This window comes from Bidens hawaiensis, unplaced genomic scaffold (assembly GCF_021521415.1).
Source record: "Bidens hawaiensis isolate Kalapana, Puna unplaced genomic scaffold, B.hawaiensis_p1.1 tig00066121_1, whole genome shotgun sequence".
NCBI lineage: Eukaryota > Viridiplantae > Streptophyta > Magnoliopsida > Asterales > Asteraceae > Bidens > Bidens hawaiensis.
In genome coordinates, this window is record NW_027501770.1 from 1 (window position 1) to 72,089 (window position 72,089).

Here is a 72,089-nt window from a genome sequence, read left to right on the forward strand (position 1 = left end):
GACATCTAGTGATGCTTCGGTCCATCATTCACAACATAAAAATAGAACTTAAATAAAACACTGTCAAGATAATACATTGAAAATTTGGGATGTTGCACGTTTGCTGCAGTAAATATGAATAGAAGACACCAATATGTTGTAAACTAGATATTAATTAATCCAAACAAGTGCATTGTTTACATAAGCAATCCCAAACTCTCCTTAGTATGTTTGGTTCTTTTTTTCATACCATTTTCTTCTTACTTAATATTGGATCTTTCTATCATAGATGGTAGAACTGGAAGAAGGGCACTGGAGTTTGGAAAAACTCATGTGGTAAAACCTAAAGGCAAACACCTGGCAACCATTGTGTGGTTGCATGGTCTTGGTGACAATGGCTCAAGGTAATCCTATGTGGATAGTTGGATTTAAATTTTAAACAGTAGATTATTGTCATTGTTACTGCATTTAACAAAAGTAGACTTTTGAAAATGTTCTTCATCCTGATTCCCTTATGCTTTCTCTGTACTTTCAACTTTTAAAATGCACCTAATTCATAAGAGTATTGGCTTTTGGTATTAAATGTGAGTAAAATTCTATTCAAAAGAGGACTTCACTGATAATAAGGGGTGTAAGCGAGCCAAGCTGATTGTGATCTACTTGAGATCGGCTTGCTACAAGCTCGAATGGAGCTGAACTTAAACAAGCTCGATCCCGAGCCTAAAAGTTTGTTAGGAACAATAGGCACACACGAACAAGAAATCAAAGCGATAAAGAACACGAGAATTTTACGTGGTTCGGTTGCGGTGTACAACCTACGTCCACGGGGTAATTAGGTTTGTATTATTTTGGTGATTTATAATAACAAGTACAAGAGACTATTTATAGACCGCATATTAGGGCTACTCCCTTGCTAAACAAGCTAGAACCCAATTGGGCCCAATAGGGTTAGGGCCGGCTAAAATAACCTCCCTAACTCCTTTAATATGCAGTTGTCTAAATGTGGGTCCGGGGATACCACATCGCCCAACAATCTCCCACTTGGTGTCTTCGGACCTAGAAATGCACCATCTCTTCTGTACTTCTGTAAATGAAAATCCCTCCTGATCTTCAAACCATCCTAATTACCCTTGTCTCCTCAACATTATTCCTGGAGACCAGCTGAAGCTATGCAAAACTTCAGCTTATCCAGCACCACACACTTGGTAAACATATCAGCTGGATTTTTAGCACCTGGGATGTTCTTCAGACTGATTGTTCCTTCACTGATCAACCCCCTCACGAAGTGATATCTCATCCCTATATGCTTTGTCTTTCCGTGATACACTGGATTCTTTGCAAGTTTAACTGCACTCTCATTGTCACAGTACAATGAGTAGTCGGGTTGTTGTTTTCCTAATTCTTCAAGAAAAGTCTTCAACCAAACTAGTTCTTTGCTGGCCTCTGCAACAGCCATGTATTCTGCTTCTGTAGTTGACAGAGCCACACTTTTCTGAAGTCTAGACATCCAGCTAACTGCTGTCCCTCCCACTGTGAAAACATACCCGGGTAGTGCTCTTGAACGTCCCTTTACAACCACCCAGATCAGCATCTGTGTAACCTCTGAGTATGGCATCCTTTTTTCTGAAACATAACCCCATCTTCTGAGTACCCTTCAAGTATCTAAGTATCCATTTGACAGCCTCCCAATGTTTTTCTCCTGGATCTGACATAAACCGACTAACAACCCCAACGGCATGAGCAACATCTGGTCGAGTGCAAACCATTGCATACATTAGACTCCCGACTGCTGATGCATATGGGACTTTGGTCATCTTCGATCTTTCTTCTTCAGTTTTAGGAGACTGATCTTTGGTGAGCTTCAAATGACTTCCCAATGGAGTATTCCTAGGCTTGGTTCTTTCATCATTCATCTTGAACCTTTCTAACACTTTCCCTATGTATTTTTCCTGGGATAGTGTTAGAGTACCTGCCTTCTTGTTTCTAGTGATGTTCATTCCCAGTATCTGTTTTGCTGCACCCAAGTCTTTCATTTCAAACTCTTGGGACATCTGTTTCTTCAACTTGCTTATTTCCTTCATATCAGATCCTGCAATCAACATATCATCAACATACAACAGTAATATGATATAAGAGTTGTTGAATTTCTTCAGATAACAACAATGATCCATCTGGCATCTTTTAAACCCCGACCTCTCCATGAAATTATCAAACTTCATGTACCACTGTCTAGGCGCCTGTTTCAGACCATACAAGCTCTTCTTTAGTTTGCAGACCCAATTTTCTTTCCCCACAACCCGAAACCCTTCAGGTTGCATCATATAAATGTCTTCTTCAAGATCACCGTGTAGGAATGCCGTTTTCACATCTAGTTGCTCTAGATGTAAATCTTCTGCTGCTACAAGACTTAAAACAAGTCTGATGGTAGTCATTTTCACCACGGGAGAGAAGATTTCATCATAATCAACTCCTCTCTTTTGTTGAAAACCCTTGACCACTAAATGGCTTTATATCGTTTAGACCCATCATGTTCTTCTTTGACCCTGAAGACCCATTTATTTTGCAACGCTCTCTTATCCTGCGAAGCTTGACTAAGTCCCATGTCTTGTTCTTTTCTAGAGAGCTCATTTCATCCTTCATAGCATTCTCCCACCGGCGAGAATCCTTCATCTTGACTGCTTCAGAGTAGCTTTCGGGTTCACCTTTTTCTGTCAAAAGAATATAGTTAACTGAAGGATTGGAATGACCGGGACTATACCTTTCTGGCTGTTTAGTAACTCTGGTGGATCTCCTGACCCAATTTTCAGTCTGGTCAGGCTGTTGTGGGATCTCCTCGTCTTCAGACTCTGAACTCCCACTGTCAGAAGTTTCTTCTGACTCATTATTTCCACCAGCTTCAAACTCAGGAACTGTGTCGACTTCAGTTTCTGTAGCGGGTTCCTGAACCGGTTCGGGGATCGGTTCAGATCTCTGGTTTTCAATTTTGAATTCAACCTGTTGCTTCTGAACCCTAGAGTTTGGATTTATCACATCTTTGTACAACTCAGCCTCATTAAATGTAGCATGTTTGCTGCGGACTACTTTTCTGCTTTTCGAGTCCCAAAGCTTGTAGCCCATCTTGTCTGACCCGTAACCAATGAAAACATACTTCTTGGCTTTTGAATCTATCTTGTCAGCATTCGGATCTAGGTCATATGCACTGCACCCAAAAACCTTTAAGTGCTCATAATTAACCGCTTTCCCCTTCCATTCTTCTTGAGGTGTTTTGTAACCCAACGGAACTGATAGACCTCGGTTGATAAGATAGGCAGCAGTTTTAACAGCGTCTGCCCAGAACATTTTAGGGAGCCCTGCATTTATCCTCATACTTCTGGCTCTTTCATTTAACGTTCTATTCATCCTTTCTGCGACTCCATTTTGCTGAGGAGTACCTGGAACTGTATTTATCATCCGAATGCCATGCTCAGCACAAAAGCTAGTGAACTCTGAGCTAATGTACTCCCCTCCATTGTCTGACTTCAAGCACTTTACCTTCAGATCAGATTCAAGTTCAACAGCAGTTTTCCATTTCTTAAAAACATCAAATACTTCAAATTTATTTTTAAGAAAGTAAACCCATACCTTGCGTGTGGCGTCGTCTATGAAAGTCACATAGAATCTCGAGCCTCCCAAGGATTCAACACGTGTTGGTCCGAAAACATCTGAATGGATAAGCTCTAATTTCTGAGCTTTAGGTGCTTTCCCTGTCTTCACAAAAGATACCCTCTTCTTTTTTCCAAAAACACATGGTTCACAGAATTCAGATTCAACCCTTTTAAGATCTGGAAGCTTTCCTCTGGCGACAAGCATCTTCATGCCCTTCTCACTCATGTGGCCGAGTCGTTGATGCCACAACTTTGATAGACTCGGTCCACTCGTTACTGCATTAGCACTACCTGCAGAAACCTCAACCATATACAAAGTACCCCGTTTCTTTCCCTTGGCAATTACCATGCTACCCTTGACGACCTTCCATTGTCCTCCCCCGAATGTTACATCATAACCCTGGTCGTCTAATTGCCCAATGGAAATTAACATTTTTTTCAATTTTGGAATTACCCTGACATCTTTCAATGTCCAAATTGTTCCAAAACTTGTTTTCAAGTCAATATCTCCCAACCCAGTAATTTCCAAGATTTGGTTATTAGCAAGACTTACAGTACCAAAATTGCCCCGTCTGAAATTCTTCATCTTTCTCGAGCTTGAGATAGCATGAAACGACGCACCTGAGTCCATAATCCAGGACTCGACTATATCCTCAATACAGCAGATCAATGCATCATCGGAATCTGATGCTGTTGAGGAGGCAACATTCACTTCTTTCTTGTCTCTGGGTGGTTCTGTACATTGACTTCTGAAATGACCATTCTCATTACAGTTCCAACACTTTATGTCGTTTCTTGTTTTTGAACTCCCCTTTTTGTCTCTTGATTTTGATCTTCCCCTGTTACTTACCCTCTTATCTTTCTTTCTACCTCTTCCCTCAGTACTTAGCAAAGTACTGGATGATTCACCTGCATTCTTTCTCCTGATATCCTCTCCTAGGATCAAGTCACGAATACCCTCGAACGTGAGTTTGGTGGTTCCGGCTGAACCACTAACGGCAGTGACTGTTCCTGACCAACTTTCAGGTAACGAAGACAATAATAGCAAAGCTTGCACTTCATCATCAAATTTAATATCAACAGATAATAACCGGGATATGATAGAATTGAACTCATTTATATGAGAGGTAACAGACGCACCTTCCCGCATACGCGTATTCACCAATTGTCTAATTAAGAATACCTTATTAGACGCGGAAGGTTTCTCGTACATGTTTGACAACGCGGTCATCAAACCCTTAGCAGTGGTCTCATTCACTATATTGAAAGCAACGTTCTTAGCCAACGTGCATCTGATGACTGCTAGGGCTTTCCTGTCTAGATCGGCCCATTCTTCATCCTTCATATTCTCGGTTTTTTGACCTCTCAAACATGGAAGCAAATCTTTCTGGCATAACAAGTCCTCGACTTGCATCTTCCACCATCCAAAATCCTGCCCATCAAACTTCTCGATTCTGATCTTACCGTCCTCAGTCATTATCTTTACCGAGTTTCTAACGGAAGCAACCTGCAATACTGATCAGAACTGTTTGACCTCTTCTGGTCAAAAGACAGATTGTACTGTAGCGCGCACTGTTCACACGCCGGAAACACTGTAGCGGCGGCGGTACTGTAGCGGCGGCTAGGGTTTCTGATTAGGGTTTGGTGGCGACTGGCGGCTGGGGTTTATAGTGTGATCCTTGCTCTGATACCAGTTGTTAGGAACAATAGGCACACACGAACAAGAAATCAAAGCGATAAAGAACACGAGAATTTTACGTGGTTCGGTTGCGGTGTACAACCTACGTCCACGGGGTAATTAGGTTTGTATTATTTTGGTGATTTATAATAACAAGTACAAGAGACTATTTATAGACCGCATATTAGGGCTACTCCGTTGCTAAACAAGCTAGAACCCAATTGGGCCCAATAGGGTTAGGGCCGGCTAAAATAACCTCCCTAACTCCTTTAATATGCAGTTGTCTAAATGTAGGTCCGGGGATACCACATCGCCCAACAAAGTTATCTTGTTTAATAAACGAGCTTGAGCCTATACATAAGCTTGTTTAATAAACGAGCCCAAGCCTGAGCCTCAGTTAGCGAGCTAGAGCTGGCTCACGAGCCTAAACAAGACTGTTGTTATTTATATGATTTTTAATTAATATATTTGTATATATTTATATAATAATAATTACTATACATAAGCTTGTTTAATAAACGAGCCCAGGCCTGAGCCTCAGTTAGCGAGCTAGAGCTGGCTCACGAGCCTAAACAAGACTGTTGTTATTTATATGATTTTTAATTAATATATTTGTATATATTTATATAATAATAGTTATTATTACATATATAAATATGATAAAATATCACTAAACAATATATAGTATGTTATATACTTATATATAAAAATTATAATTAAAATATATGTAAAAGTAATTGTGAATATATATTAATTAATTAATGAATAATGAACGAGCTGAGATCGAGCTTAAGAAACCACTCACAAGTCGAGCTCAAGCTTTTGAAATAGCGCTTGAAACAAGCCGAGCCCCAGCTTAAGCTCTCTGTAAGTTTAACAGTCCAAGCTCGAGCCTTATGGTCATAACAGTGTTAGGACTAGAGTTGTAATTAGTATTAGTATATGGTCTAGGTGTATATATGTTTAACAAACTCTGTAACCGTGTACTTAGACACCACGAACACTAATGAGAAGTTAGCTATATTTTTGTTTGGAGTAATCCATCTTCTTTACGTTCTCTCTATCGATTCTATCTTCCTAATCTGCACGTATAACTCGGGCTCAGCTTGGCTCATTTACACCCCCTACAAATAGTTAATTTGAAGGTTCTAGTTCATTAATTGCAGCAAGCCAATGCACCATTTATCTGTTTTGAGATCATTAACTGTGAATAATCTGTAGAATTAGTTTTAACTTTTAACTTGAAGGCCCTAAATCGTGTTAAATTATATTACGGATATCATAAAAAGTAAACTATACACAAAATTTGCGTTTACCTTTAATTTTCTTTAATTACTTATGCTTTTTTTTTATATTTAACGTTTTTGGTATCCATTTAGTGAGTAATAACTGAAATCCATTTTCTGTTTCCTGGCAGCTGGGCCCAGCTTTTGGAGACACTTCCTCTTCCAAATGTGAGCATAAGTTTTCTCAATGCAATTCACTTAAAAGTTATACAACAATGCTACGTTTGTATAACAAATTTGCTAATATGTATTTAACTGAATGCAATGCAGATCAAATGGATATGCCCTACTTCTCCTTCTCAACCCTTGACATTATTTGGTGGCTTTCCTTCAAATGCATGTATGTTTTTAATGCTCTTTCAAATGCATTATTAGTTTATTACAACCTTAAAAGTAAAGGGATAGCATGTCTGATGACAAAGTTTCTGTTAAAAGTCTTGAAAAGACAATTATCTTTGAAGAAATGATAACATGTTATAGGTTAAAACCGTTTTTTTTTAATAAAATTCCCAGAGTGTTTCGTTGTTTGTGTTCTTGTGTTTAACTTTAACCGAAAAAATGATCAAACACAAACAACTAAATGAACAGGGTTTTCTTGTTTGTGTTTGTTAAGAAAATTAATGTGTTCGTGTTTGTTAATGTTTGTTCCTTAACAATATAAATGAATGCTTCACGCCGTCACGGACGTAAATGGATGAACATAACTGAACATAGATGAATTAAAGTAGCTGAGCTAAAACGATTTAAAATAAATTTGAACAATGTGTTGCGCCTAAAAGGTTATTAAACTAGAGGTAATTGTAGCGGGCCTAAAATAATGAATACATAAACGAACAAACTTAGTTAAAACAAACGCAAAGTAATGAACATAAATGAATTGAAGCGAACGAATGTAAATGAATGAATATAAAAGAACGTTCACAAACATAAATGAATGAACGAGACATGTTTTCATGTTTGTTCATTCGTTTATTAATTAAACGAACATATAAGAATTCCCGTCGAATGATTAATGAATGATAGGTTCGTTTACAGGCCTAAACAAGATAAATACTTGGGTAGCCTCTAAAGTAGATATAAACTTATAATATATAGGTGAGTTTCATGAAAAAATCTGAATACTTCGGTGGCATGCACATACACTATCCTGATTAGTATAAAGAAAGGATTTTACGGATCTGAATTCTCTTACTTTTTGCAAGTAATCATTAAAAAGTAAATTAATCAGGAATAACATGTATGAAATAATTAAGAAAAAGTTGGTGTTGTGGATGCTAGGGTTTGATGTGAGCGATCTGTCTGAAGATGCATTACAAGATGTCGAGGGACTTGATGCTTCAACTGCACATGTTCTGAGTCTACTCTCAGCCGAGCCTGCAGATGGTAAGTTTTGTTTTTAACGTGTTGAAGCGGCTCAGGTTAGGGTTTGTTGACCTGAACGCGCTAAATAGGTATTGTGTCACATATGACTACAAACATTGTATTATTTCAATAGTATTGTAAGTTTTTGAATATACTGATTTAGGTAGTTCCATGATTCAGAAAAGCACTTTGGTTGACTTTTGATCAGTTTGACTCGTTTTCTTTTTAGTCTTTTTTCTACTTATGACTCGTTAGTGATAAAACTTAAAATGAATTGACACCCATTCGTAAGTAAATGTGCCAACATTGCCAACTCTATAAGAATTAGGGGCACCAATTCTTGACCCACCCGACATGAAATAAACGGATTAGAGTTGGGGCTAAACGAGTCACAGCTAACCAGTTTAAAAACAGGAATAGGCTTAGGATATATGAATCTGATAACCCAGGCCCAACCCGTTTAGGGAACACTCTATGTTAATTGCATGATTTTTATGCTAATATAATCGTTTTGACTATTTTGCAGTCAAACTTGGTGTGGGAGGGTTCAGTATGGGTTCAGCGCTTGCTATGTACTGTGCAGTTTGCTTTGCCAATGGAAAACTTGGGAATGGGGATTCTTTTTCGGCCCGTTTGGATGGAGTTGTTGGTCTTAGTGGCTGGCTTCCGTGTGCAAAGTACTTAGATTTTCTTTTTTGCAAAAATATACTCACAATTTCAACCTTTTTATATATAAATGCATCGATTCGGGTCGTATGTTCTTTCAAATAGGATGAGTGGGCAAAACCAAAAGGTTTGGTCAAATAGGTTGAAAGTCACCAAAAATCTCTTTTTAATGCACACAACCTTCTAAATCTTTTTATTTATTAATATAGATTATTATCAGAACAGCATTATATTTGTGGGTCAGCCTAATCCGAGGTGTAGTAAAAATTGACATGCTTCAACCTGAACCCTGATTTGACCCATTATGATATGCCTGTTCGCAGATCCTTTTTGCTACCTATGGTTAGCCTAACCCGAGGTGTATCATAAGTTCATGACAAACTTCATGATAATATTAGTAATAATATTTTAAATAATTATACTAAAATAATAATAATAATAATAATCGGTTTTGTTTGTTAGGGATCTAACCAACAAGGTTGAAGGTGATGAAGCTGCAGCTCGAGCATCATCCTTGCCTATTTTGCTTTGTCATGGAAAAGGTACCGCTAACTATTTTATCATTTATTTTTGAAAAATAAATTGTGTTTTTTATACCTTATATTTCATTTTGGTAAATAATTTTTTTTTTTTGGGTGAATATCCTTGTTAAAGTTTATCAGGATTTCCTTGTTTGTTCATCTTTTAGAGAGTATTTAAGGCATTTGACTAATAATATTATTGTGTCAAACATGTTTACAAGTTTAAATATTCCAATAATAATATCATTTTGCAATATTATCAGTTGATGATGTGGTTCTCTTCCGCTATGGTGACAAGTCAGTTGAGAAACTAACTTCAACCGGCTTTCAAAACTTGACCTTCAAAACTTACGACTCGTATGCATTCTTAGATCATCCTGAATTATTATTGATTACGGGAAGAGTAAACACTAACATATGTATATTTTTAACCAAAATGCAGGCTCGGTCATTACACAATACCCGCAGAAATGGATGACGTTTGCTCATGGCTAACTTCAAAATTAGAGCTGAAGGACGAGCCATAACTTTATCAAAACCGAAACAAACGGCAATGAATGATATGGAAAAATCTACCAAATAATATTTTGTGATGTGAAATATGAGGTTTCTGAATGGTACTATGGAAATTGCGTATCGCAGATCTTTGCATATTGCATCTGTGTATTAAAAGGTATTCAATGATTCGGGTTTTATGAATTATTGTATCATTTGCGTTGGTGTACGCGTACTGTAATTGTAATTGTGTGTGACATGTTAAAATCATTATCATTGAATGTTGCATTGAACTTGAAATTTTTATGTTGGTAGTGGTTTGAACCATAATGTTTGAAAAATTAGAAAATTGCTTGTCATTGAATTTGAACAGATATTTATACATAATAGTTGTGTTTTTTTTTTCAGATTTTTATAGTTCATAAGCAAATAAATATTAAAAAAACAGTTATTGATTTTAATATAGTTGACCAACTGTTTTAGTTTTAAAAGTTTCAAAGGAAAAAACTTAGGGGTCTAGCGTCAGCCAGGGCCGGACCGGTGGTGCCAGATCCCACGAGGAATAATTAAATGTCAACCATTCATTACATATGCCTTAAAATCTAAACAATATAAAACATGTTTTTAAGTTCAAACATTAAAAATTGAGTCTGCAGATGCCAACTTCTTTATTCTTCTACCATGTGACCCTCCTTATGTCAGCTGTCTCATCCTACTCACCTACGTGCATACTAAAAGTCAGCTACGCTGAGTAAGTTCTAGTTAATCAGGCAATATACAATACCTTCACATACTTGTACGTATCCGAAGATACATGTTACTTACTTAACATGTTCATCTTTCTTTTGTACATACATAAGTATATACCTTCATTCTTACTTTCATTCTTCCTTTCTGTAGGGGTATGATACTAAACCCGGTTTTACGACCCTAAATTTATTATGTTTGGCTTATTTTATTATATGGACTAATACAATGTTATTGGGCTGAGGGGGTTTTGTGGAGGTAACCCTAACTGGGCTAGGCCCATTAGGGTACCATGATGGTGGCCATGAGGCTCTCTATATAAGGAGGTCTCCACCTTCTTGTTAAGGGGTCATGCTCAATAAGAGCCACCACCCTATTTTTGTGTCTGTAAACAAGAGATCCTCAGGATTTCTTAGCAGTCACCTCCACACCCCCGAAAAGCCATTGCAGATCTCAAGCAACCGGAGAAGAAGATAAAGGCGTGGTTCGTTCATCTCGAAATCCGTGGAAACATCGTCATGGATCAGGTCAGATTCATTTCATGCTTCGACATTGGCGCCATCCGTGGGACGGCAATGAACCACACTTCGCTTCTCATCTCGGCCCTCCGATCTGTTCATCAATATCTCGGGTCTACGGTTTCTTCTTTCAGATATGTTCTATGGAAATCCAAAAATCCTTAGATCTAAAAAATACTTCCGGATCTGGAAATACACAGGAAGAAATACCACCGAACTTTTGGGGAAAGCCCTTAGATCTGTGTTTTTTCTAAGTGAAATATACCAAATCTAGTTACGATTTTTTCAGATCTGGGTTCGTTTGAACAACAGTCACACTTCATATTCATGGATCTATAAATCCTATCAGATCTTTTGGTTTTACATAAAACCTACCTGATGTGGATACTCAAAATCTCTAGATCATGCGCGCCACAGCGGGCCGCATGCGCGCTCCCGGCGATTACTCTACGCCACAGCGGGTCGCATGCGCGCTCCCGGCGATGACTCTACGCCACAGTGGGTCGCGTGCGCGCTCCCGGCGATTACTTCACGCCACAGCGGGTCGCTGTGCGCGATCCTGGCGATTACTCCACGCATTGCGCATGCTCACGCATACCACGTGTGCTCACGCATCACATATGCTCACGCATTACGCATGCTCTCGCGTATCACATATGCTCACGCATTACGCATGCTCACGCATACCACACATGCTCACGCATCACATATGCTCACGCATTACGCATGCTCTCGCGTATCACATATGCTCATGCATATCAGATGCTCACGCATCAATGCACGCTCACGCACCACATCTGCGCGTGAGAATAAAGGAGACCTTGCGCAGGCCGCGCGTAAGCGACACAACAAATGAAGAACAGTCTAATCCAGATCAGGATAAGAACAACCATGATTGTGCTCATATGGCTACGCGCCATACTTAAAGGTTGGGAATCCTCATAATATCCCATATGGCTACGCGCCATACTTAAAGGTTGGGAATCCTCATAATATCCCATATGGCTACGCGCCATACTTAAAGGTTGGGAATCCTCATAATATCCCATATGGCTACGCGCCATACTTAAAGGTTGGGAATCCTCATAATATCCCACATGGCTACGCGCCATACTTAAAGGTTGGGAATCCTCATAATATCCCACATGGCTACATGCCAAACTTAAAGGTTGGGAATCCTCATAAACCCATAGGCCACGCGCCAAGCTTAAAGGTTTGACTACGAGCCGCACAAGCACCTATGACATCATTATTATTATCTGGCCATTTTGTGCCTTCATTATTATTTTGAAGACAAGCCGGGATAGTCATCCTGCGCAGGAGAGGCCCTTGTGGGCCAGTCATTATCATCATATTATAGCTCGTAAGTCGCCTCGCGCGCAAGCTTCATTATTTTTACAGCTCGTAAGTCGCCCCGCGCGCAAGCTTTATTATTCTATAGCTCGTAAGTCGCCTCGCGCGCAAGCTTCATTATTTTCACAACTCGTAAGTCGCCCCGCGCGCAAGCTTTATTATTCTATAGCTCGTAAGTCGCCTAGGGCCAAGCTTCATTATTTTTACAGCTCGTAAGTCGCCCCGCGCGCAAGCTTTATTATTCTATAGCTCGTAAGTCGCCTCGCGCGCTTTATTATTCTCATAGCTCGTAAGTCGCCTCGCGCGCAAGCTTTATTATTCTCACAGACCCCTAAGTCGCCCCGCGCGCAAGCTTTATTATTCTATAGCTCGTAAGTCGCCTCGCGCGCAAGCTTCATTATTTTTACAGCTCGTAAGTCACCCGCGCGCAGGCTTTATTATTCTCATAGCTCGTAAGTCGCCTCGCGCGCAGGCTTTATTATTCTCACAGACCCGTAAGTCGCCTCGCGCGCAAGCTTTATTATTCTATAGCTCGTAAGTCGCCTCGCGCGCAAGCTTCATTATTTTTACAGCTCGTAAGTCGCCCCTGCGCGCAGGCTTTATTATTCTCATAGCTCGTAAGTCGCCTCGCGCGCAGGCTTTATTATTCTCACAGACCCGTAAGTCGCCTCGCGCGCAGGCTTTATTATTCTATAGCTCGTAAGTCGCCTCGTGCTCAAGCTTCATTATTTTTACAGCTCGTAAGTCGCCCCGCGCGCAGGCTTTATTATTCTCATAGCTCGTAAGTCGCCTCGCGCGCAGGCTTTATTATTCTCACAGACCCGTAAGTCGCCTCGCGCGCAGGCTTTATTATTCTATAGCTCGTAAGTCGCCTCGCGCGCAGGCTTTATTATTCTATAGCTCGTAAGTCGCCTCGCGCGCAGGCTTTATTATTCTATAGCTCGTAAGTCGCCCCGCGCGCAGGCTTTATTATTCTATAGCTCGTAAGTCGCCCCGCGCGCAAGCTTTATTATTCTATAGCTCGTAGGTCGCCTCGCGCGCAAGCTTCATTATTTTTACAGCTCGTAAGTCGCCTCGCGCGCAAGCTTTATTATTCTCATAGCTCATAAGTCGCCTCACGCACGAGCTTTATTATTCTCATAGCTCGTAAGTCGCCTCGCGCGCAGGCTTTTATTATTCGGCGTGCTATATCTTATTCATGCTAGTGCACCATCATTATCATAAGGACCACAACATGTCACCATCATGAGGAAAACCTCCCAAAACTCAAAGACAATAAAGATAAGGCCGAAGAAAAGGGAAAGAACCGCCTCATGTCCTAACACACCTCATAAAGTCCAGCGCTCCACCTAAACGCTTGCGCGCCTAGGAGCAACACTGGACTTGGGGGGCTTGTAGGGGTATGGTACTAAACCCGGTTTTACGACCCTAAATTTATTATGTTTGGCTTATTTTATTATATGGACTAATACAATGTTATTGGGCTGAGGGGGTTTTGTGGAGGTAACCCTAACTGGGCTAGGCCCATTAGGGTACCATGATGGTGGCCATGAGGCTCTCTATATAAGGAGGTCTCCACCTCCTTGTTAAGGGGTCATGCTCAATAAGAGCCACCACCCTATTTTTGTGTCTGTAAACAAGAGATCCTCAGGATTTCTTAGCAGTCACCTCCACACCCCCGAAAAGCCATTGCAGATCTCAAGCAACCGGAGAAGAAGATAAAGGCGTGGTTCGTTCATCTCGAAATCCGTGGAAACATCGTCATGGATCAGGTCAGATTCATTTCATGCTTCGACACTTTCTTTCATATTTTAATCTTACTTTACATATATACTTATACGTTTTAAAGAGCATTTCTTCCTATAACCTCACAGATATTAATAGGGACTGCCACCCTCCTTCACAGATATTATTATGGTCTGTCACCCTCTTTTCACATATATTGTTAGGGTCTGCCACCCTGCTTCGCAGATATTATTAGAGTCTGCCATCTTTCTTCACATATATATTTACATAAAAAAGGATATGTTACCATTGTTTTACACGTTAAGCTTGCTCATTATATATATATATATTGGGGAAGGTTAATTACTCTATTATAATTACTCTACTTGTATACATAATTACTCTATTTGATTCTCACGTTTAGCACGCTAATTTCATTTGTACGTTAATCTTTCCCTATATATATATATATATATATATATATATATATATATATATATATATAGGGTTAGTATCATTTAAGAACTTTAAAAAAGTTAAGAACTCTAAGGAACTCTAAACAACAAAACATTTTTAAAATTTTTTTTACATGTTAACATTATTTAAGATTAGTTTTATCATATTTTATATAAAAAATTTTGATTACATATATTAATCACAAGTTTACATATGTGTAAAATTTATGTACTAACAATTTACATAGGTGTAAAACAAAACATAGATATGTATAAAAACTAATTTTCAAAATTGTAATCATACATATAGATATAAAAAAAATGATAAAACTACATTCAAATAACATTAACATACAAAATTTTTTTATAAAAACATTAGTTTTCAATGGTTCCTTCAAGTTCTTAAAAATTTAACAGTTCTGTAATGATACTCATCCTATATATATATATATATATATATATATATATATATATATATATATATATATATATATATATATATATATATATATATATATATATATATATAGGGTAACAATCAATTGAGAACTCTTAATTTATATATATATATATAGGGTAAGGATCTTAAGAGAATCCTTTGGAAAAAATCAAGTCGTTTGGATCATCGTTTCGAGCTAAGTTTTACATCAATCGACTCGCATTCTTCTTCCGATCAAAAGCCCTAAAACATTAATTTAAAATTCGGGAAAAAGTATAACGCCGTAAGTCATTTTTAACAACAGACCATTGGGGGGGCACCTTTTTTAAATTTGAGACCATTACTGACGATAAAATGAATATGGATTATTATCAGTAAATACCACTCAGTAGAGATTATAAGAATCCAATAAACCTTTTTTTAATAAAATTTTAATAAATGAGTACAATATATTACTACCATTTTTGTTTCAAGTTAAATTCCACTTTTTAACTTTTTTGGCCCATAAGTTTACATACCAAATGTTATTATTTCAAGGATATACAAGTATATATTAATAATTTGAATTAAAAATACAAGGGTAAAATAGTCCCAACAATATAAATAAAGTTTTTACTTTCAAAACAACTTTTTTTTTCATGACTGGTTTACCAAAAGCACATCACCAAATTTTATAATACAACTTCCAAACAATCAATCTTTCCCAAAATCTTAAAACCTCCCATAAAACTACAACTCACTTTCCAAACATAAGTGCAAAAACAAAGAGAAATCGCTTGCAATCAACGAAATTAATCATACAAAACCGTCTTCTTTTTTTTCATCTAGAGACCTCTTTAACGAAAGCCACTTCACTCGAGGCAGGTGGTGAGAGCAGATGTTTATCTTGTTCGGTATCATCAAAATATTCCAACGGTTCTTGAGCGTTCGAACTTGATACAGACGCTGTCCCGTCTTCTTCTGCAATTTGTTAAAACCAAAAATTTGAGTTTTAACACATTATCTTACGCAACACTAAAATAACGAATTTGAAAATTTTACCCTCACTAAAGTAAATGGTTAAGAAAGAGTTTAGTCGGTGAGGGGCAAAATTGTCAAAACCATATAAAAAGGTGGTATGTTACATAAAGCATACCCTTTTTGCAAAAGTTCATGACCAAGACTTAAATGGTCAAAATTAAACAAAACTAATTGTCAACTTTCGGATAAAAATATAATTTTCGAACACTTTTCGGAGGTTAAAAATGAAACCTACGTTAAACGAACGTACTAACATAAGAACATGTCAGGTTAACCACAAAACCGTCTATGATAACTTGAAACTGAGATACAAGCAGTTTGACCACTCAAAAGTCAAACTGCATTACTTTATTTTTTAACCAAAGGAGCTTGGCAAAAGTACGCGTACCGCAATTATGATACTCCGGGAGCTGTTTAACGGTAGTCACTTGGAGACTTTCGGGAAGTAAACAACTGCATAGAGCACCTGAAAAAAATATTACAGAATATCAATTATTAAATAAAAATTAACAATTTACGTTTCAAATGAAGGTAAAAAAAATCTTGTAAAAATGCCAAAACGAGGATACGCGTGATTGTGTGTGATAGGTGTAAAATTGAACGGTAACACAATATGTTAAATATATATATACAAGATCAGGATCATTTCAGAACTTCTAAATAATTTAAGAACTCTTTAACAACCAATTACTTTATTTATTTTATATCTTTAGTATCATTGAGGGTAGTTTTGTCATTTATTATATCTAATTTGATAATTACATATATGTTATATATTATATCCCATCATAAAATTACATATGTTAAATGACAAAAATACCCTCAAATTATATTATTTGGAAGTTCTGAAATAATCCAGATCATATACATATACATATATAAAAAAATGATTAAAATGGCACACACCTAGTTTTGCAAGCCGGTTAACCCACCCGGGAATTCCTTTTCCCGTTAATCTTTGACAAATATCATCGGTGAAATGGTTGCAATTCTTGGAAATTAGGTGATAAGTGTCCCCATGATATTCTGAAGCAACGGTTTCGATAAATTCCCTAAATTCAGTAGGCGATTTGGTCACATGCCCTAACGGTATCGAACATCTGTATATAAAACCCGGGCAACTTTTCGGTTCAACTTCAAACACCCCACTAACCGGAAAATCGTGTGCTCCAAACCCGTATTCCATACCATACACTGCACAAAAAACATGTTAGTGTTTTTTTTGTTAAAAAACGGTAATATAAATTACGCTCGTTTTTAACAGCATAGAGACACAAACATCAATGATTTGAGTGCACATTGTATTACTATGCCAAACCAAAGTTGAAACAAGTGGACCGAGTAACGGATCAAAACGGGTCATTTTTAGTGTCGAGCGGACCCACAAACATTGCTTTGGATATATAAAACTGTTGATGTGGCCTTTCCAAAAAAATAATAATAACAATAATGAAAAATAAAATAAAATAAAACTGTTGATGTGCAAATAATAATGATAATCTATCTTTTTTAAGTAAATTGAGTGATTTAAGAAGTTTTTATGCATTTGAATACACTAACGAAAACCCATTGGAGCTCTACGTTATTCTAATAAACTCATAACACCAAAATCTAGACGAAATATACCAGTTTCATTGTACGCGTATAATTTGAAATTTTTGAAAAAACCCCAATTCAAGAACCTCAAAAAACATATAGTTAACAAAAAAGAAAACCAAGAAAGTATCAAATGATTCCACAAAACAAACGAAACCCTAAAGCATTGTTCTTATACAATCTGCAGAACCGAATGAAACAGAAAGCCAAGATCTTTAATAAACATCATACAAAACAAATTAAACACAGACCCTTAAAAGTTTCAAATGATTCTAAAAAAAACCCCAAATACAAAACAACAAAACCCTCTAATCATTGCACTAGACAATTTAATATTTTGAAAAACAAAAGAAACATTAAGTCATTATCACCAATAATTTACATCCTCTAAGCTCAATAACCCTGATCGAAACCCGTATTAAGCGTTAGATAAATAAAAGCCCCATTAAAGATTCAAATAATTTTACTTATAAAGTTGAAATCTTGAAAAAAAAACTCAGTAAAACATTAACGCATGATCACCAATAAACCTCATAAAGAACCCATCTTTTAAAGCTCAAGAAACCCTATTACGAAACACTAAACTAAATAAAACAAAAAAAAAAAAACCATCAGATTCAAATCATTTTACTTATAAAGTTGGAATCTTGAAAAACTCAACCAATACACCTCATAAAGAACCCATCTTTTAAGGATCAAGAAACCCTATTACAAAACATAAAAATAAATCAAATAACAGACCCATTAAAGATTTAACCCATTTTCACTTATAAAGTTGGAATCTTGAAAAAAAACCCAATAAACCATTAACACATGATCACCAATAAACCTCATAAAGAACCCATCTTCAAAAGCTCAAGAACCCTATTGCATAACACTAAATTAAATGAAACAAAAAAACCCATCAAAGATTCAACTTTTTTACTTGTAAAGTTTTAAACTTGAAATGAACAAATGAAACATCAAGTCTTGTAAGGCTCAAGAAACCCTATTAATATAACATAATAACTAAATTAAATAAAAACCCATCAAAGATTCAACTCACTCTACAAAACCCATATAAAAATTTCAAAGATTATCAAAAAGAACCTATTAGCATTAGCTCATGATCACCAAGAAACCTCATAAAAAACCCATCTTTTAAGGTTCAAAAAACCCATATACAAGAAACCCATTAAAGATTCAACTTTTTTACTTATAAAGTTTTAAACTTGAAAAGAACAAATGAAGCATCAAGTCTTGTAAGGCTCAAGAAACTCTATTACTAAACATTAAACTAAATTAAACAAAAAAACCCATCAAAGATTCATATCATTTTTCACTTACAAAGTTGGAATCTTGAAAAAAAACAATAAAACATTAACTCATAATCACCAATAAACCTCATAAAGAACCCATCTTGTAAACCCTATAACAAAACATTAAACTAAATCAAATAAAAACCCATTAAAGATTCAAATCATTTTACTTATAAAGTTGGAATCTTGATAATAATAATAATAATAATAATAATAATAATAATAATAATAACTCATGATCACCAATAAACCTCATAAAGAACTAATCCTGTAATGCTCAAGAAACCCTATTAATAAAACATAAAACTAAACCAAACAAAAAACCCATCAAAGATTCAACTCAATCTACAAAACCCATATCACAAAATCAAAGATTTACTCACCTTGAATACCCGAATGAAAGATACCAAACCCGAACCAGATACTGTATGAATTAACAGGTGTAAGATCATACACATTCAAGAAAATCTGTGTGTCCATATTACTGTAATCTCTTTCTGGGCTTGTTGAGCTTGATGATGTACTCTCTCTACTCATTTATTAATAATCTTTTTAATTTTTCAAAATTAAAAAAAAAAAAACTATTTTAAGATCAAAAAGTTTGGATCTTTATATGTGTAAAAATGGAAAATTGATTTGGGGATTTTGGGATTTGAGGTGAATGAGTTGGTGACTCGGTGGGTTGATGAGTTTAATAATATGGGACTCAGTTGAGCAAATGACAGTGTGGATTTAATCAAAAAAAAAAAAAAAATTGGGTGGGGTTTATTTTGTTTTGTACAAATTACTACTATTATTATTATTATTATTATTAAAGTTAATAATAATTCAAAAATGAGTTATATGTGGGTCATAAACAGGTGACAATGTATTCATATGGGATGAATGTATTATGTATGCATAAAGAGGTGCACAAACCAGGGATTAGTAAAATCGGTACCGGTACCGGTCGTACCGGTACTGATCCTAAAATCGGTACCGATTTGGTACCGTCGGTATCGAATCGGTACCATGGTTTTAAGTTTCGGGATCGGTACGGTACGGTAACGGTATTTCTCGATTTTTTACCCTCGGTACCGGTACTATCCCGGTACCGTCCCGGTACCGGTACCGAACCGAATATTTCGGTACCGGTATCGGTACCAAGAATTTCCAATTTTTGGGATCGGGAAAATCGGGATTGATACCGGTCGGTACCGGTACCATCCCATGCACATCCCTAGCACAAAGTAGATATTTTTTAGGAATTGTAATTGTGTGTGGTTAACAAAAAATTAAAACTGGCTTAAGGGGGTGTTTGGGATTGCTTATTTTTACTAACTTATAACTTATAAACTTTTGAAAAAGTAATAAGGTGTTTGGGATTGCTTATATTGTGAGAGAAAAAGTTTCATAAGTTACACTTTTGTAACTTATTAACTTAATGAAAAGTTATAAGGAGACAAAATAAGGAATCCCAAACACCCCCTAAGTAGGAACAATATTTAATATAGTCGGGTATTTGATCGGGTTTACCGGGATTTTTAAGGTTTTAGATAGGGTCAAGTTTTGACCGGGTAAATGTGGAATCGGTTCCAGGTGGATCTGATTCCAGTTACAGGTCTAGGGAGAAACCTAATACCAGGCCGTACCCGCGAGTCGGGTACGAGTAGGAAACGGTTATGGGTCAGGTCTGGAACGGGGTATTTTATGCATCAATATATGCATATATAGTGATATACTTAAGTTGAATATAAATTTGGTTTCGCTATTTAAAAGTGGTGGCGGTACAACTTTTTATTGTCTTCTGTCTTGATACAAACACTATTTTTTATTGTGAAAGAAGGAAAGTTTTGTTTTATTACTTGATCTAATTTTTTTTAATAATCAATTTTTTTTTCCAACAAATTGAATAAACCTGGACAAAAAGTATTTGGTAGAGACATTTGCCTTACTCTATCTCTATGGGTTTTCGTCCTTCATTATAAAAGCAAAGTTTGCTTACATCCCATTGCTATTGGTGAGGCTTTTGACCATGTGTAGTTTTTATTATCTTAATCTGTCTCTCACTCATCTCTTCTTAAGGGACATGTCAAGGCTGGGTATTAAACAAACTTCTAGTGTTGTTGGTTGCTTGTTATCATTGGCTTTGCTATTCAAAAGTGGGGTTGTGGCATAGCTTGTTGTCCGTTGCCTGTCATTTTATTGTAATTGTTTTAAGTTTAATGAGAAATATAAAGTAGTAGATTCAAAAAAAAAAATACAAATTTTTTGTTCAACAACAATCATACGATTCAAGTTTTGACATGTCATAGTTGTATTCATACCTATTATTATGTCCTGTTTTGTTATATTCATAAACTATTTTTCTTTCAATACTTAAGCCATTTTAATATTTAACAAACTTGATCGATATTCTCGGGGGCTTTTTTCAATAACTTAAGACTTCCTCTCACATTATATGTTATTATGTTGTCATTTAACAACTCGAATACTAACTAGTGTTATATGAGAATTCTATAAAAATCAATATCATAACTACCAAGAACGCATGTCCACAACATATCCTCTAATGTGTGAATGGTTATTTCATTTTAACAGTTGGAGACGACTCTTTATTTCAAACTTGTATCCAGATTCTCTTAAAATCTTCTCGAAGAAGATTTGACACATGTTTTGTTTAACCTATAACTATGCATGACATGCAGATATACATCGATTCAGTTTAGTGCATACCAAAGTCGTGACCGGTCAACTTTTATTGTAGATGTGTTCACCTCTTTTTTTAATAGTAAACTTCAAAGATGTTTGCACGCCCTGACGCGCCACATCGCGCACAAGAAAAATTATTAGTTATTATTAAAAACAAAAATAAATTAATTAAATATGAAAGAAGCATCAAAATATATACAAAGTAACTGGGACCCACACATATATTACAAAAAAACATGAAGTAATTGTCCATCCCCACATTTATCTAGAGGTGAGATGTTTTATGTTCATAGTAGACGTATAATTGTTACACCTAGGAGACTTTCGGACCTTTGCACCTTGAGCCTTTAACTACCTAGGTTCGCACTTGTTTATGAAAAGACAATGTAAACATCCATGTTAGTGAACATAGAAGAGAGTTTGTAACATTTAACACACCACAAGAATCATTTACCCATAATACTTGTATAACTGAACTTGTAACACTAAAAACCTCCGCTAACAACGGTAATGTTTAAAGAAAGAACATAAAACACCACCATTTCAAAGTTCAAACCAACAAGATTAACAGTATCGAGTTGTTAGAGTAATCTCATACTTGCAGAAAAGAAATGTTGTATGCATCCGATATTATAATCAATTCGGTGTAACGCTTCATATATATTGTCATGTTCAGGGCCGGCCCTATAGTTATATGGGGTGAAGCTAGGGCTTGAGGCCTCCGAAAAAATAAGGCCTCCGTTTTAAAAAGTTTAAGATTTATATATTTGTAAAAAATCATATTTAAATCATATAAGTGGAATAGAAACAAAATTACAAATTGGCCCAGTGAGTTATCCTTTTAGGTATGAGGCCCCAACTTGCAGATCTTCCCCACCCAGGTTCGATTCCTCTTTATGAAGTACTTTTTATTTTTAATTTAGTTGTTTTCTCTTAACTGTTTTTTATTCACTCTATTTCTAAACCATTCCCCTGTTTTTTATTCACTATTTCTAAATCATTTCCCATCCGCATTTCACTTTTCCACGGTAGGGAAAGATAAATGAAAGTTGGGTGGTTTAAATACAAAATAGTTTACTGAATTTAACAATCTCAATATGTTGTTCAAAACTCAAGAAGTCATCTTGTTACATATAAACCAAAGACAGAATCCATAAAAATCATCTTGTTATATATATGCGCACGTGTGTGTATGTTTTTCTTTAAAATTTAAATGATTAACAAAACAATATGGTTAACCTTAAAGGCCACAAACTAACACAAACTGTAGATTAACATCGTTAATCAAATGGAGAATTCTAGCTTGAAACATTACATATAGAGGCTAGAATCAGACATTCTTTGATATGGCATAGCAATGATTGGTTTTGTTTTCTTAAATGCAAAACCAAAAGTATCAGACATGTCAAGATCTTCACCCTTGGGCAAACTCCAGTCGAACGAGTGCAAGAGAGAAGCCAAAATATACATTTGCAACTTATTGGTCAATGCAATACCTGGACATGATCCTCTTCCTGATCCAAACGGGAAGAACCTCAAATTGTTCCCGGTGTAATCCCATTTGTTTGTCAGTGCCTCATTCGACATGAACCTCTCGGGATTAAACTCCATTGGATTGTCCCAGTATTGAGGATTCCGATGGATTGATAAAATGTTTAGGAAGGTGATACAACCCTTTGGAATTGTGTATCCACCTACCTCACAATCCTTGCTAGGCACTCGTGGGATAGTGATAGCAGCTGCAGGAGTCATCCGGTGTGTTTCCTTAATCGTTGCGTCAAAGTATTGTAGTTTTGGAAGATGCGATTCTTCAACCGTGTTGTTTAGACCAACAATTTCTGCTAATTCTTTTTGAACCCTCTTCATTACTTTATGATTTTTCATAATATCGCCATCGCCCATTCTATGATTGTGGTCGTTGTTTCCATTCCAGCAACCATAAGATCCTGATATGTACACAAAGGTTAGTTGTACTTGCAACAATTGTCTGCATCACTAAGGAATATTATTGGAATTTAAACTATGTGTTGGTATATGAAAGAAAGTAAAACTGATGGAGGCCCAAGTATTGAAGAGTGTCATGTTATATTTGAAGGCATATGATCGTGCTTCCAAAGGTGGCCCACGAAAACGGGCATAACTTGGCCTACGAAGCTCCGTTTCAAGCCCACGACCAGTCAAATCGAAGCCCAAAAACGGCTCCTAAATAATGTTATGGGCCTTTTTATGTTTTTCCAGCAGTTTTTACATTTTTATTTTTGGGTTTGTGTTTGGCCCATGGCCCTTTTTTGGCCCATTTCGAATTTGAAAGTCTATTTATATGTTGCTAATGTAATTTGAAAAGCCAGTTGAATTTTATCAATAAATATTTTTCTTTTCATTTTCCTTGACCTTTGGGTGGGATTTGGGAGTTTGAGAAATTCATCACGGGCATTCACAGAATCAACGTATTCGATCTTCGTTATCATTTTACCGCTGCATAAAAAACCATATAAGTCGTACCGTGATAAGTGATTTTACTTGCGTGATGCTAAGATCTTGTTTGTCCTTAAGATCTAACAAGATTTGTAAAAAGTCTTTCTTTCCTTCATCTCTAACTCCATTCTCGGAGTTAGATTTCATTCGATCTTCGATGATTCTTGAAAATATTTGATCCAACTTCTTAAGTTCCTTCTTCATGTTCCTCTGAACACCTTGTAGATCAAACCAAGCAAGAATAGGGAAGTAATCAGACAAGTTCGGTTGTACCAAAGCCTTGCACATCCTCGACACCACCGACTGAAACTCGGCTCCAAGTATGACACCCGATTCACCCTCTTTATACACCGTGTTGCCCCAAGCCATTCTTGCCATGATATTGGCCACAATCAAGTGAGTAATCTCACTGACATTAACATTTGTCCCAATCTTACGATAAACATTGTTCATAGCTTTTCTAACTTCATCCTTTCGGAGAGAACTATGTGCATTAATACTCTTGTTGCTTAAGATCTCATGAACAAAGATCTTGAGAAGGTTAAGCCTTACGTTGTTGTCCTCGGCGTAGATCAAGTTTTGGCCTTCGTAGCACATAACCGTGGCCGCAGTGGATTGGTCACGGTTAGCAAAAGTGTCTTCTTCATCATGAAGCACTTCCTTGGCTAGCTCGGGGGAGTTTACCACCACGAGAAGCTTGCTTCCCACGTAAAACTTGAAGATGGGGCCGTAGGTGTCAGCCAAGGTGTTGAACTTGTTGTGTATATCTTGTCAAAGAAATGGAAGGTACCCGACTACTGGTAACGAATAGGGACCCGGTGGTAATGGTAACGATCGCCTGGGGGTCGAAAGGGTGAGTTTGTACCATATAACACCCAACATGATCACTAATGAAAAGGTGGTCACAAGTGGTACCAGCATTGCAAGTTCATCTTTGTTTTGTGTCATTTTGGGAGATGAAAAATGTGAGTACAATAGTTCAAGTCTAGGGCTGTGCATTTATAGTCAAGGTTGTATGTTTTTATAAAATATTTTAAGTAAAATTTTATTTAGTAATGCGAATATATAGACTTATAGTTATTGATTGATCATGATTGATAATATAGTTTATACTGAACGTAAACAGTTTGTATTTGAGGTGCCAATGTTATTATATTTAGAAAGAATATATATGTGGGGATATGCAGATCTGGTCAATGCTTTTCTAATATTAGAAGTGATTTAGAACTCTGGCATGAATCAATATCTATTTTGGGAAAGAATATATCTGGGATTAACGGACAATAATGGCTTATCGTATATTACGTGCACGACCTTTCAAAGCGTTAGATTAAAAACACGCGGTGACAGTTTCGTAAATAACCCAACGGTAGTTCGCGATCAAATTCCATCGATTACAAATCGACTCTGATCCAAATTCGAAACGTATCGCTCTATCTCATCCAGTTTCTAAACTCTAATCACAGCTTAAAGTATGAAATCTCTAAAGTCAAAAACCAAATCAAAATCGAACATCGTTGAACATTAAAAAATCTTCAAAATTGATAAAAAAATGATGATTTAATCAATCGAATTGATGTGTAGAAGCATTTAGATTCATCAATCGATAATGAAATTTGCATAAATAATGCACTCAATCGAGCTCTGATTAGGATTCAAAATATTACGATTTAAACGTTCTGAACAAAACTGAAGACCTTTATACATTATGACAAAAAATGAACATTATTAAACGTTCTGACAAAAAATGAACATCTTTAAACGTTCTAATATGTTCAAAAAAGTTTAGAAGTTCTGAACTTCAAAAGTTTAAAAGTTCAGAACTTATAAAGTTTAGAACTTCTAAACTAACAAAAAGTACAGAACAAAAAGTTTAAATGTTCAAGCCAAATTTCTACCCTTAAACATTCAAATGTTAAACATTTAAACGTTTAAGGTTAAAAGTTTAAACGTTCAGTCAAAAAAGGCAAAAATAAAAAATTAAATGTTCAACTTATGCGTTCAGTCCTTTAAACGAACACCTTTAAACGTTTTGAAGTTCATATCTAAAATTAAACACCTGTAACATGAAATTGAACACTAAAATCACTTCATATAATCTCGTAATCATCAAACAATTATCAATCGACCGTCAATTAGATCATCTGTGGCATTCGTCAATTTCGGGTCACTTTTGTTATGTAAACCCGACCCGTTTGTAACCCGAACATTTCAAATATATAAAATATTGGATCTTGTCATTTAAAATATATAAAATATATATTTTTTATATTATGCATTGTTTGACCATTTAAACATACCCATTTTTATGCAAACCATAAAAGAATCTTTATACCCAACCCTTCACTCTTTCCCTATATATACACACCCATCTTCTTCATTTTACTCTTGCTACATCTCCAAAAACTCTCTCAAACTCCATAGATTCAAGGTTGTTATTTCTTATTTATTCTTGAAGTTTTGACTTCTCAAGTCAAACTAACTATAGTCTTTCATTCTAACTTGTTCATCTAACATTACTAACTCTTGAATATGGTGGTACAACATATATATAATACACACCCCTTGTTTCCTTTATTTGTTACTTCACCGACTTTGGTTGGTTAAGTTTCGAAAGTCATAAGGCAAGGCTTCATGGAGGACTTCGTGTTCTTGATATATATTTACACACACATAACTTATTATACATATCACTTATGACTAACTTCTAACCCTTTAGTTTGTTCATCTTATTTACAAGTTCCATGGTGTGGGTTTGTATAAGACTAACCTCGGTTTAACCGAAACTAGTCCAAACCGGAAACCGAACTTTTGTTTACTAGTTTTGTTAAAATAGTTGTTTAAACATGTTTATTGCTAGATTTGAGTTTCAAAAATCATTTTTACAAGTTCTTTGATATTAAGCATATGGAATCCATCTATGAACTCGTTGGGAGATGGAAATCGAACTAAACCGAAACTTTTGCTTAAAAGACTTGTAGTTAACTTTTTTTGTTGTAAAATTTAAGTTTTCTTCATTTATAAACCAATATACAAGTTCTATGATATTTGGGCATGTAGAAACCATCTATGAACTATTTGTGAGATGGAGACCGAACTATACCGACTTTTACTCGCTTAAGACACACAAGTGTGTTTTTAGTTATCAAGACTTGTATATTTCTTTAAAAAAATAGTTTACAAACTGATTTTAATTATTTTCTTAAGTACTTGGAATAGTTGGATCCAACTTGATCTCATAACATAGCTTGGACCGACAAAACCGAACACTCGCTTAACGTGCGTTGTTAGTTCTAAACAATAGATCTACATACTTGGTTAAGTGTTAGTATGTTTTAATGAGTTATCTCATAACAATTAATATTTTGGAAAGTTGACTTTGGGTTTGACCATTTGTCAAGACCCGAACCGACAACCCGAACACTCGTTAAAAACCCGTTTTAGTATCTTTAGCCTAATGGAACTTGCATTTTAGCATTTTCCCCACCTTATTACTTAACATTGGTTAAGTAAATATTAAGGTTAGATACTTTAACCCGGTTTTGAGCAAACTTACATTTTTTAAAAGGGTTATTATTATAAATTCTTAAATAGTTACATTTTAAACCTTGAACTTTAATTGATTAGTTTTTGCAACAATTATTTTATTTAAAGATCTTCAAGACAACCTTTCTAAATCCAAGACTTTCTTTTATTTAGGCTTCATACGTTAAACTCGTCGTTCCGGCAAATCTCCAAATAATCAATCTTTCAAGTTTATTACTTGAATGTGAGTAACTTCATACCCCGTTTTCTATCTTTTATTTTGGGGGTGACATTTCAACTTATCTAAACTAAATGTTTTATACTTGGGTCTTAAACCACAAACGTTGTTGTATACCTTACTTGAATAATTGCTCGATTTGGTGTTCTATGATTATTTGACTATGTGTTTATCGCTTTTGGATGGTGGAACTATAAATCCTAGACCATTTGGCAACCCCTCATGGCAAGGTGTCGTTAACGTAATGCAATTAACGATAACTATAAAATCCTAAACTATTTGGCAACCCCTTATAGTTGGGTGTCGCTAACTTGTTAGCGATAACTATTTATCCAAGTTTATAGCTATTATTTATGGTTTTGTATACTAGTTTTGTGGCTTTTCATACTATATATCTATTGTTCAAACTTATGAATTGCTCACCAACCTTTGTGTTGATAAACTTTATTTTATGAAATGTTACAGGTTTGCATCTAGGTTAATTATGGAGTTCGGTGAAGAAAACGTCACAAATACCGTTAGGATATTAGCAAAACTGAACAATATTTGATTTGCTATATTTTGTTATATTTTGTTGTATTTGAGTTATGAATATTTGGTTATGTGACATTTTCGATGATGTGAAATGAAATGAGTTTGCTAAATATTGTCGCTTTAAATAGTGTCATGCGCTTATGAGCAATCGTTGCACCCCGGCATGTTCCGCCGCCTTTGGTCGGGGTGTGACAGATTGGTATCAGAGCCATGACAATTAAGATAGGTGGTTAGACGTAACGACCTAGAATTGTTATGCTTAGGGTCATATACGTGTGTTCATACGTGTTTACTCTATCTAATTGTTCATATCGCATGTTTATTTATTAACTTGTTTAAAATTCACCAATATCCTAAATGATCACATACACACACTTTCATAGTATTTCCAAGGTATCCTTACCTTAAAACGCAAAAAGTAGATTTTCATTGTGTTTTATGGATTACAAGATTAACTTGGATCCCGTTGTTTCAAATCCCTTAAAGGTTGCGTTTATTTCGGGTTTGTAGCCATCATATGAAACGAGAAATTATAAAATGACCATTTGACAAAAAGATTCCAATAATCGAAGGTGATTTACTTACCTGGGATGGTTGAGTTATAATGCTCGTTTTATAGGCCATAAATCGTGTTATAAATGTCAATGCTTTAAGTAGTCGAATGCGAGCGTTCCGGTCGCCATCCTAATTTTCGGTGTTAAAACAATAGAACTACGGTGATTTCGTGGACTAGTGTTTTGACATGACGTTGTATCTCGATTTATTTTGTTATTATCGTTATTTGAGTCGAAAACATGAAAAAAGTTTCGGTGGTTCGTACACATGTTTAGACTCCAATATGTTGTTTTATAAAACTTTTTAGTGTTAGAATATCAAGTCATGGTGGTTCATGCACGATTTTTCCAACTCTATAAATCTCAAAATCTCAAATTTTTAAGCTTTAAATTCTCAAAAAAAAAACCATTTACTATTGTTTCGGTTTTGTTATTTATAAACAAGGTTTTATATTTTATCTAACACTAACATCTTCTCCATACTAACTCTAGGATTCACAAATCAAAAATCGAAATCTTATTTTATTTTATACACCTTTATATTCATTTCCTTTTTACCCAAAAACTTATCTCATTTTCTTTATAATTTTTTAGCATGCCTCCGCTAAGAAGCCAACCGCGCAAGAACTCCACTCGACGTATGGCCGCCATCATCGCCAAGCAAATGGCCGTTGTGATTCCCGAACTAATAACCCAAATACAAGCAAACCAACCCGCACCGTTGTTGCACCTATTGTGCCCAAACCCGCATCCTACCTGCTTAAACAATTTACTAGTGCCAACCCGTCCGAATTCTATGGAACCAACTGTGCGACTACGTTGTTGCAGTGGTTCGAATCTGTGGAGAATGTGTTTTTACACAGCGAATGCCCCGAAGCGAAAAAGACAAACTTCGCTTCAAGCATGTTTAGGGGAACCGCCCTAACATGGTGGGGTAGTGTCATGCACCTCCAAGGTACGGATGTGGCCATGGCTCTTCCATGGGCCGAGCTCAAGGCGCTGATGAAGAAGAAATTCTGTCCTAAACACGAGCTCCAAAAGCTTGAGGTAGAATTTTGGGACCTAAAACAAGAAGGTGGTGATAACGCCGCTTACTCGCTCCGTTTCCACGAGCTAAGCATTCTTGTACCTCACTTGGTCACCCCAACCGAACGTGAAATTGACAAATATATTGGGGGTTTACCGATGAAAATCCGGGACTCAGTCATGAGTAGCAAACCCGCGAACCTTGAGGAAGCCATCACGTTAGCCGGTTGGCTATCGGAAAATCACGTGAAGGAGGGTACCCTAACCCTCAAGAAAACAATCGAGAAAGCCAAAACCGAGCCCGCTCCCCAAGCCAAGATTGAACCCGCACCACAAGCTATAAACTACTCCAACTCCTCCCGACACAACAACAACAACAACAACAAGAAACCCAAGACTAATTACCGAAACTTTGCCGTCACCCAACCTCAACCACCACAACAAGCCCAAACTTTTCCTCAAAACCGAAAACCTTATATTGGTAACTCCCCACTATGTAACACTTGCCAACTTCACCACCCAACGAACTCGCCGTGTCGCCATTGTACAATTTGTAACCGATTTGGTCACTTCTCCAACACATGCCGATCCACCCAACGAAACCAACCCAACCAACCTAACCCACCAACCCAACCAAGAAACTTTCCCCAAAATGCCCAAAACCGCTATGCACCATACCCATCAAACCAACCCCAATAACCCCGAGCTTGCTTTAATTGTGGTGATCCCAACCATTTCCGCCAAAATTGCCCACGTTTAGCTTTTGCCAACCAAGCTCAAACCGTAACCATACCATACTACCAAACACAAGCTTACCAAGTTCAAACTTACCAACCCCAAATTCCCCAACTCAATGCACCACTCATCCAACCCATCCAAACAATCCAAGCACCACCTCCACCTCCACCTCCACAACAAGCACATCAAGTCAACCATGGTAATCAAGGGCGGGCGTTTATGATGAATGCAAATCAAGCTCAAGTGGCAAACGATGTTGTGAACGGTATGTTTTTGGTGAACTATCATTTGGCTTTTATTTTATTTGATACCGGTGCCGATAGAAGTTTTATTTATTTGAAATTTGAGTCGAAACTTGCGATGCCTCGAACTAAGCTTTCCCGACCGTTCTCTGTTGAAGTCGCCAATGGAAATTCTATACCATCAATTCCGTCGTCCGCGATTGCTCTCTTATTCTTTCTAAGCATAAATTCTCCATCGATCTCATCCCGATGCAAATGGGTAGCTTCGATGTCATAGTAGGCATGGATTGGTTGTCTTTGCACCATGCCGAAGTCGTTTGTTTTGATAAATTCATTCGCATTTCGCTTGTCAACGGCAAGGTTCTTAAGGTCTTTGGAAACACAACGTCTCGAAGGCTAAATCTCATGTCGTGTGCTCAATCGCAAAAGTACTTACGCCAAAAGTATGTTCCGTTTTTAGCTCTCTCGGTGACAAAAGACAAAAAGGAAAGGATGATCCAAGATATTCCTATTGTTCGTGATTTCCTTGATGTCTTTCCCGATGATGTTACCGGTCTTCCTCCCGTTCGTCCGATTGAATTCCAAATCGATCTTGTGCCCCGCGCGATGCCCGTGGCCAAGGCTCCTTATCGTCTAGCCCCGTCGGAAATGCAAGAACTCTCAAACCAACTCGAAGAACTTTCCGATAAAGGCTTCATTCGTCCAAGCTCTTCTCATTGGGGCGCTCCTGTTCTCTTCGTGAAAAAGAAGGATGGTTCGTTTCGTATGTGCATCGATTATCGAGAACTCAACAAACTTAGTATTAAAAATCGTTATCCATTGCCACGTATCGACGACTTATTCGACCAACTTCAAGGCACAACTTGTTTCTCCAAAATTGATCTCCGATCGGGTTATCATCAATTGCGTGTTCGCGAAGAAGACATTCCAAAAACCGCTTTCCGTACTCGATATGGACATTTCGAATTTTTGGTTATGCCCTTCGGGTTAACAAATGCACCCGCGGTGTTTATGGACCTCATGAACCGCGTTTGTAAACCATTCCTTGATAAATTCGTTATTGTCTTTATTGATGACATCCTTATCTTCTCTAAATCCAAAGCCGAACATGAACATCATTTGCGTTCCATTCTCGAGCTCCTTAGAAACGAAAAACTCTATGCCAAATTCTCCAAATGTGAATTTTGGCTCGAGGAAGTTCAATTTTTGGGATAAATTTCGTGATTTTTCTCGAAAGTTTTTATAGGTATTAAGTGCGGTCATCTCGATGTATTTTTTCAAAATGCTACTGGTCACTACTGATTTTTTTATTTAAATATAATACCCCATCGTTTATTTTTTCTCTAAAACCTCGCAATATTTATAAACAGAAGTTACATAATAATAGTCGAATAGTAAAAGATTTGTTTTTATAAATATTTTAGGTATTTGCAATTCTTCTTCTAGGTATTCACCCTTAGGGATGAGATCGGTACCGTACCGGTGTCGGTACCGATACCAAAATATTTGGTTCGATACCGGTAAAATTTGAGATATACCGGTACCAAAACTCAAAACTTTAGTATCTATTCGGTACGTACCGACGATACCAAATCTGTACCGGTTTCGATACCGGTACCGATATCAATACCGAATTTGCTTATCCCTACTCACCCTTCCTCTCGCATCATCATTAATATTTTAGGTCTTTGTTGGTTAAAAAATTATTTTGTTTTTTTTATTGTAAGAACAATTGTTTGAATAAATGAAGAAAAATTAGATATATAGATGTCATATTGTTTGATCTGGCGTGACCCGAGTTACCGACACAAATCGTCGACCCAAAAATTTTTGAGTCCATGACTTCGGTCAATCCCGTGACTAAGCCCAAGCTTCGTGTGACATCTGCCCCGATCCGACCCGAACCAGGTACCCGTTTCTCCGATCCGATCTCTTTCTTTTATGATTTAATATTTATTTATACTTATATTTTACTTTTAATAATAATAATATATTTTCCTTCCCGCCTCTTTCCCTCTTCTTCTCTCTTTCCGCCTTCTTTTCCCTCTTGTCGCCGTCCCGCCCTTAAGCCTTGAACCCCTGTCCTTTGTTCCTTCCCGCCTAAGGTTGTCTGCGCAGCTCCACGCGCCAGACTCCTTACAAGGAAGCCTGCGCGAAGACCAGTTGTTCCTGCGATACGCGAGGCGAACTATTCTCGCAGCGCGCTAAGAATTGTAGTTCTTCTCGCAGCGCGCTAAGAACGGTAGTTCTTCCCGCGACGCGCTAAGAATTGTAGTTCTTCTCGCAGCGCGCTAAGAACGGAAGTTCTTCTCGCGACACGCTAAGAATTGTAGTTCTTCTCGCAGCGCGCTAAGAATGGTAGTTCTTCCCGCGACGCGCTAAGGATTTTAGTTCTTCCCGCGGCGCGCTGTGGACTGTTCTCTGTCTGCCTTCGCCCTCGCGCGTGCGCTCGAGCCTTCTCGCGCTAAACCCTTTGAGTTTTCTTCTGTTTAATCTAGCCGTTTGCTTTTGTGTTGTCTTATCTTCTGTGCTGTTGACCTAACCTATCTTATGTCTGAAAAGTTACTTTCGGCGCAGCATGCGCACCAACCCCATTGGTTGACAGGAAAAGTGACTGACATTATCTTTTGAGATCTGCTTTTCCATGCTAGACCAGTACCTTTATCTGACCCTCCCATGCCTGTTTACTGTTACCTGTCAGTTTTTCCTTTGCCCCCCCCTGCAGCTGCCATATCTTTTGATATCTTTTGCTTTTGGAATCTTTTACTTTTTGGAGATCTTTTCCCCTTTTCTAGGGATTGTGTTCCCTAGGGTTTCCCTATAAATAATAATGCTATTTTCTTAACACTGCACACACAAACACTTGTTATCTTCCTCCTCCTTGCTCTCTCTGCCGCCTCCCTCTCTGCCTCCGTCTTCCTCCCTGTTCTGCCCTGCTTTTTCCGGTAATATATATAGTATATAATAATTTACTTATTAATTATGCTAACTTATAATCAAGACTTAAAATCAAATCATTAAAACAATAATCTTGTTTATAGGTTAACTTGTGCTTGCTTAAAGTTGGTTCTTGCTTTATCTTACACCGCATCGTTTATCAAGTGAGTAATCTCGTACCTAATCCCTTTTATTTTTAATGTTTTGGGATGTTCATGTGTTCATACAAATTTAGAGTCTTAAACTGTTTATGAACTTTAGTCGCGCAGTATTCCATGTGTTGAGGACGTAGACTTGGCTGTTTATTTGTATGTGTGGATCATTAACCGTCTTGTCGGTCTATTCCGCAGTTCTCATGGTACCATTAGATGAACACGGGAGAACAATCGTTTATGATTTTCTCTTTTGTTTACACTTGCACAGTTTTTCTTGTTTGTGAGCTCAATTGTGAGCACTGGCAGTCTATGAATCTTAGAGTTGGTCCCGATCAGATTACACCCTTGTTGAAAACCAGACATACACATGTTGCGCGCAGATTTATTGTTATCTATGTATTGTATTAAACTTGATTTCTCACCAACACGCAAGTGTTTGACGTTTTATTTTAACACATGTTCAGGTTTGCTGTAGCTACTTTTGGAGCTTGTGGACACGTAGGACGTTTTTACTTTTGGACCTAGATTAAAATGTAACAAGTCAAGTTATTATTGTTCGAATATTTTGTCTTATAATATATTGATTTATGTTGATTTATGTTATCTTGTGTTTACGTTGCGCGTGCGTGAATGAATATATTTATTAAATATTGACACCCAATAGTGTCACGAGTAATGAAACAATATGTGGCGCCCCGATGTATAATCCGCCTTTGGTCGGGGTGTTACAGATTGGTATCAGAGCTCGTTGACTTTAGGATAGGTGGTTAGACGTAACGGCCTAGAATACCTAAGAGTCCATTCTCGCGCATGAGAGAAATCTCATGTTTGCGCGCTTATTGTTAATTACTCGTTATTTATAAATATGCTTGCGCAGACGCAGCGTATGGTTTTATGATTTATTTCGCGATATTTCGATTTTTGCTGAATTTCGATTTTTATTGATTTTACTTACATATTCGTTTGTTGGATTTGAAAATCCGAAAAGTCATGGTGATACATGAATAGTTGATTTTCAATTTCCATCTACGAGTATGTTTTGAGGTTGGAGACTTGAAAAGTCATGGTGATACATGAATTGTCAACCTCCAATACTTATTTTCTTGTATATTTTATATTGAGGATTGAAAAGTCATGGTGATACATGAATCGTCAATCTCCAATACTCGTTTACTCGTCATTTTAAATTGAGAATTCGGAAGGTCATGGTGATACATGAATTGTCGATTCTCGATTCGAATTTGTTATCTATATTAAGTTTGCATTCAAATTCATGTTTTATTTTAACTGTTGATGGTATCTAACCCCGCGAAACCAAGCTTTATAAGATTATACTTTGCGCTAAGATATTAACAAAATTAAAACTTTTATAGAATGCCTCCGCTATCTCGCCGATTTCAGAGAAGAGAAGCCTCGCGCAGGCGTAGACAGCAACGTTCCCAGGAAATGGCCGCCGCAATAGCCCAAGCTTTGAGCCAAAACAATACCTCCGGTTATAACATTAAGTCCTTTAATGCGGGTAACCCTCCAAAGTTCACAGGTCCTGAAGGAGCCACCGTGATGCTCCAATGGCTCGAGAAAATAGAAAACACTTTCCTCCATACCCAATGCCCTCCTGACAGACGAACCCTATATGCTTCTAGTGTCCTGGAATCCAGAGCGCTTACATGGTGGAATGGAGTAGCTCATGCGCGTGGCGCAGAAGCTGCTTCTAGCATGACATGGGAGGAATTCAAGGAAATTCTGACGCGAGAATTCTGCCCTCCCAACGAAGTTAAGCGCCTGGAGGAGGAATTTTGGAATCTTAAGCAATACAGCGGTGAAGCGCGCGAGTACGCGACGCGCTTCCATGAACTAAGCCTGCTTGTCCCTCACCTTGTTACCCCTTCCCGCCGAGCCATCGAGAAATTCCTTGGGGGTCTCCCCATGGAAATTCAAGATTCTGTATGGGCCAGAAACCCAGCAACCCTCTCTGACGCCATCGAGTTGGCCGCTGTGCTCAGCGACAACCATGTCAGAGCAGGAACCCTGTTCCTGCAGGGCGCGGAGAAGACCAAACCCACCAAGACTGCCCCTGAACCAACAGAAACCAAACCAGAACCCTCAAACCGTAACAACCTCAAGCGCAGACGCAAAGCCTATGCGCTTACCAGCCCGCCCATTGTCCAGCAACCCGCCTACCAACCTCCAGTACACGCTCCTAACCCGCTGTCAACCTACCCAACACCTCCTGTAGTCCATAACTATGCCTTAACCAACCCGGCACTCCCTGCCCCGCCAACTAAGAAACCTTACACAGGAAACCACCCCTTTTGCCCAACCTGTAGATTTCACCACCCAACCCAAACCCCGTGTCGACTTTGTCACCGATGTGGCCGCGCTGGTCACATGGCGGAAAACTGTAGAGTTCTTCCCGCCAATCCAATTGCGCCAACACCACCAGTCTACCCGCAGAACCCACAACCAACCTACCAAAACCCACGACCCAGATCGTGCTTCAACTGCGGTGATCCCAGTCATTTCCGGAACGCGTGCCCGAGACTACAAGTTCAGATTACGCAAGCGAATCCGGTGAACCAGATTTCGAACCAAGTGGCGCGTGGCCGAGCTTTTAACATAACCGCGCACCAAGCGCAAGCGAATAATGACGTAGTTAATGGTACATTTTTGCTTAACGGATTTTATGCTTCTGTACTTTTTGATACTGGCGCCGATCGAAGTTTTATTTCTCGCGCGTTTGAGCAGAAGCTTGCGCGACCGCGCAACGATTTAAAAGAAAATTTTTCAGTTGAATTGGCTAATGGTGAAACTGTTTTAATTAACTCAGTGATTAAAAATTGCACGCTTAACCTTAACGAAAACGATTTTCTGATCGACCTCATCCCCATGCCTCTTGGAAGCTTTGATGTTATTATTGGTATGGACTGGCTCTCGAATAATCGCGCCGAAGTTATTTGCGCCAAGAAGTTGATTCGCATTCCTCGAGAAAATGGTGATCTTCACATCTATGGCGAGAAACTCTCCAGTGGTCTTAAGCTTATGTCTTGCGCCGAAGCCCAAAGACTCATGCGGAAGAAGTATATTGCATTTTTAGCCCATGTGGTTAAACCCGATGAAGGAAAGAAGAAGCTTCGCGATATCCCTGTTGTGCGTGATTTCCCTGAAGTTTTTCCTGATGATCTTCCTGGTATCCCTCCCGCTCGTGAAGTCGAGTTCCGTATTGATCTTGTCCCTGGTGCTTCCCCCGTAGCTAAATCTCCTTACCGTCTTGCGCCCGCTGAGATGCAAGAATTGGCAAGTCAACTTCAAGAGTTGACCGCTAAGGGATTCATTCGCCCTAGCTCTTCGCCCTGGGGTGCTCCGGTGTTGTTCGTTAAAAAGAAAGATGGTTCGTTTCGCATGTGTATCGATTACCGCGAGTTGAACAAACTCACCATTAAGAACCGGTATCCCTTACCGCGTATTGACGACCTCTTTGATCAACTCCAAGGTGCCTCTTGTTTCTCCAAGATTGATCTCCGCTCTGGCTATCACCAGTTGCGCATCCGCGATGAAGATGTTCCGAAGACTGCTTTTCGAACTCGTTATGGCCATTTTGAATTCTTGGTCATGTCCTTCGGTTTAACCAACGCACCCGCCGTTTTCATGGATCTAATGAATCGGGTGTGTAGGCCTTTCTTGGATAAATTCGTGATTGTGTTTATCGATGACGTTCTGATTTATTCTAAGACCAAGGCCGAGCATGAGCAACATCTTCGATTGGTGTTGCAAAAGCTTCGAACCGAGCAGCTCTTTGCCAAGCTCTCCAAGTGTGAATTCTGGTCTGATGAAGTGCAGTTTCTTGGTCATGTTGTAAACAAGATGGGTATTCATGTCGACCCATCCAAAATTGAAGCAATCAAGAACTGGATTACGCCATCCACTCCTACCGAGATCCGTTCCTTTCTGGGCTTAGCTGGTTATTACCGGCGCTTCATTTCGAACTTCTCAAAGATCGCATTGCCTTTAACAGCTCTAACGCACAAAGGTAAACCGTATATTTGGGGCTCGAAGCAAGAAGAAGCCTTTCTGACGCTCAAGCGTTTGTTGTGTGAAGCTCCTGTTCTTGCGCTACCTGAGGGTAATGAAGATTTTGTCGTATATTGCGATGCATCCAACCAAGGTCTCGGTTGTGTTCTTATGCAACGAGGCAAGGTTATCGCTTACGCATCAAGGCAACTCAAGGTTCATGAAAAGAATTATACAACTCACGACCTCGAACTAGGCGCAGTTGTTTTCGCCTTGAAGATCTGGAGACACTACCTTTATGGTACTAAGTGTATCCTCTACACTGACCATAAAAGCCTTCAGCATATCTTTGATCAAAAGGAACTCAACATGAGACAACGCCGATGGAACGAACTCATCAGCGATTACGATTGTGAGATCCGGTATCATCCTGGTAAGGCTAATGTGGTAGCTGATGCGCTCAGCCGTAAACCCAGCCAGCTTAACTGTATCTTGCCGCGCACGCAGCTTCACTTCGCGCCGATCCAAAGCAACCTTGAATCGCGCATTCGTGACGCGCAGCGCGCATCCATCAGTAATGGTAACCTTCGCGCCGAGTTAGCGTGTGGCGCGGAAGCGCATTTTGTCCCTAATCTGAGTGGAATTCTCTGCTATCTCAATCGCATCTGGATTCCCTTTGATGAGAATCTTCGCTCTGTCATACTGAGTGAAGCGCACAAATCTCGGTATTCTATTCATCCCGGCACTGATAAAATGTACAAAGATTTGCGCATTACTTATTGGTGGCCCGGTATGAAAAAGGATATTGCTGTGTTCGTAGCTAAATGCCTGACTTGTTCGAAGGTAAAAGCTGAACATCAACGCCCATCTGGTTTGCTCGAACAACCAGAAATTCCTACGTGGAAATGGGAATGTATAGCGATGGACTTTATTACCAAGTTACCTTTGACAGCAAGCAAACATGATAGCATTTGGGTAATAGTGGATCGTTTGACTAAGTCTGCTCACTTTCTGCCCATTCGTGAAAACTACCGTGTTGAGCAACTCGCGCAGCTTTATGTCAAGGAAATTGTCTGCCGCCATGGTACTCCTTTGAGCATCATATCCGATCGCGATGGCCGTTTTATATCTCGCTTTTGGAAATCTCTCCAATCTGCGCTAGGAACTCGCTTGGACATGAGTACGGCATATCATCCTCAGACTGACGGTCAGTCTGAGCGAACTATTCAAACTCTTGAGGATATGCTCCGATCTTGTGTTCTTGATTTTGGAGGTAATTGGGATTCACACCTGCCTTTGATCGAGTTCTCTTATAATAACAGCTATCATTCCAGTATTGGTATGGCCCCATTTGAAGCACTTTACGGTCGTAAGTGCCGCTCCCCGATTTGTTGGTGCGAAGTGGGTGAAGCTCAAATCACAGGACCCGAACTTGTTCAAGAGACAACCGATAAAATCGCCAAGATCCGTGATCATCTGCTGACTGCCAGAAGCCGACAGAAGAGTTACGCAGATCGCAGGCGAAAGCCTCTCGAATTTCAAGTTGGTGATCTTGTTCTCCTCAAAGTGTCGCCCTGGAAGGGTGTTGTCCGCTTTGGGAAGAAAGGTAAGCTTGCCCCTCGATATGTTGGACCATTCAAGATTCTCGCGCGTGTGGGAAAAGTTGCCTACAGACTTGACCTGCCGCCCGCGCTCAGCAATGTGCATCCAACGTTCCATGTATCCAATCTCAAGAAGTGTTTAGCTGACGAGAACCTTCACATTCCACTCGATGAAGTTCAAGTTGATGAATCTATGCATTTCGTTGAGAAGCCTGTTGAGATTATGGATCGCGAGGTAAAGCAAACCAAGCGCAGTCGCATCCCTATCGTGAAAGTTCGCTGGGAGTCCAAGCGCGGAGCCGAGTTTACATGGGAAAGGGAAGATCAAATGAAGATCAAGTACCCGCACCTGTTCTCTGCGCAACCTACTTCGAGATAAATTTCGGGACGAAATTTCTTAAAGTAGGGGAGACTGTGACATCTGCCCCGATCCGACCCGACCCAGGTACCCGTTTCTCCGATCCGATCTCTTTCTTTTATGATTTAATATTTATTTATACTTATATTTTACTTTTAATAATAATAATATATTTTCCTTCCCGCCTCTTTCCCTCTTCTTCTCTCTTTCCGCCTTCTTTTCCCTCTTGTCGCCGTCCCGCCCTTAAGCCTTGAACCCCTTTCCTTTGTTCCTTCCCGCCTAAGGTTGTCTGCGCAGCTCCACGCGCCGACTCCTTACAAGGAAGCCTGCGCGAAGACCAGTTGTTCCTGCGATACGCGAGGCGAACTGTTCTCGCAGCGCGCTAAGAATTGTAGTTCTTCTCGCAGCGCGCTAAGAACGGTAGTTCTTCCCGCGACGCGCTAAGAATTGTAGTTCTTCTCGCAGCGCGCTAAGAACGGAAGTTCTTCTCGCGACGCGCTAAGAATTGTAGTTCTTCTCGCAGCGCGCTAAGAATGGTAGTTCTTCCCGCGACGCGCTAAGGATTTTAGTTCTTCCCGCGGCGCGCTGTGGACTGTTCTCTGTCTGCCTTCGCCCTCGCGCGTGCGCTCGAGCCTTCTCGCGCTAAACCCTTTGAGTTTTCTTCTGTTTAATCTAGCCGTTTGCTTTTGTGTTGTCTTATCTTCTGTGCTGTTGACCTAACCTATCTTATGTCTGAAAAGTTACTTTCGGCGCAGCATGCGCACCAACCCCATTGGTTGACAGGAAAAGTGACTGACATTATCTTTTGAGATCTGCTTTTCCATGCTAGACCAGTACCTTTATCTGACCCTCCCATGCCTGTTTACTGTTACCTGTCAGTTTTTCCTTTGCCCCCCCCTGCAGCTGCCATATCTTTTGATATCTTTTGCTTTTGGAATCTTTTACTTTTTGGAGATCTTTTCCCCTTTTCTAGGGATTGTGTTCCCTAGGGTTTCCCTATAAATAATAATGCTATTTTCTTAACACTGCACACACAAACACTTGTTATCTTCCTCCTCCTTGCTCTCTCTGCCGCCTCCCTCTCTGCCTCCGTCTTCCTCCCTGTTCTGCCCTGCTTTTTCCGGTAATATATATAGTATATAATAATTTACTTATTAATTATGCTAACTTATAATCAAGACTTAAAATCAAATCATTAAAACAATAATCTTGTTTATAGGTTAACTTGTGCTTGCTTAAAGTTGGTTCTTGCTTTATCTTACACCGCATCGTTTATCAAGTGAGTAATCTCGTACCTAATCCCTTTTATTTTTAATGTTTTGGGATGTTCATGTGTTCATACAAATTTAGAGTCTTAAACTGTTTATGAACTTTAGTCGCGCAGTATTCCATGTGTTGAGGACGTAGACTTGGCTGTTTATTTGTATGTGTGGATCATTAACCGTCTTGTCGGTCTATTCCGCAGTTCTCATGGTACCATTAGATGAACACGGGAGAACAATCGTTTATGATTTTCTCTTTTGTTTACACTTGCACAGTTTTTCTTGTTTGTGAGCTCAATTGTGAGCACTGGCAGTCTATGAATCTTAGAGTTGGTCCCGATCAGATTACACCCTTGTTGAAAACCAGACATACACATGTTGCGCGCAGATTTATTGTTATCTATGTATTGTATTAAACTTGATTTCTCACCAATACGCAAGTGTTTGACGTTTTATTTTAACACATGTTCAGGTTTGCTGTAGCTACTTTTGGAGCTTGTGGACACGTAGGACGTTTTTACTTTTGGACCTAGATTAAAATGTAACAAGTCAAGTTATTATTGTTCGAATATTTTGTCTTATAATATATTGATTTATGTTGATTTATGTTATCTTGTGTTTACGTTGCGCGTGCGTGAATGAATATATTTATTAAATATTGACACCCAATAGTGTCACGAGTAATGAAACAATATGTGGCGCCCCGATGTATAATCCGCCTTTGGTCGGGGTGTTACACTTCGCCACTGTGTGCGAAAATAATGAACATAAACTTTTTCACGCAAGAGTTAGAACTTAGAATAGAATATTAAAAACACAACGTTATGTAGGCGTGTTAACTTGTTATATAGGTTAAGAAAAAACCTGTGTGATTAGATCATCACTTTAAACTTAACTGATTTAATTAGAAAAAAAAATACAAATAAGTGACTTAATTAGAAAAAAAAATACAAATGAGTGACCTAATTAGAACAATAAAGAAACTTTGTTATTATTATGTATGTGAAATTCATCAGACTTACCCACTGAGTCCTTGGTGCTTCTTTTTACGTCGCCTTTGACATTCTTTGTATGCAGTATGCCGTAAAGAGTTTGTACTTGACGTGCCCGTGCATGTTCTAATATTCTGAAAGATAGATCATCATGCGGATGTTGTGGATCTGCAAATCAATTTCTATATTTAAAACCATATGCATCTAAAGTTCTAAATAGCTGGATAATCGGCCATCAATGTTACACTATCTTTTGTATTGCTATTCCATCATGTGAAAGGGGTGTAAACAACTAAGCTAATTTAAGACCCGTTTTATTAGACACCAGAACATGTTTTATATATCAAGACATTATCTAACTTTTATACGAGTTATATAGACTTATATGACTTATATAGATGTTAGATCTTGTCTAGTAACGTTGGCTAACTCTATACAACTCGTACAATTATTATATAACTTGTATAGTTGAGTGGTAGGCTTACACGACTCATTTTTTTCTTGTTATATAAATTTGTCATTTTTTTATGTAAGTAATTGTTTTAATTATTTATTTTTACAAGGGATGGCTTATTTGTTGTTGATAATTTTGTTTTAAAAATAAAACGTTTATATAATACGTGTAATTTAAACGCATAATTTCTTTTAAAAACATTAATTAAACTTAATTGTAGAAAATTACATATGGAAAAAAATGAAGGTTACATAACTAATTATCATAAGTCCTTTGTCGTAATAGTGTCAAGAAACTGAATACTACTATGTATTTTAAAAGGTTTTAGGTTCAAGTCTTATAATAATTTAAAAAGAAGTGTAGCTTAAAAATTGTGCTAGAAAGAGTGTTAGTTGTTTATAAAATAAAATATTAATATAATCAAACAATAGGAGCACCTCCGCATGGCACCTACTTGCATTCTTCTTCTCTTGTGTGATTCGTTCCGGTAGTCTTTAATTGTTCCCGCAAAATGTACACGCTTTTTTATTTGCTGGTACATAGATATATTGTCAATGAATTTACAATCCGTCCTCATTAGCCACTCGGACATCGACCCGATGCCTAATTCATTTTAGACGTTCTATAATCAACTTCCTATCGTCTCCCAGACATATTTGATCAATACATATCACATGATTAAAATACAAAGTCCCACCGAATAGACTATTAGAAGGCTCATTTGATAAAATAAAAGGTCCCACTAAGTATACTATTAGAATGACTTAACAAAGATGAATCATTTGATAGAAAATCTCACTCTTATAGTCTTGAATACTAGTACACCTCTAGAGGGACTTGAACCCTCGTTTTCTCCGTGAAAGAGAGAGATCGTAACCACTGTATCATAGGGGCCTTTTTCCACCTTACCTTAATATAACTGAGGTCGAGAGCCACATTTTGGAGATGAATAGGAGATGAATCAAACAGAAAAACTCGTTAATTATTATGGAGGTTAATGGTAATCTAATCAAACTTTACCATTAAATTACAACCTTAGAACTTGATTTCATTGGTCTTTCTCATCTTTATATTTCTCATTCACAAAGGAGTCTGCGTTGGATCCAAGATCATGTTTTATGTTTAGGTTTAATTTTTTTTTTAATTGGGTTTAATGGTGAAAGGTTATTGGGTTTATATAATTGGGTTAGTTTCTAAAAAGGTTAATATGTTTTAAAATGTTATTGTGTTTTAAACTTTTTTGTTTTTTTTATATCCGGTGTGATAAAAGGAATTTGTAGTTACTAAACGGACTAATCGAGGCAAGATGAACACTATTTGACGGAAATATAAACCGTTGCTTCGATCGTAAAGAGTTTAAAGCCTCAATTCAATCTTTTAATTACTATTTAGAGTTAAGTGTCATTTTCATACACGTGGTTTGTTCAATTACACAACTTTAGTACCAATTTTGAATTCATTTCAACTGGGTACGTGACATTTCAAAAACATGTCATTTTAGTACTTTTTATTTAACCTCGTTTATTTTGTCTATTGAATCAGGGGTAAATTGGTAATTTCGTTTATTTTATTTATTTTATTTTTTGAGTAGAATGACATTTTCTTACCTGTGATTTGTCCGATTACTCGAATTTAGTACCTTTTTTTTTTTGAATTTATTACGACTGCATACATGGATTAGTTTTGAATAGATAGGCAAACACATCTCATATTACATATTATAATTAAAAGGTCCCTAAAATACAAGATAGAAGATAAAAAACAACGATGAAATGTGTAACATAATTTTTAGCAATTTGTTCTTGATTGCTAATTTTTGATCGCCACGACGAAGTGTTAGGGGTTCTTGACTAAAATTGTTATTATGAAACAAATGGTAGTCTCGGTGATTTTCACCTACAAATAACAAATTAGAACTACTTGGACCAGGAAATACTCGTGGATTTATTTTCTAATCTCACAACACAGGTTGTGAAGCTCCTAACAATTTATGACAGGATGACTTTGAAGAGAATATCACAATCAACTTCCACATATATATATTGCATGATATTTAAACATGCATCATGCATGTACGAATAATATATAAGATTCAAAAAGAATCTTTCAATTGAAAACACAAGGTTAACGGATTAATTATTTACTTGTAGTGTTACTTTAATGGAGAAAAAACAAAACTATTAATATCACATGTGAACAATAATGTTAGAAAAAAAAAAGAAAAGAAAAATTAACCGTGGTCTTGAACCACGGGTTGACTAAAAAACAAAAGAAATGCATGTGAATATTCTATACTTGTCAAAAAAATAATAAAAAAACAACAAACCGTGATTACAAACCACGGCTTGACAATCAAAACCATCTCACTCACGAAAAACGGTATGAGGTTTATATATTATGTTTAATCCGTGGTTTGAAACCGGTGTTTGTATTATTTTACTTATACTTTATTATTTTTTGAAATTTCAAATGACTCGTATGAGAAAACATTTCTATAAACACTATTTTTGAAAAAAAAAATTAGCACATCTTCTTAGACTACTCAATACTCATAGTCGGTCAAATTTGACAAATGTGTTCCAACTACATAAAAAGAACCAAACCCATGATCCATTTCTTCAACAAAATCATCAAAAACCCCTAAATTTGTCAAAAATCTTGAATCTTGACAAACACCCAACTCACCAAAATGTCAATAACCCTCAAATCTCCAGTCTTTGCAGGCAACCCAATAAGATCAAAAACCCCCAAACCCACAGACCCATTTTCACCTACCCAAGCATTTGAAACCCTAAAGAATTTAATTTCAACACAAACCCACATCCAAGAACCATCTTTATTAACATTCAAGATCCTACCTTTAAGAAAAGGCAGACCTTTAGCTGGATCCAGTGGTGATTTGGTCAAGAAATGGCATCTGGGTTGGTTGACTTTTGATGCGTTTAAGGTTGTTTTGGATGGTTCTGAGGTTGGTTTGAGTGAAGATATGCTGGTTTATTTAGGGTATGATGATGATGATGGTGAAAGTGAAAAGAGTGTTGTGTATTGGGGGGTGGATGTGAGTTTAGGTGATAGTTTAGTGCAGAAGTTTGGAAGTCAACAGCTTTGTTTTGTGCAGTTGACTACTTTGATGGTGGCTACTGATTAGGCTGATGAGAAGGCTATGGGTCAACTTGCTATTGCTGGTCATGTGAGTTGTTAATTGTCATTTTGTGAAATTTCATTTCAATTTAGATGAGCATATATATGTAGATATATGTATGTTTACATATGCTTATGCATTAGATTTTGTTATTTGTGAAATCCATTTCATTTTAAATGATCATATGCATATGTTCTCGGTTCGCACGATTATTATTTACTTAAAGTTGTAGTTTGCAGTGAGTGATTGTGGACAATGGTTGTTATAATGATTGAATTTTGAACGCGTTTTTCTGCTTGAAATTGTAGCAATCACATAATCATGTTAGCGAAGTCTGGGAAAATTCAGATAAAATAAGGGGTATGCAAGTAATTTTACTCTGTATGTATAATAATCCTAAGAAGATACATGTTACCTAAAAGCCATAAAGTTTTTTAGCATAACTGGTTTTGATGATGTTACTTGTTTAGCAAATTCTGGTTACTGAAGGAAATAATAGATAAAATAAGGGGTATATAAGTAATTCACTGAAAATTCGGTGATAATTTTTGTTATTTTGTGTCTTTGTGATAATCCCATTTTAATTTAGATGAGCATATATGTGTAGATATATATATGTTTGCATATGCATTTCATTTTGTGAAAGTCATTTCATTTCATTTTAGATGATCATATGCATATGTTCGAACAGATATTTACTTAAAATTGATTCTCTATAGTTTGCGTTGTGTGACATGGACAATGGTGTGAGAGGGGAGGGATGGATATGATGCTATAGTTAGATGTGATGGTGTTAATTGTTTAGCAGATTTTGGTTTTTAAGAAAATATTGAATAAAATAAGGGGTATATAAGTAATTTTACTCTACCTTTGGTAGTAAGTTTTGTTGAGCCTAGTGTGCCACATGATTTGTATTACCTAAAAGATAATCCTAAGAAGATACTTGTTATATAAACACCGTAAAGTTTTTTACTTGAAATTGTAATAATCAAATAAATGCTTTAGATGGTGTTAATAGTTTAGCAAATTTTGGTTATTTAAGGAAATGATGGATAAAATAAGGGGATATAAGTAATTTTACTTAACATTTGATAGTAAGTTAAGTTGTGGCTAGTGTGACACTCGCATTATTGTATACCAAAAAGATAATCCTAAGAAAGATACATGTTGCCTAAACACCATAAAGTTTTGACTCGAAATTGTAATAATCACATAATCTCTTTTGATGATGTTAATTGTTTAGCAAATTCTGGTTATTAAAGGAAATAACTAATAAAATAAGGGGTATATAAGTAATTTTACTCTAAAATTTGGTGACACTCACATTATTTGTATACCAAAAAGATAATCCTAAGAAAGATGCATGTTACCTAAACACCATAAAGTTTTTGACTTGAAATTGCGATAGTTAGATAATTACTTTGAGAACGTTCGTCTAAACTTTATATTACTAAAGTTTCGGGATATATTTAGGCAAGGGCGTTACTAGAATGGCATACTACGTCTCGTTTTTGTGGAGCGTGTGGTGAAAAGTTAATTCCTATTGAAGCCAGTAGAAGAAAGAAATGCATAAACGAATCCTGCAAAAAGAGGCGAGTTGATCCGGTAAGCTAACTTATTTACTGGCATCTCATAGGCTGTTAGTTTTTAAAGTGTTTCTTTTCCTTATCTTTTTACAAGTGGGGTGTGCAAAATACTAAAATGACCATTTTGCCCTTGCAACAGGTTGTGATTATGTTAGTCATCGATAAAGAGAACGACCGAGCACTTTTTAGTAAACATTCAAGATTAGTGCCTAGAATGTGGAGCTGCCTTTCTGGTTTTCTTGAGGTATGTTTCATGTAAAGATTACAGTTAACCTAAATTTATCGGTACTAGCATTATAAAGCATTTTAGCCTCTTACTATAAGAACATCTTTGAATTTCAAGATCAGAATGTATTAAATGTTAATGAATGATTCTATATTATAATTGATAATCATGTTACAACTAATACGATCTTCTGTTTAAATAGTGACAAAAGATACTTTTTTTAACCATGTAAGTTTATTTTTGGAACTACTAAAAATGTTATTAAAAATCTTACCTTTTGAAGGTATATTTTAAAAACTGATGACTAAAAAACTTGAATGACGATAAATGGAAAAATTGTTATATCAAATACCGACGTATAAATTTGTGTATTCCTAGTGTGTGTGTGTGTATACATACATACACAAACCTGTTTATAATATATAAAAAATAAATGTATTTATATATTTTATTCATTTGTGTGTTTTTCCTAATTTTCTCTACCTTCTTTTAGCCCGGAGAAACCTTAGAAGAGGCTGTTAGGAGAGAAACATGGGAGGAAACCGGCATTGAAGTTGGTGAAGTTGTTTATCATAGTTCTCAACCATGGCCCGGTGAGGTTATATATATATTCAATCAATCATGCCCAGTAAAATCCCACCGACAGCAAAGCTATAAGTAGGGTCTGGGGAGGGTGGGATGTAGGCACACCGTACCTCTATCCAAAGGAATAAAGAGGTGGCTTCCAGAGAGACCCTCGGCTCTAAGTACATGTGTATGAAGCAAAATAAAGGAAATCAAAGTTTAACAGTTATATAAAAACTACTACTAATTATAATAATATTAATAATAAGATCACAGTTTAACAGCTATATAAAAGCTAATAATAATTATAATAATAATAATAATATATGTAAGGGAAATACCATTATGGTATGTGACCTAAATAAGTTAAGTCTAAGCCCTAAGGTATTCAATTCTCTCTAAAAATCCTTAAACTTTAATTCTACTTCTCCACGAATTCCTATCCTCAACCATGTCCTCGGAGAGGTTTAGGTCTATCAAATCATGCCTAATCCTCTCATCCCAAGTCATATCCTCAACCATGGCCTTTTGGCTTTTTGGGGTTATCATATTTATTTTATATTTTTCAGCAAGATTAATATCACTTTAAAAATAAAAATATTTAATGCTCATTTCGATTTTAGTTCTCAAAAATTTTTATGCGCCTCGGCTTTAGGAACACTATCGCCTTAGTGCGCCTAACACCTTTTAAAATAATAGCTTAATTGTGCCTAAATAAGTTTCTTTTGGTGTATAAATATGAATAAATAAGTTATTTTGGAATAATATTATTGATGGTTTATTTGCAGTTGGAAGTAGTAGCATGCCATGCCAACTAATGATAGGATTTTTAGCATACGCCACTTCGTTTGAAATAAACGTGGACAAGAAAGAATTAGAAGGTAATATTTTAATCTAGAATCCATTTAAAAATAGGCAAACCTCGTGCACAAGGCTTACGCATGTGTGGGCCCGCAGGGAGTTGGGCCAACTTGGGCCTGATGTAGTGTATGCATGCTTACCTTACATTTAGTATACTGCTCTTCAAGAAATTAGAGACAAATCACATGCAACCAACATCCCAAATTTGTCACTAACTTGTTCTATATGACAATATGAATCATGTGCTCATCAAGGCTTTTTGTGGCCTTTTGGCATAGAGAGATATTCGGAAAAGATAATATCTTATTTGTATAAATAAGAATACTGAGCTCATCGATACCTTTTGTGACTTTTTCGTACGAGGAAAGATCAAAATAAAGTGGATTGAGAATAATGCAAACAATTAAAAGAGAACGGTTTGCATTGTCTTAATTCCCTTTATTTGGATCGTTCCTTCTACCAAAAAGTTACAAAGGTAAGAGAGCACAGAATTCTTATAAAAACAAATTTGGAATTCTCTTTATTTGGGTCTTCGTACCAGAAAGTCAAAAAAAAGACTGGATGAGCTCGGACTTTATGGAAACAAAGTTGGAAGAATATTAATTTTTCTAAAATAAAATGACTAGAGCAAGTTGGTGTCGAGTTAAGGATTTTGGCTAGCGGTTGATACGTAATATTTACTCTGATTTCTTAAATAGGAGTGTATACTAACAGTAGTAAACTGATGATGATGATGATGATACCGGGCTGGTAGTGAACTGATTATGTTATTTAATATCGCGTAGATGCTGCATGGCACAGCAGAGAAGATGTGAAGAGAGCGTTGACTTTGACCGAATATGGAAAAGCACAAAAACAGCTGCAACAAAGGTTGACCAAATATGCAAAGGGGTTGAAAAAGGTCAAAATCTTGCTGCGGATTTCGGTGTTGAAAGTGGGGAGCTTTTGCCCATGTTTGTTCCGGGCCCTTTTGCAATCGCTCATCATCTTATTTCATCATGGGCTCATCAGGTTAGTTTTCTGTTATAGAAAATATTAAATGTGGCATAATGTTCGCGTTTAGTAATGACTCAAAGCGGGCTCGGTTTATAATGGGTCAGTTTTTATATGGTCAAAATAGGCCGGGTCAGGTTGGGCCAACCCACAAACTTCTTGTATTCTTTTTCTTTCTATTATTTTGATAAAAAAAATAATTAAAAAAAAGCTAGAAATTTTTTTAGTACAATAACAATCTTAGCTATTTAGGATTTTTTTTGTATTCGAATACACTTTGGATGGCCTTCTACGTGTTTGACCCGCTTCAAACTAGGGGTGTAAACGAGCCGAGCCCAAGCTCATTTCAATTATGAGAACTTGAGCTCGCTCATTTTGAGCTCCATTTATAAAGCTCGAGTTGGTGAGTAGTTTTCAAGCTCAAGCACGGTTTGGGCTCGGCTCGGCTCGGGCTTGGGATCGGTTATTAATTATTAATTAGTTTTCATACATTTATAATTATAGTTATGTTTTAATTATAACTTCTATATATAACGTAGTAAAAAAAAGTTCTTTTATCATTAACTTTACATATAATAATTATTATTATATGTAATATATTAAATAAAAAATTATATAAATAATAGGCTTGTATATGCTTGCGAACACGCCCTGCTTGCGGTGCGCGCATATAATGTATATATGTGTGAACCCTCGGGTGGGCAAAAGTAAAATTGCACTAATTTTGACGTTATTTTACTAATCTCGTGAAAATAACGTTAAAAGTGGCGGAAGGTTAATCAGGCATCATGTGATGGCGTTGATAGCCGAAAGACAAGGGCACATGCACCAATTAGCCGGTGTCCCGATGATTGAGTGTTATGTGCCTTATGTCCAAGGCTTGATGCAAAACTACTATCGAGCCGGGGATCTCACCGGAAGCAGCCTCTCTATCCCTATGGGATAAAGGTAAGGCTGTCTACATCTTACCCTCCTCAGACCCTACCATAGCATTGCTATTGGTGGGATATACTGAGTACGATGATGATGATGATGATGATGATGATGATGATGATGCTTGCGAGCCAACTCGAGATTGATAAGTGAAGTTTGGGCTGAGCACATTTATCAAACAAGCTTATTTTCAAGCTCGGGCTAGAGCTCATTTAAGCTTGGCTAGGCTTGATTCGAGTTTATCGCTAGCCGATTTCGTGTAGCTAACAAGCGGCTTGACTTGTTTACAGCCGTGTAGCTAACCCGTTTAACATATTAGAATAAAACACAACGGGTCAAAATTGTAACTTCGGGGCGTTATAACTGTTTTGTGTTTCTGGTTTTCGCAGGTTTACTCAACTTGAAGTTTCTATGACTCACGCACGTTTTATTGGTGTGCGAGTTGATCCCCATGATACCAAAGTTGAATTCGTAAAGTTCCCCCTTATATACATTCTGCAATATGGTTGTAAACTTTATGTCAAATGTATATTAGAAAAACTTAAATGTTCAATAATTATTGTTTTTTTCGTTCTGATAAAGAAAAACTCTGGTGTGTATTATCCAAGAGAATCTGTCCTTCGAATTGTTCGACGGTATCAAGGCTTTATCATTCCTTTGGGCCAAGAACAATGCGCAACTAAGAATCTTGAAACAGGTCGAGCTTACATTCTTGAGCTTAACTTGAAACTTGTTTAATTATCGAGTCTGAGCTTCGTATAATAAGCTTAACTAGGTTCGTTAGTCTAAATGAGCCGGTTATATAATGCAATAATTTTTATTATAAAAATAATTATAATTAAAATAATTAAATTATATATATTATGCTGCTATATGCTACATTTAAAACCCTTTCATTAGAAATAATAAGAAGAATGCTATTGTAAGTCCAAATAAAATAAATGTATTATTTTATTAAATTTGTATGTAAATGTGACACATTTTTTTATCATTCGTAATATCTTATATTAAGTTGTTTACCTTTAATTTAATAACTAGCAACCTATTAGTTTAACAACCACCAAACCATTAGGGCCCGTTTTGTTCACAGAATTATCGAGACCGGAAAAATTCCTTTAAAAAACGTGTTTGGTTGGCACAAGATTGAATTTGAATTCGAATAAGTTCCTACCATTCATTGGAATCTAACAACCCTTCATTACCAAACGGGCCGTTTTCACATTAGCTCATATTATTTATAATCTTTTAACAACTTAAACTATAATAAAAAAAGGTAAATATATAACACGAATTAATGCAACCTCATTTTCTTAAATCAACTCATTTATTAAGAACAGGTCATTGCTATGTATTACTCAAGATGAAATATGTATTCAGCAGACAACTGAAATGAAAATATAAACATATTTAAAGACTAGACTTGTACCAGTACAAAAACTTCAGTCTTTTGCATCTGCAATTCCACCTGGTGTTATCTGAAATATGTGATTTTTATAGTCAAGGAAATACACACTGGATTGTCATAATAATATTTTTAAAATAATTATTTTTTAGTGTATTTTGTTTTAGATATTAATATAAAAAAACTAGTAAAAATGAAATGGTTTGTAAGGATATAGCTTCAGATTCTGGGAGATTTGGTGCATCGAAGACCTTGCAGACGCGTTGTTCGCCTTTGCCTTTCCTAAACATTAATCTCACGGTGGCTGCGTGAGCAAGAACGTGACCGCCTGCTGGTTTCTTTGGATCTGATATGAATACACCGCCACCTGGATCAGCTATTACTGTAACAAGCATTCACAAGTTCACCATTTCAGATTTTCATAGTTAACTGAACAAAGCACAACATTTAAAATTAGTCCAACTATTTTCATGTTTATCATTAGCACTGTTGTTAACCGCCCGGTTCATAACTGTTGAACTGGACCAGTGGTTAGAAAAAACTTTAATACTTTTTTTTTTAACTTTTTTAATAATTTGCATTCCAAAAACTATTGTTTAGTAGCTATATACTGCTTCAGGCTCCATATTCTATTGTAGATTATTTTTATGCACACACACACACACACACACATATATATATATATATAGCACTGTTGTTAACCGCCCGGTTCATAACTGTTGAACTGGACCAGTGGTTAGAAAAAACTTTAATACTTTTTTTTTTAACTTTTTTAATAATTTGCATTCCAAAAACTATTGTTTAGTAGCTATATACTGCTTCAGGCTCCATATTCTATTGTAGATTATTTTTATGCACACACACACACACACACACACACATATATATATATATATAGGATTAGGATCATTTACGAGCTTCCAAATAATTTAAGAAATTTTAACAACCAACCATTTTATTTAATATATAATTAGTATTATTTAAGGGTAGTTTTGTCATTTATTATATGTAGTTTTATGATTACATATATGTAAATTGATTCATATATGTAATCACAAAATTACATAAAGCAAATGACAAAACTACCCTCAAATAATATGAAAAATATAAAAATAAATAAATAAAATGATTGGTTATTAGTTTTTTAATTATTTTTTAAGTCACCTAGTTTTTGAAACTGATATGACTAGTGGACTGGTCAGGCGGCCGGTTTGATGACTGGTCTAGTTATAAAAACATTGAGTATTAGTGAAGTAGAACCTTGGTTTGTCATGTACACAGCCACATTAAATTCTTCAGCAATCTTGGTCAAACGGGAGAGCATTTGAGCGAGCTTTTGCTGTAAAACGACAACGATGTAAGCAGTGAGCATGAATGATGTCACTTTCAAACATGAATATGTTATATGAAATCATATCCAAAATCACAACTTACCTGGCGGTCTGCAAGCTCTCCTCTTCCAGTGAAGTCCACTCGAAACAGTGCAATGACAGAATCAACAATCTGGAAAATAATTAGATTCAGAATGTGAATTAAATATTAATAGATTTTTAGTTATTAGTTTGGTCAAGAAACTAAGACACACCAGTAGTCTATAAGGTTCTTCAGACATCTTTGCAGCCAATCCAAGAAGCAGATTGTATTGATGTTCATATGTGTATGCACGAGCGTATATTATCTGTAACATACGCAAGTGATAAAGTAATTAGTTACCATACAAAATAGTAATATAGTTAAAGAAAGATTATGTTACATTATCAAGAACAGCTCCAGCATCCATGCCAAACCGTTCAGCAATCGGTACAATGCGATCAGGTCGGCTGCACGCATATTTTATTAAGGAATAACGAACATATGAAAGTAACAAGGGTAAAAAAATTATAAAAGAACTAGAAGGATACAAAGTTCCTTCGGTATCTATATAAGCAACTTTCCCATTTCCTCCTTTCATGTTAGTAGGAAGCTGCATGAATAAATTAAGCATCGATTTAGTCAAAAATGTAATAAAACAACCATTGTGATCACAACATGATTTGGGGGGGTCGAACCCGACATTAGCCCAAACTTGACACGAGTTTTAGCAGGTTGACATGAACACAACCTGTTTAAAGTTTAAACCGAATCTAAAATAACACATTTAAACTATAAAACTTGATTCTCATTTCTCTTTTATAACATAAAATTTTAGCATATAATACTCAGTTTCTGTTAATTTATGGCATAAAACTCATTCTAAAACTATGTGTAGGTTTGACCCGAAACTGACCCGTACCCGTTTAGACAAAGCTCAAACACGTGAATTTTGTGTTAGGCTTGTCTCGTGTTATATATTAACAACCCGAGCCTCAAGATGAGAGAGTAACCTGTGTTGTAACACAGAGAGTATGAGCCAGCTGTGTCTTTCCAGACCTGGTAGTAACATAAGTGAAGAGATTATAAGACACAGATCATGAAGATTCATATATTGTGCACAATCTAGTATATGATAAGTTTTTTCTTACCTAAACTCGCCAAAAGCTTCTGTAATCTGCAGAGTTTCAATGCCACCTTGCCAAATTCATAAGCAAATAGTTAAATCTTTAGCAGTTCTAATAACTGTTTGAAAGATTTCAAAATAATTTTATATCAAGTTTTCACCTCCTAGAAGCTCATCAAGTGCTTGACTTCCGGTAGTGATGCGGACAACAGCCTTTCTCTGTAACAAAGGATGACAGAACATCAATTCATTGACACAAATCAATTGAAGCATTTTGAAACTGAATGTTAAACAAATGAGCATCTTACTCTAAGCAGAGCATCACTTCCAGTGATATAGCCAAAGTTCTGAACCAGAAAACAAGCAAAACATAACACTTATATGCTTATAAGATAAGATAAACCATAATATGTAATTTGTAAACTATTGACAAATTACTAACCACTAATTTCTCAGCAGCTTCACAGATTTTATCAACTTTTGCCTCAGACAAGCCTTTTATACCAGTCAAGTTCTGTAATATGAATTCACTTTAGTGCAGGTTCACTTTAGCCAAATATTACCAAAGAATCAATAATAAATTCATAATCCAAAAAGTGCAGGTTCTGATAACCTTCTTTGTGTGCATCATCAGGCCATTACATGTATATATTCCTGCATCTTGCAGCTTCTTCACATCTCCAGCATTGATTCCATGAGAAGTAACTGAATCAACATAAACACGAAACTAGGTCACGCTACTTATAGAACATTTGACCTCATTCTAGCTCCTAATCATGATGGAACTGGAAGGTAGTGTGGATGACTGAGTGGTGAGCAATAACCGAAGTCCAAACCATTAACTGAAAACCGACGAAACCAAACTGAATGAACCGAAAATCAGTGATCGGTTTTTTTGTACCCTTGGTTAACTGAAACTAACCAAACCGAACCATTTCTATTTTCATATATTCATGTTTTACACCTCCATTTCATTAAATTTCAAGCAAAAATTATAGGCTAGGTTTGGTTTTTGTTATTAACCGAAACTGACCGAACCGAAAACTGACAAACTAACCGAATAAAGCGAACCGATTAACCTATGACTTCGGTTTCGGTTGAGGCTAACCGAACCGTGCACACTAGATGACTCAGTTACCTAATCAAATCATATGGATCAAATATGAATACAATTATAGTTACTTAAATGTTCCAAACATTGCTAGATCCTTGCATCATTTACACACACATAATTCAGTTTAACTAGCAAAACGAAGCTCTACAAGTTCGATTCCATAACTTTGAACATATTTATAGCGATTTTGATTTGTAATCCAACAAATTGACATCTTAATGAGAATAACACGTTAGTTCAAAAAACAAACAGCAACAATTTGACCTAATTCTAGCTCCTCGTCATGATGACTCGGTTACGCAATCAAATCATATGGATCAAATACGAATAAAATTATAGGAACTTAAATGTTCTAAACATTGATAGATCCTTGCATCATTCACACACAAAAGCATTCTCATATTTCAGTTCAGTTAACTACCAAATAGAAGCTCTACAAGTTCAATTCCATAAATCTGAACATACTCCTAACAATTTTGATTATCAATAGAGCAATTAACATCCTAATGAGGATAACAAGTTACTTCAAGTAAGTAACAAACAACAACAATATGAATGTTCGATTCCAGAAATCTGAAGATATTCAAAACGATTTCGATTTTCAATAAACAGTGCCAGATCCTTGCATCATTTGCACACCCACGCACACGCAGATTCCAGTTAACTAGCAAATTGAAGCTTTACAAGTTCAATTCCATAAATCTGAACAGATTCCTAACAATTTAGATTATCAATAGAGCAATAACATGAATGTACAACTCACGAAGTAAGCATTACAAGTTCGATTCCATAAACTTGAACATATTCATAACTTCGATTTTCGATAAAACAATTGTCATCCTAATGAAGTTAACGCATTAGGTCAAGTAACAAACAGCAACAGCATGAACGTACAACTCACGAAGTTTGCATTACAAGTTCTATTCCAGAAATTAGAACATATTCATAACGAATTCAACTTATAATACAGCAATTAGCATCATAATGAGGATTAAACGTTACTTCAAGTAAGTAACAAACAGCAACAATATGAACATTCGATTCCATTAATTTGAACATATTCATAACGATTTCGATTCTTAATACAGCAATTAGCATCATAATGAGGATAACGCGTTAGGTCAAGCAACAAACAGCAACAATATGAACGTACAACTCACGAAGCCAAGTTCTATTCAGTAAATCTAAACATATTCATAACGATTTCAACTTATAATACAGCAATTAGAACGTACAACTCACGAAGCACAAGTTCTATTCAGTAAATCTAAACATATTCATAACGATTTCAACTTATAATACAGCAATTAGAACGTACAACTCACGAAGCACAGATTCCGTAAATTTAAACATATTCACAACGATTTCAACTTATAATACAGCAATTAAAACGTATTTCGATCATATTCATAACGATTTCAACTTATAATACAGCAATTAGCATCGTATTGAGGATAACTCGTTAGGTCAAGTAACAAACAGCAACAACATGAACGTACAACTCACGAAGCACAAATTATATTCCATAAACTAGAACATATTCATAACGATTTCAACTTATAATACAGCAATTAAAACACATAAATTAGAACGTACAACTCACGAAGCACAGATTCCGTAAATAATAACATAGTCACAACGATTTCAACTTATAATACAACAATTAGCATTGTAATTCGATCATATTCACAACAATTTCAATTCTCTATAGCTCAATTAGCATCATAATCACGATAACACGTTAATTCAAGTAACGAACATCAATAATATGAATAATAGATTATCAATAGAAGCAATAATTAGCATCGTAATAAGAATAACACGTTACTTAACGTATACATAACGATTTCGATTTGTAATGAAGATAACGCGTTAATTTAATTATTTAAGTAACAAACAGTAATAATATCTTAATATGAGATTATATATATATATATACGTATTGCTACGTAATGTGCTTACGCTTATCAATAGCTTCAAAGAGATCTTCATCTTCATCGATGATATCGTCACGTTCGATTAGCTGCAAGTGACTCGATTCTTCCGATCTGGAATAATAATAATAAAAACACGTAAGCGAACGGTTAGGTGAGATAATAAGTTGTATGAAGATTAGAGAGTTGTTACTTGTACGCTAGCATTTTGGAATTGAAATTGATTCAGATTACAGAGACTGAAAAAGTGTGTGTGATGGATAGATATATAGAGCGGGAAAGTTGGCTTTGTGTTTTGAAATTGTGAAAACCGGAAGCTACTCGAGGTCGGCTAGTGAAAAAACTCGATTGAGTTGAGCTTAAACAAGCCTGAGATGAGCCCTAGCCTAAAAGTAAGTGAGTCTGAGTTTCACTTATCGAGCTTAAGCGAGCTCTCAAGCCTAAACAAACATTTCATTTATATGATTTTTATAATAAATGGTAAGCAAGTTGAGCTCGAACTTTACAAATGGAGATCAAAATGAATAGAGCTCAAGCTCTGCGTAAGTTAAACGAGCCGAGCTCAACTAGGCTCGTGTTGACTTATGAGAGGCTATTGAAAGCTTGGCATCAAGCTCGTGTAGTACCTTAAATGAGCCAAAGCTCGGGTCAAGCTCGACCAAACACTATGAGAGAGAGAGAGAGAGTGTTGGTTTTGTGTGTAAAATTGTGAGAGGGGAAATGTATGAATAACAAAATTGATTTGTTGTTTGAAAGGGGGAATAAACCGCTTTAAACTTACGACGTGCGAGTCACGACCACGGTGCAAGCTCACTAACTTGTGAGGTCGGCTCGTGAAAACGCTTGATCAAGCGGAGATTAAACGAGTCTGAGATGAGCTCGGGCATAAAGGTAAGGTTGTGTGATAAACGAACCTGAGTCCGAGCTTCACTTATCAAGCTCGAGTCTAAACGAATATGCTATTTATGAATTGTTATAATATATATGGATAATAATTATTTAATACATATAATGTTATGAAAAAGTAACTAACTAATACAATATATATTAAGAGATATAAAACTAGAATTGAAAATAAAATATATAAGTATAATATAAATATAAAAAAATAATATATAGTAAACGATCTTTAGAAATGGAGATCGAAACGAGTTGAGTTTGGGCTCGGCTTGTTTGCACCCCTACGCGCGACTAGATAACTAGGGTGTAAACGAGCCGAGCTCGAGTATTACCTTAAACAAGCCAAAGCTCAAGTCGAGCTCAGGCGAGCAATGTGAATTTATTACATGGAATTCAACAAAAGGTAAAACTTAACAATAGACAGGCCTCGTTAAGGCTAGGTGATAGAGAGTGATTCGAGATGGTCAATCTCTTGATTTAGAGTGAGTTAGGCTTCAAAAACAAGAAAGAAAAAGGGAAACCAAACTTTAAACAATTTTTCTGATTATTTTTCCTTTCATAAATGAAGATTAAAATTGAAAGGAAAATTAAGGCATAAAACTAGGAAAACATAAACAATAGTGAAACTTAATTTTAATATAGTAATGAAACTAAATAATAGATAAACTTAAATAATCACTAGACATGCGTGAACGAGCTTCCCATAAAAGACCCATACTTGGTCGAGCACTGTGAATTTAAAACATAGAAATCCAAAAGGCGTAAATCTTAACAATACACAAGGCTTGACATGCCTAAACAAGTTTCCCATACAAGGCTCGAACTCATAATCAATAACAAAACGATCGTTATAAGAGGCTCACGCTTAGCTCGAGCTTGAAAAAAAGTTCGGCTCATTTCAGGCTTTAAATCGATCAAGCTCAATCAAAAAGAGGTAAATAATATTTATACGAAAGTAACTAAAACAAAGAGACTATGAGATAATTTACGTAATGTATTTGCGTATCCAAATATTTGATCATATTCGTAATGATTTCGATTTTCTATAGCACCGTAGTAACGATAGCGCGTTCATTCAACTATTCAAGTAACAAATAGCAATAATATTAATGCGCAAGTAACGAAAACGATGAGAACAAGAGATAATGGATATGTATTACGTAATGTACTTACGCTGATCAATCTGTTCAAACAGATCTTCATCTTCATCTATTTCGCCACGTTCGTTAACTGCAAGTGACTTTGTTCTTCCAATTTGGAACAACAAAAACACGTAAGCAAAACCGTTAGATGAGATAATAAGTTACGATGCGAAATTGAAGTTGTATGAAGTTAGAAGTTTTGAGATAAGAAAGTTACTTGTACACTAGCATTTTCGAATTGAGATTGATGCAAATTACAGACTGAGAGAGTGTGGTGGAGAGATATATAGAGCGGGAAAGTTGGTTTTGTGTTTTGAAATTGTGAAACAGGAAATGTATGAAGCGGTGACGAAAGATAAGAGTACATGCACCAATCGGCCGTTGCCCCGATGGTTGAGTGCTATTAAGCCGGGGAAGAAGCATCTATATTCCTACGGGGGTAGAGGTAAGGTAGTTATATTTCACCCTTTTCAAACCCTACTATAGCTTTGCTATTTTGGTGGGATTTACCGAGTATGATGATGACGATGATGATGTTTGGAGGGGAGGGGTAAACCTATTACGTGCGAGCCAAGCTTCTCGCGAGCTACTCGAGATCGGCTCATAAAAAGGTGTTCGGGTTAGAAGGGGATGTAAGCAATATGGGTTCATATCATTTAAAAAAGCTATCAATTTTGGTTCGATCAAAACGGGTTAGGGCTATCTAAAGAAGTATCAGCCTATGTTTTTTTTACTTGAAAAGGTCGTTTTGGGATACTGAGGTAATAGACAAACATAATCATGTAGAACTATTTTGTAGATGCACTAAACTACCTTGACTAGGACGGGTATAAAACTAGTTAATAGTAGCTGATAGATAGCCTGAGTTCTGTGGTGAAAACATGTAAGGCTTTGGAGGGATTTCCAATAACTCTGAGCCGCTTTCTAACATTTCTAACACCTTGGTGATTGTTGGACGGTTCAAGGGATTAGTTTGTATGCACCATAAACCCACAATAATCATCTTCCTTGCTAATTCGTTCTCTTCATCGCTCGCAATCCCATGTAGTCCAAGTTGTTCTTCTGATTCAACTTTCTTATATATCCAATAAGGAAAGTATATTTCACTTGTATTATCAACTTCAACCTCAACATTTTTCCTCCCTCCAACCATTTCTAGGATCAACATTCCATAACTATAAACATCTGATTTATGGGACACTGGACCAAAGTTCCTAGAATATATTTCAGGAGCCATATACCCCGGTGTACCTCTCATATGGGACATGGATATCATGCTTCTCTTTTTAGGGAATAGCTTAGCAAGCCCAAAGTCTAATATCTTAGGACAAAAATCTTGATCTAAAAGAATATTATGCGGCTTTATGTCAAAATGTAAGATTTGTGTGTTACAACCCCTATGCAAGTATTCTAAACCTCTAGCAATCCCGATGGCAATCTCGTGCAACTTCCCCCACCCAAGTTGACTAATACTTGAAGACCTACGACCGTATATGAACTTCTCAAGGGATCCATTAGGCATAAACTCATAGATCAAAGCGCTTTGACGACCCTCTAAACAAAATCCCACGAGATTGACAATATTAACATGGGAAGTCCTACTCACACTAGCAACTTCATTGATGAAATCATCACCATTACCCTTTGATTCACTTAAAACCTTTACTGCCACTAAATTTCCATTGCTTAATGATCCTTTGTACACAGATCCAAAGCCACCCTGACCTAATTTAATTTCAAAGGAGTTTGTAATATTTTGGATTTGTGAATAAGAGTACCTTTTTAGAGTCAGGAATTCATTGTTCTTTAAGAAAATTTCAGCATCGACGTTGTGCTTCGCTTTTTTTCTCCGCGTAAATTTCCATACTAAGCCAAGTAAAACTACCCCCAAAAGAATGAGCATTATTACAAGGATCAACTTATGATGAAATCTATTATTATGTTTCTTCACCATAATTTGACTTTCACAAAGTTCCAATCCTGTAACATTTCCACACAAACCTGGATTGCCTTGGAATACTTGTACGGGCGAATTAACGAAGATAGGGACTGGACCTACTAGTTCATTGTAAGAGAAATCAACTATGGTAAGTTGACTCAATTTACCAATTTCAAATGGGATTTTCCCACTAAGCTTATTATTACTAAGATTCAAGTAATACATGTTTTCATACTCACCAATATATCTTGATATCGGCCCATTCAATACGTTTCTAGATAGATCGAGAACATAGAGATTATGAAGTGACCCAAGCTCTGGAGGTATAACACCTGAAATGTTGTTTTCTTGCAAGAGCAAATACATCATACCTTTCACATTTCCAAGTTCGCTTGGAATCTCGCAAGCTAAATGATTTGAAGAGAGATCAAGTTTTTGTATTCGAGTTAAGCTTCCAAACTCTGGTGGTATGCAACCAATGATGTTGTTATGTCCCATCATTAAGGTTGTCAAATTCTTGCATTTACTCCAGTTTTGAGACAACTGCCCGCTAAAATTGTTATGACTCACGTCAAGTAGATATAAACTTGGATAAACTCCAAAACTATCTGATATGTCTCCAGTAAATTGGTTAAAATCAAAATGACCTCTTATTAAGCTATGGCAGTTCCTTACGCCTATCGGTATAGGACCTGTAAGTCGATTATGACTTAGTGATAAATATTGAAGCATTCTCCCATGGCATACATCTTCAGGCAAATGCCCAGACAATTGATTATTGTCCATTTCTAGCTCAAGCATGACTGGACTTGACAGTACTCCTTGTGGTATAGGGCCGGATAGATTATTCTCACGAAGATACAAATATTGTAGGTTTCTCAGGTTTTTTAGTGACGATGGAATAGAACCATTGAGTTGATTTTCGCTTAGCGCTAGCTGAGTGAGAGAATTCAAGTTCCCTAGTTCAACAGGAATGGGTCCGTAGAGTTGGTTGTTGTACAAGTGTAGGAGATCCAAAGACTCCAAATTACCCAAAGTTGAAGGAATTGGTCCTGTTAGATGGTTTGAAAAGAGGCTGAGGCTCTGAAGTGAGACCAGGCTCCCGAGTTCTTGTGGGATCGAACCATTCAACTTGTTTTGGAAAACGAACAAAATGGTAAGTTGCTTCAAATTCCCAATGGTAGGTGGGATAGGACCACTCAGAGAATTGTTACTGATATACACTTCCACAAGATTGACAAGGTGTCCAAACTCATGTGGAATTTGACCAGAAAGCATGTTATCATCAAGGTATAAGTAAACCAAGTTTCTTAAGTTGCCCAATGTTGAAGGCATATCTCCTTCAAGAGAATTATCATACAAGGCAAGCTGGGAGAGAGAGATAAGTTCACCAATCTCTTGTGGTATTGACCCGTTTAATTGATTTTCAAAAAGATGGAGGGTCTCAAGATTGGGTAACATCCCTATTTCCGGTGGGATTTCCCCCGAAAACTTATTTCCTGAAAAATCAAGATAAACAAGTTTGGACAAGAGATGGATTTGTGCGGGGATTGGACCGAAAAAGTGGTTTACACTAAGCTCAAAGCGAGAAAGATTGTGGAGAAATGAGAACGGGAACTGGTCAAGAGTACCGCTTAATTCAGATGATGTGAGGTTCAACGTGTGAATGGTCCAATCATCGTTGCAACCGACACCAAACCACGAAGTGCATGGAGCGGAATCATTCCAAGAAGAATATAGTGGAGAGTTGTTTGGAATATGAAGGCTAGCTTTCCAATTAAGAAGAGCATTGGCTTCTTTCAAAGATGCATAGACAAAATATGGTGTGGATGATAATAATGAAATAATTAGTAGAGCTAAAGATGGAAGTAACAAATTTAAACAAGACATGGTTTTTTTTTTGTTTTTTTTTATGTTTAAAAAATGATGGATTGTGTGTTCTAATTTATAGCACTTGAGAGGCTAACATTTTCTAATATGCCTTTTGGATATGAGAAAAATGTATTGAATATGAGCCATAATTAATTAGGAGTGTGTTTTACTTTGAGAGAAGTAAATGTTTTCTTTTTGGCTTTTAACAAACAAATGTCTTAGACGTAGTCCACACTGTCTTTGTAGTGATGCTGATGTAGTTGACTCAAAGTCAATCCCGAAAAATGGAAATGAATATCAGAATATGATCTAGATACTAAATCACTCACAATGTAGATATTTTTTTAAAGGATCTCCATGATAAGATGAAACAATAAGTGTTCTATAATATAAATTTTTAAGTATTGTTATATTTTGAATACTATAATAGAGATGTTTACTGAGATCTCACAAAAATAACGAAGTTTGGTTAGTTTTTCATTTAATTCACTTAATTTTTATTTCTCTATATCGTTCAACTTTCACTCTATAGAGATTTTTACAGAGATCTAACAAAAAATAATGAAGTTTGGTTGATGTTTACATTAAATTTACTTAATTTTTATTTCTCTATATTGTACAACTTTCACTATATAGAGATTTTTACAGGGATCTAACAAAAATAACGAAGTTTGGTCGGTGTTTTTATTAATTTCACTTAATTTCTCTGTATTGTTGAACTTTCATTATATGTTGTTAAGTTTTATATTTTCAAGTTTCTTTAAAACTTAATGAACTAAATGAAAATATGAAATACATACGAATCCTAATATTAATTAGTTGAAAATTTCATAATATTATGTACAAAATAATAACATGAGAGAATTCATATTGTGTCCCTGTGGTTTATGGGCAAACGTAAAATGACCTTATTGAGTCCCTACGATTTCTTGGTGCGTCAGTTTACATCTCTCCGTCATCACTGATGTCCAACCAAAAATTGAAACAATTGTTATGCCCTTTTATGATGTTCTAATTTCGTTCTTGTAGTTTTGAAACATTCAGCTTGCGTCCCTCCATCTTCATAACCTCCACCTCTATATCCACCACCATCGGAATCTAGCTCAAAAAATTAGGGATTCTTATATGTTCGTATGTAACCCAAAGTGATCGCAATTGAACATTAAATTAAATCATAATTAACATAATCTCTAACGTAAAGAGGATAATGAACGATTATTGACATAAGTTATAAACACAATCACACATTCATCTTCGAAATTTGCAAAATCCTAAAATGATATAAACCCTAAAAACCGAAATCATCAGATGCATTATCACTAGTTATACCTCAAAACCCCACACGAACTATCAGAATCCAACCATCATGTTGGGATTTGCATACGGGTTTTTAAAATTTTAGTCAACAGAAGCGTAAACGTATACAACAATTTAATTAAAACATTTTTCCTAATCTCCCACCCGGGTCCATTTGCAACTAAAACATAAGAAATCAGAAACAACCAAAGGGTATTAGAACATTACAACATAAACTAAAACTTATAAACGAATTTGTTTAAAAAAAACCATGAAGACAACTGTTTATTACTAATAACAATTTTCATGTATCACTACAACTTCCAATTACTAACATAAACTCACGCGATACGATTTCACATATAAACTTTGTATTCACAATTTCACATATCATTTTTAAATGTCTTTTCAGTGACAAAAAACTGATAGTAATCTAAGCTATACGTGTGAAATTATATCGCGTATCCATTTGTTTCCACTTAAACTTATGAAAAGGATCATATATGTGACATCATGATATGTGTTACATGTTTTTATGTTGTTTACTGAAGTTTGGTAACCAAAATCGAAAACACAAAACAAATTTAGATCATAAGCTCGATCCTTGTAACTTTCATTAGCTTGAAAATTACAATGCATATTGATATAGCCTATGAGCTCGGGTATATATACTAGTTTAAACATGAAAACCTAATTAGACTAGAATACAAACTCCTTATCATACTCAAATACTAATTAGTAAAAACATATTTAAACAATTAATTAAATAACGTGTAGCCCAAGTAATGTGCTCGACTTGGTCCCCAAGATACCGATCCACCATAGGCTCGATGGACCGGACCAAACCAAATTATGGCTAACATTTACAAACTAAAAACTGATTATTATAACCACAAAAACAGAGTTACAAATGGATAAATGATGTTTCCAATGAAAAACAAAATATTAACAAACAATGTGATAAAAACTGTTAAATACATTGTCAAAACCTAAATAAGTCTCATAACTCATAAGAACTCATCTGCTGTATCAAGATTGCTTAAGATTTCTAACTTCACTTGTTCCGGTATGGGAGCAGAGGGGCCCGCCTTCGAGTAAAAGCTTGCTAAAGATCTAATTGCCTTCTCAATCACAGCATATGATTCCTGCACCTCAAAATAACCATCATTAATATAGTTTTGTAACGATAATTAACGTGGAATTTATTTACAATTAGGTTCCTGAGAGTAGACCCGACCCGACCCGACCTGTCCCAACTGATACCAGAAAACGTACCAAGTCAAATGGTTAAAAGTCACCAAAAGTGTATTCATAATGTTTAGAGCACCTAGACTAATTTTAAAAAATATATAGAATTTTAGTTTAGTAGCATAGGTGAATTAACTATATGAATTTTAGTTTAGTAGCAATGTAGCATAGTTTAGAATTTTAGTTTAGAGCATTAACTTTATATAAACAAAAATAGGCGCCAGCCAAAAAAAATGTTTATGGGTCAACCAGAGGACCCACCCCGTTTTGGCCCGTATGTCAAGCAACCCGTTTTGACCCAACCAGTGGTGAAAATGAGCCAAGTTGCGCTTGAGCTACTTGAGACTGGCTCGCTAAAGCTCGAAATGATCAGCGATTAAATGAGCTCGAGCCTAAAAATAAGCTTGCCTAATTTAACTAGCCCGAGCTTCACTTATTGAGCTCGAGAGCCTAATCGAGTCTATTTATTTATATAATTTTATTTAATATGTTAAATATATATTTATATAATAATAATTATTATTATTATTATAAACCAAATTATGATAACTAAATAATGTATACAATGTTATATAAAAAATTATAATTATATATATAGCATATGCTAATTAATAAATAATAAAAGAGCCGAGGTCGAGCCTGAAAAGCAAGACGCGAACCAAACTCAAGCTTTAGAAATAGAGCTCGAAACAAGCTGAGCTGTCGTAAGTTAAACGAGCCGAGCCTGAAGAGCTACTCGCAAACCGAGCTCGAGCTTTAGAAAAAGAGCTCAAAACGAGCCGATCTCTTTTAATTTAAACGAGTAAACCCCAAGCTGAGCTCGATCCTGAAAAGTTACTCGCGGAACCGAGCTCTCTTAAGTTAAACGAGCTGAACCTGAGCCTGAAAAGCTACTCGTGAGCTGAGCTCAAGCTTTAGAAATAGAGCTTGAAACCTTGTAAGTTAACTCAGCCGAGCTCGAGTAAGTTATAAAAACCGAGCCTAGACGAGTGCTGGCTCGGCTCAACTCGTCTCATTTACACCCCTACGACCCTACCTATAACATACTCTTCCCGCTCCCAAAAGCAAAAAATAAAAAATTACCTCGTTAACTACCGACTGCTGTCCCCTCCAACTGCCTAAATACTCTCTTATCGCTTCCTTAGCTGCATCCGCAACCCGTCTAAATTTAGCCATATCATTCGGGTCTTCTTTTAGCGACTCGCGCAGAGTCTTCACCACTTCTCGTGCTGAATTCAAGTAAGCTTTTGGCAACACTTTACCCGACTTTGTTTTCTCGTTTGGATCAAACAACGACTTAATTGTCCCGACTAAACTATCATCTTGTTGTTCATCTTCCGCCAATGCTACTAGCGGTGCAAACCCGCAGTTGAATGCCAATGAACCACCGACAGATGCTAACAAATGCCGCCGGTTACAACTTATGTCTTGTGTCATAGTTTCACACCGGGCCTGCGGTTTATCTAAAATCACAATGAGATGTTTATTATTGTGCATTTGTAAACGAGCCAAGCCATTCATGAGCTACTCAAGACCAGCTCACTAAGCTTAAACGAGCTGGAGCCTAAGCTTGAGCCTAAATATAAGTTCTTTTTACAAAACGAGTCCCGAGCTTCACTTATCAAGCTTGAGCTGAATTGCGAGCCTATTATTTATGTAATTTGTATTTAATGTGTTAGATACATACATACATATATATATATATATATATATATATATATATATATATATATATATATATTTGTGTAATAATTATTATTTTTATATAAAACTATAATAAAAAAGTTTAAGTAATATATAATATGTTATATATAAAAGTATAGATGTTTATAAATTAGTTAACAGATAATTAATGAGATCGAGCCTTAAAACAATATGGGAGACAAACTCGAGCTTGAAAACTACTCACAAGCCGAGCTCGAGCTAGCATGTTTGCCTAAACGAGCCTTTTTATTTATATAATTTGTATTTAATAAATTAAATATATATTTTTATAATAACTATTATTATATATAAAATTATGACAAAAATAACTAAATAATATATATTATGCTTTTAGTTAAAAAAATATATAACAAATAATTAAAAAAGTATGAAAACTAGTTTTTTAGTAGCGTATATAAAGTAGTTGATAAATAATAGCAAGACGAGCTCGAGCTTGAAAACTACTCACAAGCCGAGCTCGAGCTTTGGAAAAACGTGCCAAGCTCAAGCTCTCATAAGTTCAACGAGCTGAGACCGAACCTAGTTGAGCCTAGGTTCGGTTCGGTTCGGCTCGTTTACACTCGTAGTGAAGAGGATGAAAAGGGCTAAAGATGGAAATCGATTAGGTTGAAAGGGGCAAAATGGTCATTTTACATCACTAAGATTATTCAAAACTAAGTTGTTCTGTTACACATGAATGAAAACAGATATTACAAACTTACATTCCTTCTCTGATATGATTTTATCAATAATAGGAGCACAAATCTTCAATGAGAAGAAACTTGTCATTCTCTAAACCCAAATGATAAGCTCACTGTATTGAATACATTTACTTTCAATAATCAAATTTATAAATTTTATAATGACCATTGTTGAAAATTTGAGAAAGTAAATTTGTATTGTATCATTCATGTCATCAAGAATAATGAAAATGATATAATAGTAAGTTTAATGATTAAATTGGTATAATCAAAGTATAATGACCGATTCAATGTTTGAACACCTAGTTTAATAATTAAACCTTTCTTTAAATGTTTGAACAATTCAATGAGATTTGACTCCACACTAACATGTTTTGACCTCAAATTTCTAAATGATATTAGTACCTAGGGGTATGCATGAAACCGAAAAAACTGATCCGAAACCGAAAAAACCAAACCAAAACAACTGAAGTAATTCGTAAAACATAAACTTTCAGTATGCTTTCGGTTTTGCGTGTAACTAAAACCGAAAAACCAAACCAAATCGAAGTTATAGATCTTTATGTTAAATTTTAAATTTAAGGTCATTTATAATAATAATAATAATAATAATAATCAATTAATTATTAACTAACAAAAAAGTTTAGGCCCAAATTCATTATTTTTGGTCTAACTTTTTTTTCGCCCAAACATTTTAAGCCCAAATGGCAAAACCGAAACCAAACACTACACAAACAAAAACCCGAAAAACCCAAAACTGAACAAATTTCAAAAACGCAAAAACCAACATTCAGTTTTCCGCTCGGCTTTTAGCCCAAAACCGAACCAACCTATGCACACCCTTTTTAGTTAGTACCACAGGAATTCAACAGAATGCAACAAATCTAATCATCATTTCATCGCAATCTCATAACATGTTTGACCTCAACTGATCGGAAGCCAACCGAAAAAACCAAACCAAAATAACCAAAGTAAATTCATAAAAACCAAAGTTTCAGTTTGCTTTCGGTTTTGCGTGTAACTAAAACCGAAAAACCAAACCAAACCGAAGTTATGGATTTTTATGTTAAATTTTAAATTTTGTAGTAATTTATTGTTGTTAAACTAACCCAAATAATTTTAGCCCAAATGTATAATAATCTTTTCATTTCGCCCAAACTTTTTAAGCCCAAATGGCAAAACCGAAACCAAACACTACCCAAACAAAAAACTGAAACTGATCGGATTTCAAAAACTCAATAACCAACATTTCAGTTTTCGGTTCGGCTTTTATCCCAAAACCGAACCAACCTATGCACCCCCCCCTGTTAGTCCCACATTAACAAACAAACAGAATGTAACAAATCTAAATTATCTAATCACCATTTCATCGTATTCTCAGAAATCCAACAAACAATTTGACGAATTAGACGTAAACAGAACAAGATTATTACCAAATTAAACGAACCCATTTGGGGATTTATTTATTATTTACAGGGAATTGATTATCAAGATTGGGTTTAAGGAAAAGAAAAGTGTACCAAGCAGAAGAATCGTTTGATAGTTGGTTGGTTGGTTGGTTGGTTGATAGATTGGCATCCAATAATATGTATTTCATTTTACTTCCAAAAATAAAATGGGACCTTGGGGTTTATTATTATTTGGATAAGTTGGGATGACAACGGGTTGGGGTTCGGGGTCATGTATTAGTAATCTCATGTTCGTATCGGCCAGGAATCGGCTATGCTAGCGAGCATCAGGCATACTCTGTTGGTATTTTTAAGTATACTTTTTTTACCATTATAATTCTTTTACACCTTTTATTATTCTTAATAACCTCTAATAATGTAGTTTCCAAACAAAAATTTAAAAACACGGTCTTGTTGATTTTCTTTGTGAGACGCGCATAAGTTTTATTATAAATAGAGTTCATTTAAATATATATATATATATATATTACTATAAAATAAATATTAATCATCATTGATTTATCTTATACGACACTTAGCAACTTTCTATTGGTTCGTAAAACTTTTTGGCTAAAAATTATTATTTTTTATATTTTAATCACTTTTAATAAAAAAACAATGATTATAAATTATATTTATTTAATAAAAAGTGGTGAATGTTAGGTTGCTAACGAGTGTTAAAAGTTGGGTTTGGTTGGGTTGGGTTGAGGTAGATGACGAATAGAGAAATTGGTTATATAAAAAGCATTCTCAGTTCATCTTATAAAAAAATGTGATTTGCAAATTGTATGATAGGGTTGAGAATGTTTGTAAGGGGTTTATCTATATCTATATCTATATCTATATTATATATAAAGGAAGAGTAATGGGCAATCAAGGTAATTTCACAATTACATGACAAGGACAAAACCGACGTTTCATAATTCGGTATAAAAAGTAATTTGCTAATGCTTGAATCCATTTCTAAAGCATTTGGTACAACTTGATGAAGCTTTGGTTGTTGTGAAATCACTCTTCCGTCCTTTAGAGATACAAAAGATTTATTGTCTTTTAGCTAATATTTAATAATAGTTACATTAACTACATAGAATTAGAGGTGCACAAATCGGTTTTTTTAAAAAAACCGGTTCGGTTAATAACCGGACCGGTTTTTCTTGGCCTGGAAAAAAACCGGTTTTTAAATAACCGGACCGGTTTATTAACCGGTTTTTTTGGTGCAAAACTCGGACCGGTTTAACCGGTTAGGACCGGTTTAGAAACCGGTTAGAACCGGTTAATAACCGGTTTTTTTAATTAACCGGTTTTTTTTTAAAATAACCGGTTAATAACCAGTTTTTTCATAATAACCGGTTTTAAAATTAACCGGTTTTTTCCATAACCGGTTCAGTAACCGGTTTTTTCTCTAGAACTTGTAACCGATATACGAACCGGCGGTTACTAAACCGGTTTTTAAATAACCGGCTTTTGTAAAAACCGGTTTTCGGTTTAAACCGTTGAACCGGTTCACCAACCGGTTTTTTTTGCCCATCTCTACATAGAATGCACAAGTAATTAATTATATTACATTAAGTTCATATAATAATGCATTCTTAATGATGATAATGATAGTGATAATTATTATTAAATATAGATAATAAGAATACCTAAATATCTATATAATCTATCCATACATATTATTATATTACATTATGATTATAAAGCATGAGACAATGGTAGGGTAGTGTAAGAACCATTTTCTAAGAGTTCTACATGATATTTTATGCATGTTGTATAATTTAATGTAATGGTCTAAAGGGTAATCTATTGTGATGTGAGTTTGTTAGTTTTAGTAATAAAGATCGATATCCTTATTATATCACATAAGTAGCACTCTATAAGAAGAAATTGTGGTTAAAGGCATAAGGATTTTGTTCTAATTTTGAATTTTGGAAGTGGTAGATTTGACTTTCACAGCCTTGACGTGAAGTTAAAAATTTGATGTGACAATGTTTAGTTTGTATCAAATATTTATAACTCAACAAATTCATACATGAAAC

General features: G+C 36.2%; 5 protein-coding genes and 2 pseudogenes across 8 annotated transcripts; 2 read left to right on the forward strand and 5 right to left on the reverse strand.

Annotated features, from left to right (window-relative positions):
• Positions 1-147: 147 nt before the first annotated feature.
• LOC143604663 (uncharacterized) lies at positions 148-9,854 on the forward strand (the record flags this gene model as incomplete). The annotated part of the gene is made up of 8 exons (XM_077081070.1): positions 148-383; positions 6,719-6,755; positions 6,858-6,927; positions 7,866-7,970; positions 8,476-8,626; positions 9,078-9,157; positions 9,400-9,493; positions 9,579-9,854. Coding segments are annotated over 8 exons (858 nt in total), but the record flags the coding sequence as incomplete, so codon positions are not given.
• Positions 9,855-15,620: 5,766 nt separating this feature from the next.
• LOC143604658 (deSI-like protein At4g17486) lies at positions 15,621-19,395 on the reverse strand. The gene is made up of 4 exons (XM_077081068.1): positions 19,166-19,395; positions 16,795-17,082; positions 16,277-16,354; positions 15,621-15,828 (listed from the first exon to the last, which is right to left on the reverse strand). Exons 1-4 carry the CDS (start codon positions 19,317-19,319, stop codon positions 15,689-15,691), a joined length of 660 nt encoding a protein of 219 aa, XP_076937183.1. The 5' UTR covers positions 19,320-19,395; the 3' UTR covers positions 15,621-15,688.
• A 3,337-nt stretch (positions 19,396-22,732) lies between these two features.
• Positions 22,733-24,896, reverse strand: LOC143604662 (cytochrome P450 76C1-like; annotated as a pseudogene).
• A 20,219-nt stretch (positions 24,897-45,115) lies between these two features.
• Positions 45,116-51,615, forward strand: LOC143604659 (nudix hydrolase 19, chloroplastic-like; annotated as a pseudogene). The gene is made up of 7 exons (XR_013148339.1): positions 45,116-45,762; positions 47,188-47,319; positions 47,440-47,544; positions 48,020-48,119; positions 48,879-48,971; positions 49,737-49,962; positions 51,460-51,615. The product of XR_013148339.1 is annotated as a nudix hydrolase 19, chloroplastic-like (transcript).
• Positions 51,616-52,226: 611 nt separating this feature from the next.
• LOC143604656 (meiotic recombination protein DMC1 homolog) lies at positions 52,227-60,278 on the reverse strand. 3 transcript variants are annotated; one of them, XM_077081065.1, is made up of 15 exons: positions 60,063-60,278; positions 57,832-57,917; positions 55,369-55,460; positions 55,198-55,269; positions 55,064-55,102; positions 54,917-54,974; positions 54,781-54,826; positions 54,643-54,688; positions 54,181-54,242; positions 54,033-54,099; positions 53,865-53,957; positions 53,714-53,782; positions 53,540-53,618; positions 52,480-52,661; positions 52,227-52,373 (listed from the first exon to the last, which is right to left on the reverse strand). In XM_077081065.1, exons 1-15 carry the CDS (start codon positions 60,266-60,268, stop codon positions 52,317-52,319), a joined length of 1,254 nt encoding a protein of 417 aa, XP_076937180.1. In that variant the 5' UTR covers positions 60,269-60,278; the 3' UTR covers positions 52,227-52,316. The 3 variants fall into 3 exon arrangements, with proteins under 3 accessions (XP_076937180.1, XP_076937178.1, XP_076937179.1); XM_077081063.1 differs by lacking the exon at positions 52,227-52,373 and having other exon boundaries at positions 52,376-52,661; XM_077081064.1 differs by lacking the exons at positions 52,227-52,373; positions 60,063-60,278 and adding an exon at positions 57,997-58,061 and having other exon boundaries at positions 52,376-52,661.
• A 112-nt stretch (positions 60,279-60,390) lies between these two features.
• On the reverse strand, positions 60,391-63,674 carry LOC143604655 (uncharacterized). The gene has a single exon (XM_077081062.1). It carries the CDS (start codon positions 63,672-63,674, stop codon positions 60,681-60,683), a length of 2,994 nt encoding a protein of 997 aa, XP_076937177.1. The 3' UTR covers positions 60,391-60,680.
• Positions 63,675-65,875: 2,201 nt separating this feature from the next.
• LOC143604657 (photosystem II D1 precursor processing protein PSB27-H2, chloroplastic-like) lies at positions 65,876-68,714 on the reverse strand. The gene is made up of 3 exons (XM_077081066.1): positions 68,627-68,714; positions 67,284-67,663; positions 65,876-66,097 (listed from the first exon to the last, which is right to left on the reverse strand). The coding sequence occupies exons 1-3, from the start codon at positions 68,691-68,693 to the stop codon at positions 65,960-65,962; spliced, it is 585 nt and encodes a 194-aa protein (XP_076937181.1). The 5' UTR covers positions 68,694-68,714; the 3' UTR covers positions 65,876-65,959.
• Positions 68,715-72,089: the final 3,375 nt, after the last annotated feature.

Coding starts and splice junctions, on each gene's coding strand:
- LOC143604658 (XM_077081068.1), bottom strand. CDS start 19,319: ATGAGTAGAGAGAGTACATCATCAAGCTCAACAAGCCCAGAAAGAGAT. Junction 16,355..16,794: donor TAACCGGCTTGCAAAACTAG/GTGTGTGCCATT, acceptor TATTTTTTTCAG/GTGCTCTATGCAGTTGTTTA. Junction 15,829..16,276: donor CCCGGAGTATCATAATTGCG/GTACGCGTACTT, acceptor AACAAATTGCAG/AAGAAGACGGGACAGCGTCT.
- LOC143604656 (XM_077081065.1), bottom strand. CDS start 60,268: ATGCTTCTTCCCCGGCTTAATAGCACTCAACCATCGGGGCAACGGCCG. Junction 53,619..53,713: donor GAGAGCTTGCAGACCGCCAG/GTAAGTTGTGAT, acceptor GTCGTTTTACAG/CAAAAGCTCGCTCAAATGCT. Junction 52,374..52,479: donor AAGCTATATCCTTACAAACC/ATTTCATTTTTA, acceptor TATTTCCTTGAC/TATAAAAATCACATATTTCA.
- LOC143604655 (XM_077081062.1), bottom strand. CDS start 63,674: ATGTCTTGTTTAAATTTGTTACTTCCATCTTTAGCTCTACTAATTATT.
- LOC143604657 (XM_077081066.1), bottom strand. CDS start 68,693: ATGACAAGTTTCTTCTCATTGAAGATTTGTGCTCCTATTATTGATAAA. Junction 67,664..68,626: donor AATCATATCAGAGAAGGAAT/GTAAGTTTGTAA, acceptor TTGTGATTTTAG/ATAAACCGCAGGCCCGGTGT. Junction 66,098..67,283: donor AGCAGTCGGTAGTTAACGAG/GTAATTTTTTAT, acceptor TTTGAGGTGCAG/GAATCATATGCTGTGATTGA.